At 37.1% G+C, this 60,948-nt stretch overlaps 1 protein-coding gene and 4 pseudogenes across 1 annotated transcript; 1 reads left to right on the plus strand and 4 right to left on the minus strand.

Moving 5' to 3' along the window:
- Positions 1–493: 493 nt before the first annotated feature.
- On the minus strand, positions 494–8,431 carry LOC120118394 (annotated as a pseudogene).
- Positions 8,432–9,632: 1,201 nt separating this feature from the next.
- LOC120118395 (serine/threonine-protein kinase STY13-like) lies at positions 9,633–12,677 on the plus strand. Its single transcript, XM_039138429.1, has 6 exons — positions 9,633–10,220; positions 10,760–10,881; positions 11,295–11,491; positions 11,760–11,934; positions 12,128–12,262; positions 12,436–12,677. The coding sequence occupies exons 1-6, from the start codon at positions 9,884–9,886 to the stop codon at positions 12,640–12,642; spliced, it is 1,173 nt and encodes a 390-aa protein (XP_038994360.1). The 5' UTR covers positions 9,633–9,883; the 3' UTR covers positions 12,643–12,677.
- Positions 12,678–13,239: 562 nt separating this feature from the next.
- LOC120118779 lies at positions 13,240–15,091 on the minus strand (annotated as a pseudogene).
- A 7,756-nt stretch (positions 15,092–22,847) lies between these two features.
- On the minus strand, positions 22,848–47,711 carry LOC120118398 (annotated as a pseudogene).
- Positions 47,712–49,785: 2,074 nt separating this feature from the next.
- On the minus strand, positions 49,786–57,357 carry LOC120118399 (annotated as a pseudogene).
- Between the last annotated feature and the right edge of the window lie 3,591 nt (positions 57,358–60,948).

Genomic DNA, 60,948 nt, shown 5'->3' on the forward strand with positions numbered 1-60,948 from the left:
ACAACCCCCATCACTTCCTGCTTTTCTGAATGCCCTTTTGGAATCACTGCAGTCTACCTATAAATCCACCGCCTAGTAAAAAATAATTGGTGATGGGCAGTGAGTGCTACCATGTATCAACTATTTGCAACCAGCTAAATACATGGCCTACCTACCATATATTGAAACGTGCCCTCATCTTATCATCACTAATCTGATTATCATGCAGTTATAATAACTGAAGGAATAATAGGGAGTCGTACAAAGTAATGTTTCTATCATGACCTCTGAAATAAGACAAGTAACATGTTAGTTCTATATTTGATCAATCTGCAAAATTGATATACATCAAAAGTGTAAGAGTTTTTAAGAGAGTAACACACTAAGGAGTAAGGACGGATGGTGCAAAAGAGAGAAAAAATATATCGATCCTCTCTTCTCCTTATCCAAAACTAAAAGCATATAGTTCACAAAATAGTTCCTCGGCGTCAGATTCTTTCATCTCTTGTTGTGACAAAGGTGATGAAAATCAGTAATAGACTGATCTCACTCTGGTAATATTAAACGGTTGAATAGCACAAGGAAACTTTGCTCAGGCACAACGTAAAGGAAGCCTAGATCAGCTCCTTTGACATAGGGTCCAATGCCCTGCATATGGCCAACCACAGGGATTTCTTTCAATTCAAATACTTTGAAAAATTAACAATAAACTTTCGGTCACAACTCACATCAAACTTACTAATACAGAGTCCCGAATATTTTTGTTACCTTGCCATTAAGTTGGAGAAGCTCACCCTCAACCCATCGTGGGTTACGGAAACCAAATTCTGCTATTCTTCCCTGACCTTTGTAACACGCAACCTGTATTTTTAGAGTTTTTCCCATCAATTAGAAGTCTTAAAGTCCAAATTAATGTTAACCAATATGAGGTTCTGAATGAAGTCCAATTTATATGAATGAGATAGCGGAGATATTTTGGGCAAAATCTTACACCAAATTCAATACTACACCAATATGAGGTTCTATAAAAAAAATACTACATAGCATTGCTTCTTGCTATGCAACCAAAGGAGAAAGATGGAAGACATACAAACTGATAAGAGAGAAACTAGAGTAATTACCACTCCTAACTCATCTGGATACAACCCAAGGTTTGGGAGGCGGCTCTCTCTTCCAATTTTCGCACGAAAAGTAACCTAAAAACGTAAAAGGCATATTGATTACCACATGCATGTTCTATCAACAACATTAAAACATAAAATTAACACACTCTCATGCAAGAAATAAACAGGACAACAATCAATAGATTAATCTAAGATACAATAAAATGAAAAAGAACCTGGCCAGCCGGAACATTGAGATCTCCAGTAAGCTTCACAGCTTCAACATACTCAAAGAACTCAACATCTGAAGATAAACCATCAGCATCACTCCAGCGACCATATTTACGCCTCAGTTGAACTATCTCAGTTCCATAAGGACCAAATGCACCAACATAGAGGCCTGCAGTTCAAGCAGCTTGTATCAATCAATGGTGCTTACTGTGTGGGGGAAGAAAAAAAGATACCATACGAATACCCACCCTCAAGTGGGTCCAAATTGCCATTGTCACTGCTAATTCGGTTGAAATTTGTATACTCAGATAATCTGCTCCGCCTCTGTGCTTGACTAACAGCAAGTTTGACAATTTCGCGCACATCTCTAGAGACCTAAAATAACATTAACAGTTAGTGTTAAGCTAAATCGAGCTAACAGTTAGTTGTATACTTATCAAACTCAGTTATTAAACGTCGACCTATACCCAGCATCCATTATTTAAGGAAAATATGTTTGGCCTTAAAATCAGCATTTCCTCCTATCTTTAAAATGGCACAAAGTGGTGATAAAGCAGCTACTCAACACTTCAACAGCACTTAATAGGGAGCATGCTGTACAAAATCATCTCCAAAATCTTATCGAGAAGATTGGTTTCGGTGATTAAAGATTTGATCAGTCCATCGCAGTTCGCTTTTATTCCAGGTCGGCAGTTGCTGGATTGTGCTTTTATGGCCAATGAATCTATTGATTATTGGCGGAAAAAAGGAAGGAAAGGAGTGGTTTTTAAAGTCGATTTTCAGAGAGCCTATGATTCAGTGGAATGGCCAATTATTCTGAGATTATTGAAGGTATTGGGCTTTGGGGATAAATGGATCTCTTGGATGGATTACTGTATTTCTTCTGCTTCAATTTCGGTTCTAGTTAATGGATCTCCAACACCAGAATTTCAATGGGTAAGGGGTTGAGACAAGGGTGTAGTTTGTCCCCTCTTTTGTTCAACATTGTTGGTGAGCTCTTAAATCTAATGTTGAGTAAGGCTGCTGTTCTTGGCCTTTTCGAAGGTTTCAGTATTGGTAAGATCGGTAATTTCTTTAATTTGACACATCTACAGTTTGCAGACGATCTAATCTTATTCTGCAGAGACTCCTCCACCCAAATTCTTAATATTAAGAGAGTTTTGAGGGTGTTCAGTTTAATTACATGGCTTCATCTTAACTTGTCCAAGAGTAAATTGTTTGGGATTAATATGACAGAAGACAGTCTACAAGATTTTGCACTGGAAGCTGGTTGTGGGGTTGGATCTTTTCCTATGATTTATCTAGGTTTACCGATTGGGGCGAATAAAAATTCTGAGTTATCATGGGAGCCCATTTTACAGAAAGTTTACTAGAGATTAGCAGGCTGGAAAGCATCTTCACTTTCGATGGCTGGAAGATTGGTGTTGGTAAAATCGGTGTTGTCATCCTTACCTATTTTTTACCTCTCTATTTTTAAGATTCCGGGGAAGGTAAATTAGAAACTAAATTCAGCAATGGCCAGATTTCTTTGGGGTGAAGTTTCAGACAAGAAAAAGTTCATTGGGTGAATTGGAATACGGTATGTCAACCATTTGAAAAAGGTGGCTTAGGAGTTTTGGATTTGAGTTTGGCTAATAGAGTTTTGCTTGGGAAATGGGTTTGGAAGTATGCAAATGAAAAAGACTCTCCATGGAAAAAATTGATTTGTTGTTTGCATAATATCAGTACGTTATCTTTGTCAATAGGCAAAGCTGTTTCTCCTCAAGATTCTTGGCTATGGAGAGGGATTCTGAGTAACTATGAGAAAAAGGACGAGATTGGAGAGTGTTTGAGGTCCAACTCGAAGATACAAGTGGAGAACAGTAGGTCAATTGAGTTTTGGAATGATATTTGGGTCAATGGATCTTCTCTAAAGATTCAATTTTCTAGGATTTTTGCCCTTTCTACTAATAAAAGGGGTAAAGTGGCTGAATTTGGTGACTTTGAAAATAATGGATGGGTTTGGAATATTAACTAAGGATAAATCTTTGTGATTGGGAGTTTGATTCATAATATTGTCTTGAATGAATCTATGGAGGATTTTTTAGCTTGGTCGGGGAAAGGCGAAGGCGTGTATTCGGCAAAATCGGGTAGACTCACTATTTCAAGTAGAATGGGAACTCCTTTTCAGTGGAAGAAATGGGTGTGGTCTGGAATGGCTCCTCCTAGAGTAGAAACATTTCTTTGGCAGATTACTCATCAAAAATTGGCGGTTAGAGTGAATTGAAGAAAAGAGGGATTTCGATAGAAGATGTTCTGTGTCCTTTATGTCATAAATATGAGGAAACAATTCATCATCTGTTTATTTCGTGCTCGGTTGCAGAGGAATTGTGGTACAGATTTCTAAGACTATGGGATATCTCTTCAGTTATGCCTCAAGAACCTTCTTCCCTTCTTTGTTCCTGGTCTTATCTAAGGGAGCAGTCTACTATTTGGAAGTTTATTCCAGGAGTCGTTCTATGGTCTTTATGGAAAGCTAGGAACTTAGTGGTGTTTGAGAACTGGAAACTAGACACTTCTTCTTTGTTCTTCATTTCCAGGGTTAGATCAGCTAAATGGTTTTTAGCGAAATTCCCTAATGCTAATATTCATGTTGATATACTAGTAGGGGATCCAACGTTGGCAGATACATTTCATTCTATTTCCTATAAATCGAAGAAGGCTATCTACTGGTCTCCACCTCCTACATATTTCTTTAAATTCAATGTTGATGGAGCAGTGAGAAGTGATGGGCTGCAGGGTGGAATTGGTGGAGTCTTGAAAGATTCGAATTGCCATATTTTAAACTTGTTTTCTATAGCGGTGGGTCCTGGTCCTCCTATGTTAGCTGAGCTGAAGGCTATTAAACAAGGAATTGATCTATTCCTTTCGTCTGAATGGGCTTCGAAAGGAAGATTAATCCTAGAGTCTGATTGTAAATCAGCAGTTGATTGGATTCTGTCACCAGTTTTGCCCCTACGTTTCTCAGTACTTTGGTTGGGGAAATTGGGACCTTAGTTTCTGCTAGGGGTATTATTGTTAGATGGATTCCTAGGAGTTGCAATTCGGAGGCAGATAAGTTAGCTAAGGAGGGGATTGGTTGATGATTATAGCTTTATGGTTGGTTTGGTTTGTATTTTATTTTGGGAAGTTATGATGTAAGATGTAAGATTATGTAATTTTGGTTTATTAATAAGATGAGGTACTCTTTTCCTCCTTCCGATGTTGCCTCTTCCACAAGAGCCAACTAAGAAGGAGGTTTTTAATGAGACCTCCTATTCCTATCAAAAAAAAAAAAATAGGGAGCATGCTGACTATAAATAATTTAATAAGTGTCATCCGACCTACAGATGGAAAAGGATGTCAGGTTTTTATAAGTTGAAAGAGTCATTGGAATCCAACATCTGGAAGCGTTTCAGTTATGTTATGCGTATCCCACCAAAAAAAGCCTTCAATAACACCAATGAGAAGAATGCCGGTAAACTGTTTAAATCTTAAAGTTAATTATCTGAACCCAGTGGTTGAAATTTAAATCTCACCTTAGAAGAAGCTTTATCTGAACCCCAAAATGCCTTGGCAACATCTGGAGGCATAAGCTCAGAAACGCTTTGGCTGCAATAGCTGCAATTTTCACCTTAGATGCTTTACTTTCTCCAGTATCACTATCTAAACTCCTCTTGGGGACATGTAGTAGAAAAGAATCTCTCTCCAAGTCCTTTATATCAGCTGGGAGACGGATATATTCATCCATAGTAGGAGTGTCTTCATTTTTATGGACAATTCCACCTATAAAAAGCTTCATATCCAAATCATTTCTGTCATCTAGATTGCCAGCCTGCTCCATGGCAACTCCATCAGGCTGCATCTCTTCGAAATCACTAGTTTCATCTTCAGAATTCTCAGTGACAGCTGTTTTCTCATCATCTTGTATCAATTCCTCCACAGAATCATTAACTATTACTTCCTCAGAAACATCAACATTCATGACTTTGACTTTCAATCCAGGAATTTTATTTTTAAGAAAATTTATCACACTTTTAATCCCTTCCTCAGTTGCTCCCTCGATATTTATTCCCTTCTCATCACTTCTTTCTGCCTTAGCTTCATCATTCCCCTGAACATCTATAACAGATGCATTCTCAACTTCAGAAGTGGATGGGGATTTTGTAGGATTGGATGGTGAGCTCGTACCATTTGTAGAACTTCCTTTTGCACACTGTAAATAAACTACCTGCAGCATATGCCTCGTCAGAAGCATCTTCCTTATTAGAAGGCTCTAGAGGACATGGTAGAGCATCTTTCTTGTGTGTGTGCAAGCAGAAAAAAACTATTCATCCAGACAGAGTAGATGTGATCATCCAGACAAAGGAAAAATTCCTCAACGAGTCCAATATATGAAATATATTTACACACAAATTTTGAAAATTTTCTCCTACAATATATTGTCTAAAAAATTCCAGCATATTAAAATTGATGATGCGTCAAGCTAGAATATTTAACGCAATTAGTACTTCACCTGCATAAGATATGTTTCTTCATCTTCTTTAACCACAAAAATCTCGAATAATGAGTTCCAGGTGATGCATTGACCAACTGCCTGCATGCAGTCAGTAATTAACAATTATCAATAAATTAACAGTACAAAGAACCTTAGTTGAAGAGAGATTTTTCTGACCTTGGACTGTAACTCCTAGCAACAAATCTACCTACACCAGGTGTTATGTGCACTAATCTACCAAATGGATCATCAGAGTCCTTTGAGTAGCCTACCCACCAGCCCACCTGCCCAACAGAAATAACATAGCTTCGATTAACACCCGGAAAGAGATTGATCTTCTAGAGGTCTAGTTTCATAGGCTAGTAGGAGTTCTATGTGAATGTGCTGAGTTACAAACATTTCAGAAATCAACAGAAAATGCAAAGCATTGAAACCATAAGGAAAAATATCATAAAAAGTGTTCTTAAGGAACCTATTTGACCCTATTTGACCGTTGCTTAAAGATACATCATAACAAACCATACAACTTGCCAATAAATATTTATAGAAGCTGACCATCAAATTTTAAGTTTCCTATTTGAGGTCATAATTACCAAAAAGAGAGGAGGGCTAGAACATTTGATAATTATGCAAGACCTTTAGATAATCATAAACTCCTTATTCCAAGTCATTCATTTAAAATATCATCATATAATTACCTTTATGGTCATTCACTCCTACAAATGTTAAATTTTCATTTCAATGATTGCTTTAAATATTAAAGGGGAACACCACGGAAGACTGAAACAGTTATATGATGTTTGCAATTTATCATTGTGTCCATTCATAATATGTTTTTCTCGAGAATCTAATATTGCTGAGCTTTATATTGTTAGTCTTATAGCAGTGCAATAGTGACAAGGAAGATTGTTAGAAAAAACGAATAATAGTAGAACCTAAACAATGACTTCCTCAATACTGGAAATTCAAGACAATTGACCATTTTTAGGCTATTCACCAGAAGGAACACAGCCCAATATAAGTAGTAGCAACAAAAGAAATTACCAGTCCACTCCCTGTAAGTCTAGACAATCGTGAAGCATCATGGTACCGCTCTTCATCTATGGCATTCTGCAGATAAATAAAAGATTCCAGTAAAAGCCAAAACATAATAGCACGTTGTTCATTTTAGAAGCCTATACAAGCTCTAACCTTCAACTGAGACATGATTTCAGCTACACTGTCCTTTGAAGAAACCTCAGCAATAGCCAACTTTAACTTTGCAGCTTCTTCGAAGTCTTCCTTATCTATTGCATCTTCAAGTTGAAACTACAAGATGGATCACTCAATCAGACAACATTTATACACATATACATGTATAACAAATAAACATATATAACTTAACTAATGCAATAGAATTATGTATGTAAAAATTGAAAGTACAAACAAACCAAAGTTAAACATAAATTAGATGACCTATATTCTATATATTACTGCAGTATACTCACAAGCAAAGAATTGATGACTTATAGCACTTCAATGTCATTAGAAGATAAATTTCAAATCTTCGTTACATGCCTTCATAAGTAATATCACAAATGGTAAGCAAACAGTATATACTCTATTGATCGAAGAATAACAACATAAATTTAGCACATTAAGAGCTTGTTCTTATGAAAAATTCGTTCTCTATTGATTGAAGAATAACAACAAGAAATTTAGTACAACTAACGTCATTAGTGAGCCTCACCCCACCCCCTTCCATCCCTTAACACAATAATCTACATCTTTATATCCAAAGCCATCGTTTCAATTTACCCTACTGACACTAAGAGAGATAAAACCTAATAGCAATAAAAAAGTAAAAAAATCACTGCAAAAAAAATGATTATGCACCTTGGTTAAAGAGCTGGGTTCAAACCCCCCCTTCCTATTCTTCCATATGTGAAAAAAGAGGAAAAGAAAGGGAGAAAAGTGCATAAGCAGCACATAGCTCTATCTTCCTTAGAGTTATTATTTCTGAGGTAAGTTGTGAAATTATAATATTGTGACTTTTAGAAATAGTTGGTCATGGAGACACAATTGAAAAAGAAACAACGAGATCGATACTAGAGAGAAACATGAAATGGGAGCCTAACGATGGAAATTTCAATTAACTAGTAACTAATTAAAACCCGATATAGGAAAATTTTGTGGCGAGGGATGAAAGGGAACCTTGAGAACAGAAGCATAACTCTCAGCCTGTTCAATCTCATAGAAATGGCGGCTCCATCGACTCCAATCCCATTCAGAAGAACTGACGGTCTGACTGTCGATGGGGTTGTTGCAGCTGCAACGCCAAGAAGAGTTGTTCGGTTGGCGCCTAGAAAATGGCCTGTTTTGAGCAGCAGCAAGACTCCAATTCCAACCCAAAACAAAGCTCAAATTGGATGATTTCTTGGGCGAGGAATCGATACAACAAAAGGGTTTCAGCTGAGGAATTGAAATGGACCGCCCCACACCACAAACATGGTTGCTAATTATCATATTTGTATGAATCTGGTGCGCCTGTGAGTGGAGTTTTCTGTTTTCTGTTTTTTAGAGACTTCTGGGTTTCAATTCAGCCGTGTGCAAAATTAGGGATGAATGGATAATACGGGTACAAGTAGAACAGATGCACTTTGGATATATGATATATCCGTATCCATGGAATACGTGAGTGATACAATATGATTTCCTGCCTTTACTATTTACATTATGGTAGACGTATTGTTGGCATGTATCTATTTAAACATGTCAAATTATTTAGGTTAAATTTTAAAATGCTCTTCAAGTCTTTGTATGTTTGAAATTTATGAATGTTAATTTTATTTATTAACGTGATTTAAGATACAATAACCCCTATACCTAATCCCATGAACCAATGGTTGCGAGCATTATATTTTTTAAATAGATAATTCTTAATAATTTAATATTAAATGCTCATATTTTTTATATTTCTGATGTCCGAACTCGTGAATTCAAAAATTACGATAATTTTTTTTACCACCAGATAGCTTAAATTTTGTTGGTTGCGGGCATTAGAGCAAAGGTGGTCTGTTTCACAAGTGGAGGGAAACACTAGGACAAGGACATTGGCATCTGTATTTTAGCATTTATCTTACCACACTGCTAAGCCACACCCACATATATTTATATCTCGGCCCAACCACTTGGGCCCTACATCTACCATACACATATTGGCTTGCTAGTATTATACACTAATCTCTCCCATCTCTAGCTCCGACAATAAATTCCTCTTCAACCTTAAATTTATTTTATAAAGAATGTTAACATATTTGAATAAAGTTAACTTCTTAAACCCAGTTTTGAACGTGCCAAAAACTACTTTATTCTTTTGATACTCACTTGGCCAAAAATTACGTGTGTGTGCACATCAGTGTCGATAAATCAATACATAAATGTAATTGTGGTGATATTGTAATACGGCACGCTTGCTAATAATAATAAAAAGCTAAATAATGAAAAGGGACAACATTTGGCAATATTTTTGGACCGACAGATAGGTAGACAATTGTGAAGGACTACGTACTGAATTTTATACAAAACGTACATATACATATAATAGACAAAAATACAGTTTACATACCTAGTTCATGCTTCAATGTCTTATTAATTTAATTAATTATTATAAAAATATTTTTTAAATTTAACTTATCATATTTATAATATTAAATTTTGATACCTTAAATCGTTAAATTAATAAATAATTCTATTTTATATAATATATCATATGGCATAGTATGAATATGTTAATACTGAGAAAAAAGAAACAGTAAACGAGGAATTTGAGGGAGTAAGAAGAGCAGACCGTAGTGGGTCAGTTACACGTTGTGTTCGGGCTATTCCATGTGCCCACATGGATTATTGCGTTTGGTTTTGGATCAAACTCAACAAACTCTCCGTTTCTCTTCTTTCTTCTTCTTCTTCTTCTACCACATCAAACAACATGGACTAAAAAGCAATCAATCGCTACTTATTAACCAATCTCCCCTCATTTCCCACTGTTTTTGAGCACAAAGTTTCAGCCTTTTCAATGAGTTCGAAGGAAGGCGGTGATGGGTTCGTGAGAGCAGATCAGATTGATCTGAAGAGCTTGGATGAGCAGCTGGAGAAGCACCTCAACAGGGTTTGGACCAGTGACGGCACCAAGCGTAAGAAAGATGATGCTGATGGCGATGGTGATCATGTTGCTCTTGATGATGGAAAGCTCAGGCTTTCTCGGAGTAACTCTGACCAGCCTGCAGCTTTGGCCAAGAGGGAGAGACTGGAGTGGGAGATTGACCCTTCCAAGCTCATCATCAAATCTGTCATTGCTCGCGGTACCTTTGGCACTGTTCATCGTGGCATCTATGACGATCTGGATGTTGCTGGTCTGATTCTAAATGAATCCCTTTTCCTTATTAGTTTTGTCCTTGGATCCTTTTAAATGAATTGACTTAGACTGCTACTTAGATGATCTACATTCAACCAGATTTTTTTTTTCACTAAGGCTTTACTCTAGTTTTTTGGTGCAATTTTGGGTTCTCTAATTGTTTCTTCAAGTCCATTTCATAGTTCATTAGCTTCAGTGATGCTATGTTTCTATGGGTTATTCATTTAGATCATCATCCATTTAGTCTATTTCTATGCATTCGACTGTTATGTAAGTCTTAGGTAGTCCGTGACTATACGTGGGATGGGATTGAATTTCTTGGTTCCATCAACAACTTTCATGTGATCCTAGCTTGTAATTATTACATTATTTCATGTCGGATTAACAAGGAACGGGAAGAATTATTCTGTTCTAATATGTTATTTGCTGGTTATGGTAATCACTCTAATGGCAGCCAACATATGATGTATTTCATGGATTGGATTTGATCTTATTACCAAGATGATTTGTTTTACTACAATGCGTTTTCGTGTTCAGTGAAGCTGCTGGACTGGGGTGAGGAGGGCCACAGGACGGAAGCAGAGATTACTGCACTAAGGGCAGCCTTTTCCCAAGAAGTTGCTGTCTGGCATAAACTTGAGCATCCCAATGTTACTAAGGTCAATTTCTACTTAAGAAGATATGTTTTATTCTTTTGTATTTCCCCCCTTCCCTTTTATTCGTGATGACATTTGCGATTGGATCTTTTGTTAACAAGATCTATACATAAATGCTTGAAGATTTTCTTATGCAACCATGACTAAAAGCTCACCAGTATTGCTGTTAATTTCCTCACAAGATTAATGTCTATAAAGTTAAGGCATCACCTGTTTCTGGCACCATATTGGAACTCTCCAAACACCTTCAGCCCCAAACAGGACGAACCCATGAATTAATGCTTGACCGAGATTAACTTCCCAACAAACTGAATATATATCTGAAAAGACACATGACTTGTAACTATACTATTTTAGCAGTCACTTAACTTCTATGTAGTTTCTTATTCTTACGAATTCTGGTTTATGCTTTCCAGTTTATAGGGGCAACAATGGGCTCATCAGGGCTACAGATACAAACCGAGAATGGCCAAATCAGCTTGCCAAATAGTGTGTGTTGTGTTGTTGTGGAATATCTTCCCGGCGGTGCTCTGAAATCTTATCTTATAAAGAACAGGAGAAGGAAGTTAGCTTTCAAAGTGGTTGTTCAACTTTCTATTGATCTTGCAAGAGGGTAATTTAACATATTCATCTCCCATTTTCTATTTTTAGTTTCTTTTCTTTATTGTGTATGGTTCTTTTACTGCTCGAGCTTGAGCATAGAGTATACATCTTATATTTTTCTCGACCTTTAGACTTAAAAGAGGGATCTATCTACCTTGAGGTCTTCTACGGAAGCTGCTCTCAACCTGGTGTTGGGGGCAGCCTACTATATTACCTCCCCCTTACCCCATTACATATGGGAACAAGGGACAGCCATTTATCTACCTATTATTTTGTAGGTTATGTTACCTACATTCACAGAAGATAGTTCACAGAGATGTAAAGACGGAGAACATGTTATTAGACAAGACACGTACTGTGAAGATTGCTGATTTTGGAGTTGCTCGCGTGGAAGCTTCGAATCCTAATGACATGACTGGAGAGACTGGAACCCTTGGCTACATGGCTCCAGAGGTATGGATGCTATTGTTATTTTGGTTTACCATTTTTCATACCGATGGCAAGTTTTAACTTTGGAGCTATTTCATTAATGTATTGGTTCTGCATCTGACATAATTGTTCAGCTAACTAGACTGAAAGCGAAAGAAAAGAGTAAAAGAAATGTGGTTTAATTTATTAGTTACTCATTAAGTGGAAGAGCTTTCAGGTTCTCAATGGCAACCCATATAATAGGAAATGTGATGTGTACAGCTTCGGGATATGTTTGTGGGAGATTTATTGTTGTGACATGCCATATCCTGACCTTAGTTTCGCTGAAGTGACCTCGGCTGTGGTTCGTCAGGTATATTAACTTTGCTTTCTTTCCCTCCGTAGAGTAGACCATTATTGTTCCCTCCCCCTTCTCATTGCTAATTTACATTTCCGATACTTATCCAGTTATGTTCATGTAGGATACATGGTTGTATCTTACTCTCGCTAGCATTGTTTCTAATTATCCTCACATTGAAACCACAGAATTTGAGACCGGATATACCAAGATGTTGCCCCAGCTCTCTTGCAAACGTAATGAAACAATGTTGGGACGCAAACCCCGACAAGCGACCTGAAATGGACGAGGTAGTTTCAATGTTGGAGGCAATAGACACATCCAAAGGGGGAGGTATGATTCCTATTGATCAACAGCAGAGCTGCCTTTGCTTCCGGAGGTATCGAGGGCCTTAAAAGATCTACTCCTAATGCATATAGATAAAAAAAGACTGCAAGATTGTTGTTTAAAAATTTAAACAAGTCTAGTTTGTATTATAACGGAAACAAAACAGACAATCCAAGCCAAGCCAAGCCAAGAGGAACAAGTGGACTTAGAAGCGATGCCATATTCCACTTTGTTGAACGATTGTAAAGCTGTTTCCTTCGCTATTTTCTCTTTTAATTTTTTAGAGGTTCCATCTCAATATATGTGTCTTTTTTATATTTGTCGGTCTGGGTGGGACTGGCCCCTCCCTGTCTGTAAGAACACTCTTTAAATAGTAGACTTAATAACTAAGCATTATTAAAGTTGATCTACATTAGAATTCAAGTTTAGTTCGTCTATACAATCACGTTGCCTGCACTTTCTCTTTCATAAGATTACTCGCTAGATGCTAAACTAATGATTAGTATAATCAAACTTGATTTTGCTTAGATTGTAAGGTTATAGTATAACAGTAACAGACAATACATGTTATATAATGAAAAGATATTTTTTTTGTTTTACATTTTAACTTGATCAAAGTCATCCATGTAAAGGAATATATTAAAGTAAAAAGTCATTATTGGTTTTCAGGTCATATGATTGTCTGCAGCAGCCTGATATACAAGCTGATTCAGGCCGTCTTGCATGGGAACAGCAGCATCTGTGGACTTATCATAGGGACTTCCATTGAATGATGACATGCTCATTGTCGATATCTCGGGTGATGCAAAGAGCACAGGGTTGAAACCGATGACTCTGATTACCTAACATTCAGTCATTTTCACCTTGAAAAGGGTTTTCACCAATGTGCGTAGTATTAAGAACAGATATCAACTACATCATGCATACAAAGATCTCTAAAAGTTATGGTTTGCATGTCATATCAAACGCAGGTGACTCAGATCAGCCAAAATTTCGACCAGTTTGTAGCAAGAAATGCAGGTAACTCTGTTGTCGACAGCTGCTTTGTTTACTTCTGGCGTATGTCCCCAGTAAGGTTGCCTTTTCCACTCTTAATTGAGCAACCTACATTTAATGACGGATTACGATTTCTATAGAAAGGGGGCACGGTAAGACAATGAGGGAAACACCAGTAACAAACAGAGGAACCGAGTTTGGTCAATTGAGCCTGCTTTCTCCATCTAGCACTACTAGCATACTCTCGATTTGGTAGCATCCTAAACCCACCATCAATCTGTGAGAATAGAACTCAACAAAGTATAAATTTTCAAGAAGCTATATGGATAATGTTTGAACGTCGAGTGCATCATAAAATATTCAATTACCAACAAGCATTCATTGAGAATTGAGAACCTGTTGACAATGTTGAAGAGAAAGGATAAGCAACGGTTACCTTCTGGCGCAAAACGGTTACCTTCTGGCACGTTTTGCGCCAGAAGGATCCATGTTCTCCATTGTTCCGTTTTCTCATACAGAAACTTCTTCCGGCATTTCTCTCAATGATCCGCTTGTGCTTGACCTCACCCGAGCTCCACACTTCTTTCGTCCATTGAGAAAGGAAGGATATCCCACCGGTGCATAACAGTCTTTATCACCAGCACCTATATATAACAATGAAACACAATTATTATGCACACTGCCGCAATGAAGACGGCAGGAAGAACAGCTGCACATAAGAAGCTTCAGTGATGTAGTGAAGATTTTAAAACTTTTAGAAGTAGCTTTGGATCCCGACCTGAGATCACTGTCGGCTCCAACAGCAGAGTCTTGGGGTATTACAAAGGATGCCTGTTTGATATGTATATATATAGCATACCAAGAGTCATACGGTTTAAAGAGTGAAAGGGAACTCGAGGTCCTTTTAGCTAAAGATAAAAAACAACGTGAAAGATAGGTTTTATACATTAGATAAAAAACACCTTTTCTCATCGTACAAACACACGTAAATGCGTATAATAAACACTTACGCTTGACCTGGCTCGGGCGAACAGCAGCACAAGCCAAGTAAAGCTTGGTCGTATTCATATATATCCACAGGAACATTATCATCACAATTACTCTCTAAACATCCATTAAGCGAGGATGTCGTCCCATTCTCCTTCTCCAGAGCCCCCTTAGTCTCTTCTTCGTTTCTATCTTCAACTTTCTTATAATCTTATACGCTAAAAAACTGCTGCTGAAGGATCCCACTCAAAGCACTACGGTGCAGTTCAGAACTGAGTTCGTCTAGAATAAGGTGTTCGACAAGAACTCATCGGGGATTTCTTCTACGTAGACAGGGCTGTCCATTGTACGTTTGGGTTGGTTAATCTGTCATCGTTTTATGTATAATGAAAATTTTATAACAATTGCTAACAAAAAACCGTTGATGCCGTTGGAACAATCATCTTCCATTACATCAGGGGACTTTAAGAGCGGAATAATTGCAGCTTCAGTATCCGATACAGAAACCTTCAGATGGTGCTTGTCTGTTAACATGTGATTAAATATTTTTCTTAAATTACAAAATTTCCACTTCATAATAAAAGTAACCGATATAATGATAAAGATATAGTCATTAGCTCCTGCAAAAATGGAGCTAATGTCTCAAGATTCAAATCTTAACGACCATAAGTATATATTTACAAGTACAAAATGAAAACAGCCCTTGATCACTTCTACCAGACATGAACTAACTGTTCATGTGTATACGCTTGACACCCTTGTCTAGATGAGATTGTTTCATGAAACTTGTGAAGAATCTTGATAAGTGAGCGAGCTTTCTTGCTTGCCTTAGTTGTGCCATCCGTCGTAAGCGAGTACAGGGAGTTCATAACCGAAGGATCCTTAGTAAGATGGCCTCGTCACCATCCCTGTTACAGCAACATAGTAAGATGGAAACACAATGCTCCTTCGCCACTTGAGATGTTGAAGATTGCAAAATCCTTGTTATTAAAGGCAAAGATGAAGCCCAGAGAATCGCGGAACTCTCTGCCAAGGTTGCGAGAAACACTACTGAATTCGTGATGATCTCGTGTTTGTCTGATGAAGCTAGGATATCCAGGAAAAATGGGATGGTTCCGGCATCAATGACCCTTTGACGGTTTCCGGGATATAAAATGAGTCCAAACAGAGCTATAACTGCGTTCTTTCTCCCACATGGTGTCCTGTTGGGAAATAAACCGAGTACGAGTAATTTCCTTATAACCAGATTAGTGAGAATGCAAAATAAAAGTGGAAAAATAATACCCGAAATTGATAACGGAGTTCAGCCAATTATGCCTACGTCTCCAGACTGCTGCAGATCTTTTACTAGAGAGAAAATTTACATGTGTTTACAAAATACTCACTACTCATAAGAAAGCTCTCTAGTATTGGGAGAAAGAAATGATTTTGGGATGATTTTGAAGTTAAATGAGCTAGGGTATTTATAGTTGAAGCTTAGGGACTAATTCTATAATTACCCTAAAATACAATGGTTGAATGTATGATTTATCCATTACTATTTTCAAACAATTAGGCAACCCACCTTTGAATTGTTCGTTTGGCGGTGCCAATCATTTGTTGAAAAATGCTTAGGCGGTGCCCCCCATTTCATCACCTTTTGACTTTACAATCTTCCACTTGAAGACTGATTTTAATATGTCTTCACATCTCGATCGATGCAACAACATTTCTGGTCTTGTTACTCTAGCAAGCCAACTGAAGTTGAACACAACTTCAGTTTGTTTGTGGTCACCGTCTTTGTCAACATGTCTGTCGGATTTTGAGCTCCACTAATCTTTTCAAGTTTCAAAATCCCATCTTCCAGAAGAGACCGGATAAAATGATACCGTAATTGTATGTGCTTCGTCCTGGAATGAAAAGATGGATTCTTTACTAGATGGATAACACTTTGACTGTTGTAATACAAGACATTGTTTTCTTGTTTCTTGCCTATCTCTTCCAAGAAACTTTGGAGCCAAACCATCTCTTTGTTGGCTTCCGTAACAGCGACATATTCTGCTTCAGTTGTAGATAGAGCAACTATCTTCTGTAGTTAAGAAACCCAACTCAGTGCGGTTCCTCCTAGAGTATAGACATACCCTGTAGTGCTCCTTCTGATGTCAACATTTCCGGCTAAGTCAGTATCTACATAGCCTGTCAGTATCGTATCTCCACCTTTGAAACAAAGTGCTTTGTTTGTAGTACCTCGCATATATCTGAGGATCCATTTGACAGCTTCCCAGTGTATCTTGCATGGATTATTCATGTACCTGCTAACAGCTCCTACTGCATGAGCAATATATGGTCTGGTACAAACCATGACATACATTAGACTTCCAATTGCTGAGGCATACGACACCTTCACCATGTGTGCACGTTCTTCCTCCGTCTTTGGTGACTGTTCTTTGGTGAGTCTAAAATGAACACCTAAAGGTGTACTTACTGGTTTAGCATCTTGCATGTTGAACCTGGAGAGTACTTTATTGATGTACTCAGCCTGTGATAACATCAAAGTCCCCGACTTTTTGTCTCTCTTAATCTCATTCCAAGAATCTGCTTTATAGCGCCCAGATCCTTCATAGAAAACTGCTTCGACAATTCTTGCTTCAAGTGTATAATCTCTTGCATGTTTGAGCCTGCAACGAGCATGTCATAAACGTACAATAATAAAATAATGAAGCTATTGTCGAACCTCTTGATGTAGCAACAATGATCTGCTTGACATCTGGTAAAACCACTACTACTCATGAAACTATCAAACTTCTTACCATTGTCTAGGAGCTTGTTTTAAACCATACAAGCTCTTCTTCAACCTGCATACCAGGTTTTTCTTGCCTGCCTCTATGAAGCCTTCTGGCTACCTCATATATATTTCTTCCTCCAAATCACCATGAAGAAAAGCTGTCTTTACATCTAACTGCTCAAGATGTAGATTTTTTGTAGCTATAATTTTCAACACCAGCCTGATTATAGACAGTTTCACGACTGGAGAGAAAATTTCATTGTAGTCAATACCTTCTTTTTGCTAAAAAACTTTGACAACTAATCTCGCTTTGTAGCATTTGCTCCCATCGTGCTCTTCCTTGGTCCTGTAAATCCACTTGTTATGGAGCGCTTTCTTGCCTAGTGGTAATTCAGCTAATTTCCACATCTGATTTGACATAAGCGAGTCCATCTCATCTTTCATGGAAGACTCCCACTTGACTGAATCCTCTACTTGCATTGCTTCATCATAGCACTCTGGTTCACCATTGTTAGTCAGCAACAAGTAGTGCAAAGAAGGAGAATATCGTTGGGTTGGTTTAGGAATTCTGGAGGAGTATCTCAGTTCTGGTGTGACTGTTTCTTCGTGAACTACTTCAGGAGTGATCTGAACATCATTTCTAGAAATCTCATTAAACTCAACAAATTCCTTTGTTTCAGCATCGGTGTTGGAGCTACTTGATTCCATGGTTGACATGTCTTTGTACATCACATCTCATTGAAAATGACATCTCTGCTTCTGATGATCTTCCAATTTTCATAGTCCCAAAACCGGTAACCGAACTCATAACCACCATAACCAACAAAGACGCATTTTTTGGACTTGGCATCAAGTTTACTTCTTTCAGCAGAATCTATTTGTACATAAGAAATACAACCAAACACTCTTAAGTGTAAAAGGTTTATTTCTTTCTTGCTCCAAACTTCCTCTGGTATTCTTCCATCCAAAGGAACTGAGGGCCCACGGTTGATCAGGTAAGTTGCAGTGTTAATAGCTTCAGCCCATAGAAATTTGGGCAGTCCGACATGTATCCTCATGCTTCTGGCACATTCATTCAGAGTTCTGTTCATGCGCTCTGCTATGCCATTCTGTTGTGGTGTCATGGGAACTGTTGTCTCCATCTTTATCCCATTGTTTACGCAGAAATCTCTGAATCTTCTATTTTTTTACTCTCCTCTATTATCAAACCGCAACCGCTTGACTTTCAAACTAGTCTCATTTTCCACCATGGCTTTTCATTTTCTGAAGGTATCAAAGACTTCTGATTTCTTCTTCAGAAAATAAACCCACACCTTCCTCGTAGAATCATGATGAAGGTGACATAATATAATGAGCCTGCAAGAGATGGAACTGGAGATGATCCCCATACATCAGTATGAACCAACTCTAACCTTTCTGCCTTGACTGTCTTGCCAATCTTTGCAAAACTAACTTTCTTTTGTTTGCCAAAGATGCAATCCTCACATAGTCCGACATCTACATTCTTTAGATCCGGCAGCTTCCATTTTGACAAAAGTGTCTTCATCCATTTCTCGCTCATATGGCCAAGCCTTTGGTGCCATAGGTTTGATTTTCCACCAGCATTGCGGCTGCAGTGATATTCTCTAAATTTGAGGTTACATAGAGAGTACCAGTCTTCTTACCATGAGCAATGACGAGTGCTCTTTTGGTAATCTTCCATTCACAGCCTGAAAAGGTTGTGTTTATCATTCTCCATCAAGTTGTTCAACAAATCAAATTTCTTTTGAGACCAGGAATATGTCTCACACCTTTCAGCGTCCAGGTGGTCTTGTTTGACAACTTTAGTCGGATGTCTCCTCTTCCGGCGATCTTCAAGGTTTCATCATCAGCTAGATGAACCTTCCCAAAATCACCACTGACATAGTTCTCCATGATTTCTCAGCATGGGGTGGAGTGGAAAGATGCTCCTGAATCCAAGATCCATGATTCAATCGGACTGTTGACGCTTAGAATCATGGCATCACATGTCTCCTCTGTCACGTTGGCAGATTCCTGTGCACCAGTATTTTTCTTCGGTGCTCGACAATCTCTTTTAAAATGACCATTCTTACCGCAGTTATAACAGGTAAAATATTTCTTTCCCGTTCTTGATTTTCCCCTTCTGGATTTGGATCTGCCACGATTTGAATTTCTTTATGAAGTTCTCCCTCTAGACTCCGTGTGCAAGGCTGAGGAGGTTGATGCTTCACCCGATTCTTTCCATCGAATTTCTTCGCTCAATACCAGATTTCGAACATCGTCAAATTTTAATTTGTTGTTTCCCGATGAGCTGCTGACTGCTGTAACAGTAGCATTCCAACTGTCTGGTAGAGATGATAAGAGAATTAAAGCTTGAACTTCATCATCGAATTCAATTTCCACGGAACTCAACTGGGTTGTGATTGTGTTGAGCCACTGATGCCCCTTCCGCCATCCGCAAATTGAATAATCGCCTCATCAAATGAACTTTGTTTGAGGCCGATGGCTTCTCATACATACTGGAGAGAGCCGCCATAAGACCCGTCGTGGTCTTTTCCTTTGCTATGTTGAAAGTAACATTGCGGGATAACGTCAGTCGGATAACTCCGAAGGCTTGTCTGTCAAGAAGAGCCCAGTCTTCATTCTTCATGCCTTTTGGTTACTTTTCTGAGAGAGGTTGATATAGATTTTTCTGGTACATAAAATTTAATCTACATCTTCCAAAAGCCAAAGTCCGCACCATCGAACTTCTCAATTTTCACATTCCCTTCGTCTGCAGCCATCACTCCCACTCGAATCCTGCTTCGTTTGGATCGTTTCTGACAATTCTTGCGAACCACCGTGTATTAGAACACCTCCGTCGACAAATTCATATCGCCGATAAAATTTTACTATTCACGAAATTCACTATTTATATAAATAGTAATGAATAGTATCCTCGCAAAAAATTGACAAAATTCACAACCAAAAGCTCTGATTATCAGTTGTTGGGAAATAAACCGAGTACGAGTGATTTCCTTATAACCAGATTAGTGAGAATGCGAAATAAAAGCGGAAAAATAATACCCGAAATTGATAACGGAGTTCAGCTAATTATGCCTACGTCTCTGAACTGATGCAGATCTTTTACTAGAGAGAAAATTTATAGGTGTTTACAAAACACTCACTACTCACAAGAAAACTCTCTAGTATTGGGAGAAAGAAATGATTTTGGGATAATTTTGAAGCAAAATGAGCTAGGGTATTTATAGTTGAAGCTTAGGGACTAATTCTGTAATTACCCAAAAATAAAATGGTTGAATGTATGATTTATCCATTACCATTTTTAAACAATTAGGCAACCTACCTTTGAATTGTGCGTTTGGCGGTGCCAAACATTTGTTAAAAAATGCTTAGGCGGTGCCTCCCCAATTTCATCACCTTTTGACTTTACATGTCCCTTCCTTGATGAGATCCACAAGTGTTGGGATTGCCTCATCCATTTCCCCAATCAGTTTGGTGTATCCTTTCACTTAAGAGAGGTAAAATATTGTTGCAGCAGCTATCTGCCTTGCTTCCAAACTCATTCCCCTCTTAAGAACTGTAAGAATGGACCACAATCCCCCACTTTCAACCATTATTTTCTTCCCACTGGCATGCTTTGAAAGCTTTAACAAAGCTGCAATTGCATTCTCTTGTATGGACTTATTGGAGTACAAAAGGTTCAAAAGAGGTGGGATTGTTCCAGCTTCAATCAAGCAATATCTGTTATAAATGTTCGATTTTGCAAGCAAACGAATCTCGTAAGCAGCCTTGTTCTTCTACCGCAAGACTGTCGGGAATGATCGTCGTGGTTATGTCACGGATTTTGTTTCCTGTTTTGGCGAGAGATACACCATTATCAAAACAAAACTGATGGATTAGCTTGCGGATATTTGTGTTGGGGACCAACTCGATTCTTGTTAGCTTCTCCCCTTGTTTTGGGACAAATGGTATGCCCTGCTTTCAACTATTTTGTATGGAAGACCGATCGTATGTTTTTCCTGTGGAGACAGTGATGGGACCAATCATTAGTTCCAGCGATATCAGACATCGAAAATCTTCGGGGTTCAAGCAATTGAGAATCTTCAGACACAAAACAAGGTTTTATCCCTATTTTTAGAATTATCAGGAGATTGTACCTGGTCTCCAGCAGAATGCTCTTGCTCCCATGTTCTGCCTGTCAGAATCTTAAGTAGTTCCTCCACATAGCCTTGGTTAGTAGCCATTCTGGACTCTAAAGAAGTGATTCTATTCTCCTGACTTTCCCACCATTTAGGTGGATTACTTTCATCTTTGCCTTGTTTCACCAACGCAGCTAGATCTTCAATCTGCTTTTGTATCCTAGACAAATCAGTTTCTGCCATAGCTTGATTCTTCTTTGTCATGCCCACTAAACGTTGTCAGAATCTAGGCTCTGATTACCAATTTGTTATGGACTGAAATTAGAGAAGAATTCGATAGAGTTTGAGAGGATAGGAAAGAATTCAGAGAGAAGAAAAGTTCATACATTCATTTCTCTCCCAAAAATATGATTACACAGTAGTTTTATTTAGATACAGGCTGTACAGAGAATCTAACAATTACCAGCTGGCATTCTCTGCTAACAAACTCCTAACAAACTGATATGTATCATGCTTTGGTTATTACAAGTCCTGGGCCGTCCTGGTTGGGCCACTCCCTTTTGCTCTGGATCGCTGTAGCTGACTTCAACCCATCAGTAATCCTCTTTCTTCAATTCCCGCTTCAATTCCCTCAATTCCCTCTTTCCTTTCAATTCCCAATTCACTCTCCATAATCCCTAACCATCATTCTTCTCTTCTCAATTCCTCTTCACTCCTTCGTTCATCCTCTTCTCATCTGACTTCTCCCTCTTCTCCTCCGACTCTAACACAAGCTGATGACAAGCATGAACATAATTCACACTTAGTTCCTTATTTGTTACATTCTCTCACAAAGCACATATCTAATTCTACATGCTTCGATTTAGCATGAAATATAGGGTTGACACTCATCGCCACTACACTAGTGTTATCACTCCATATAATAGAAACTTCTCCTTGCTTTTCACCCATGTCTCGTAGCAATGATTGAATCCAAACCACTTCAGCAACTGTGTTAGCAATACTTCGATATTCTGCTTCTGTTGTAGATCGAGCCACAGTTTTCTGTTTCTTAGAGCTCCATAAAACTAGATTTTTTCCAAGAAATACACACTGGCCTGATATGGATCTATGGTCATCTGGCTTGCTTGCCCAATCAGCATCAGCAAAAGCAAATATGTCATTTATAGAACTGTTAGCATGAAATTCAATACCATAATGAGTTGTCCCAACTAAATACCGGAGTATTCGTTTGACAGATATCTAGTGATTTTCACATGGGATTATGCATATACTGTGCTACACGATGTACACTGAATGCAATGTCTGGCCTGGTGTGAGTGAGGTACATTAAGCCACCAGCAATACTCCGAAACTGTTGATCATCACTAAGAGATCTGCCTGCATCCTTCTTAAGCTTTGATGACAAAATCATTGGAGTAGGAACTGCCTTAGCTCCAGTCATGTTTGATCTCACAAGAAGTTCATTGATAAACTTTTGTTGTTTTAAAACAAGTTTGTTATTATATCTCATAACTTCAATTCCCAGAAAATAACTTAAAGAACCAAGTTCTTTAAGTGAGAATTTCTTGCCTAGCTGCTGAACAACAGTTTCAATAAAAGTAGGTGAATCCCCAGTGATGATAATGTCATAAACATAAACAAGCATAATCACTCGACTGCCATTCATACATTGAACAAATAATAAAGCATCAGCAGCTGATTCTTAAAAGTGTAAATCAATAAGAACTCGACGCAGTGTTCCATACCAAATACGAGGAGCTTGCTTTAAGCCATATAAGGCCTTTTGCAATCGACAAACTAATAATTCTCCATTATCAACCTTTTGTTCAAATCCAGGAGGTTGAGTCATAAACACCTCATTACCAAGATCACCATTGAAAAACACGTTATTGATATTTACATGTCGTAGTGGCCACCCATGAGCTGTAGCAAGAGAAAAAACTACATTAATTGTAGAAGTTTTTACCACTGGGCTGAAGGTATTGTCAAAATCACATACAGGTGTTTGGGAAAAACCTTTAGCTACTAATCGAGCTTTGTGACGAGCTATCGTTCCATCCGTATTTCGCTTGGTTTTAAATATCCACTTACAGCCTATAGCAGATCGGACCAGAAGGTAGTGGTTCAAGTATCCAAGTGTTGTTTTGAACCAACACATTATACTCATCAAGTACAAGTTGTTTCCATTCTTCTGACTGTAAAGCTTGATAAACTGATAGTGGTTCATTGACAGAAATATGATCAGCTGTAGAGAAAAACACCTTTGGTTTAAAATTTCCTGTCTTGCTGTGCGTCAGCATCGAATGAGAATTTTGAACATGCTGTGAAGTAGAGGGATTAGAAGCCAAGACAGTTTGAGAGTTAACATTTTCATGTTCAACAGGACAGGATGCATCGGTTATAGGAGCAGTGTTACTTTGACGAGATGTAGTAGGACTAGTTTGAGATTGATGCATAGAGAAAGATGTAGTACGACTATTTTGAGACTGGTGCACAGAGGAAGATGAAATAGGTGCTTTGCCAAGATGATCAGACCTGGAATAACTAACAACGACCTGCTCGAACTTGAAAGATTTTACAATACATTACTTCTTATTTCAACATCTGCATATGGAAACACACACTCATCAAAATTTACATACCGAGAAATATACACCCTACCATCTTTTGCCAAGCATTGATAGCCTCGATGTTGAGGACTACAGCCCAGAAAAATGCATGGTTCATACTTGAAAGCAAGTTTGGTAGAGTGAAATGGCCGAGTATATGGAAAACAACGACAACCAAATACGCGTAAGTGGGCATATTCAGGCTTCTTCCCAAACAATCGTTTAAATGGAGATACACCATGAAGAACCTTAGTTGGAAGTCGATTGATCAAATGAGCAGCAGTAATAGTAGTATAGGACCAGAACTTCATTGGCAAGGAAGCACGAGCTAACAAGGTAAGTGCCATTTCAATGACATGACGGTGTTTGCTTTCAACAACACCATTTTGTTGTGTAGTGTGAGGACAAGTAAGTTGATGTTGAATACCCTCTTGAGAAAGAAGATTAGTAAATGGACGATACTCCCCTCCCTAGTCACTCTGAACAGCAAGTATGTTAGCTCCAAATTGTGTATGAACAAGTTGATTAAACAACTGAAAGCAGTACAATGCTTGACTTTTTTCTAGAAATAAATATAGCCAAGTATGTCTGGAATATGCATCAACAAAAACAATGTAGTACTTAAAACCATTGGCGATCATAAATTGTTAGAGATTTAGGAAATGATAGAGCATGCCCTTTTCCCATTTGACAAGCAACACATAAGGAATGATAAGTTTTATTTAAACTGAGTATATTAACAACGGTACATGTATTGCTCAAATCTAACAAAACAACATGTGAAGGATGACCAAGACGATCATGCCATATGTTGTAATCAACACCAACTCCTTTGGAAAGAAACACTTCTGGAGTAGAGTCTTCAAGCAATGGAGCACTAGATTGAAATTCGTATAGACCATTAACCTCCTTCCCTCGTAACAAAACAGAACCATAATCTTCATCACGCACCACAAAATCTCGAGCATGAAATTCCAAAAAGACATGATTGTCTTTAGCAAGCTTTGACACTGATACAAGATTTTTAGTTATAGATGGAACATGAAGCACATGAAATAATGTTAAAGAACGAGAGGAGGTTGGTAATGAAGAATAACCAGTTCTTGAAATTTGAAGAAATTTACCATCCCCAATCATTAACTTACCATGACCATCATAATCTGTTCCATCAGCAACAATCGTTTCATCGGCAGTCACATGGTGAGTAGCACCTGAGTCAACAAACCAAGTACCTTTGTCAGTACTAAGAGCTCCATGACCCCGACCAGCAGGCGCAGGAGACTGCACAACAACCGAATTTACACAACCACATTCATGATTATCCTTGTAGTGACACATATTGGCTGCTAGTGACTGATCATTCGAACGACCTCTGTGATTTGAAGAAGATACACCATTGAAGGTTTTATCAAACCTATACCAGCAACGGTCAACCAGATGACCAATTTTTCCACACAGCTGGCACTGAAGTTTAGTGCGACCACGACCACCATTAATATTTTGAATTCGACCATAGCCTTTAGAAGTAGAGTGATTATCTAGCTGATTATCATCTGTGGACTGAAGAGAAACGCGAGCAAGATTAGCACTCATATGAACAGTATCGTAATGATAAAAAAAATTTGTTGGGTTTCAACATCGATCAAGACAGAAATGACTCCATCAAGTGTAAACGGCTCTCGATTGGCCGTGATAACCGCAATAAATGGGCGATATTATGGTGGAAGGCCATTAAGGAGAGTGGCAATCTTCTCAAACTCGGAGATTAGACTTCCACAAGCAGCCAACGCATCAGTAACTTCTTTAACTTGAGAAATATATGCTCACATCCCCAGTTCACCTTTCTTGATTGTTTTAAGCTTGTAATGAAGATTCATAAGTATGGTGGTAGACTTGTTGGCAAAGAAGTGATTCATAGTTTGCCAAACATCAGCAGCTGTCTCGGCTCTAACAAGCTGTGGAAGTAAAGAAGGGTTGATGGTGGAAAGCAACCAAGACGCTAGGGCACTGTCTTAAGCGATGAACACCTCATAATCTTCATTTTCAACTTCCAGCCCATCATCCCCAAGGACCGTAGCAGGTGGAGGCTAGAGAGCACCGGTGAGAAGCTTCTCAAGCCTATGACTCCTAACTGCTAAAAGAACTTGATGCTTCCAGAGTAAGAAGTTGAGATCATCAAGAATGATGCTGGTCTTTTTATTGGTAAATACCTTACCACTAAGCGACTCAGAGGAGCCACAGATTCCCGGGCATAAGCGACTGATACCATGTTAACAGACTTGATATCACAGTAAAAACAGAATTATATTTTCTTCACTGCTTTGCAACAATACTACATCACACTATTTATAAGACCCTACATACAATCATAATTCTAGAATAATCTAACAACTATGACAGCTCATCATAACAGCTCATCAATACTAGCAACTCATTACTAACAACTTGCCCCTAATCCATGCAACGTAGGTGAGTCATCTTTCTTGTTATTCATAGCTGCAACATCATTCCAACTTCTCTGCACTAAACCATCTTTCTGTTTCTTTTCATTGCTGCAACACTGCTTCGCTACCAACTCCACCAATTCCTTCACTTGGTCACAAACATCAATCAAATCCAATGGCAAAACATCAAGCGATGTGGCAACAGTTCTAATTAGCACTCGAAATTGAGTGGCCACCATGTCCGATTTCATTAAAATCCATAGCCTTGCTCATTCTCAAGAGCAATCCTCCGACAAAAACAAAATTTTCTGGAAAGTAAGATGAAGCTAAGAGAAGCAAAGCACAGCCGACTCGTGAACAACTAAACCTCGATCGTGAATCTCCTTAAAAAACACGAGGAGTATCCCAATTTGTCGAATCATTTCCCGTGCATTTCTTCTGAGTGGCAAAGGATTTTGACTGGTAATTGCTGATATTTTGAGAAAGAATGATTAAGGAGCGGAAAAGGGTCGCGGGAGAAACTGAATCGCAAGGGTGAACAGCCGGAAACGAAAACATCCGGCGTTCAATTTGATCAGATTTCTTTTGTATCATTGAGTAAAATTAGAACGGTAGTGAAAAGAACAACAGGGGATTGTGTTTCTTTTTACGTGCATAAACTACTTGGTGAGGAGTTAATCCAACCCAAAATATAACGAGAAAATCTTGGTGGACTGAGCCTGCTGCTACCGGGTTGACTAGGAGAAGACAGGTTGGGATCGATTTGGCGGCCACTAGGTAGGGACACGTAGAGCCTTGAGGTTGGCAAGTGAAAGGAGATGTAGATACACTTTAAAAATCGGAGGAATGATTCAAACAATTATCTCCCAACTATTCATCCATTAGATGTATATGTGTTATAATTTTATGGATGTGTGCTAATATATTCTACGTTATAATATGCTATTATTTAACAATCAAGTTAATGATTAGATTGATGAAAAAAATAAGAATAAATTACCTTCAATGTCATGTCTTTATTATTTTTCTAAGTTACTTATTTAATTAAAATATCATAAAAATATATATGAGATTATGATATAATAATAATTTACTTTTATCAATTTCATCCCAATATGAAACAATTGAATCAAGAATACCATCATTTGGACTTCTTCTAAAATATTATATTACTTTATTGTTATTTTTATGGTATAATAACAAATTAACGTTAACTTATTAATGCAGTTATTTAACTACTCGGCAAACTCCTTTGATTACATTATCGTAAAAAGATAATTATACTATTTCAAATAAAAATAAAATATACTTGAATTAAAAAAATTATTACACAAAAACATTTAAATCGTTTATTTTAATTTTAATAATATTTTAATTTTATAATTTTTAAATTTGAGTTAGCCTTTGGGTTCATAGGAAACCCAACAACATTTGGTTGGCCATATATGCCGGCCAAGGACACTTGGGCCAATGAAAATTACCCAGGAAACCGGAATGATCAACACCATTTTTGGGCGTGTGGTTGCAGCAGATGGAAGAGAAGCTTGTTGATTAAACAATAAAATTAATAGATAAAGGTTGTGATTATTATTACATCGAATTTAGTTTAATTTTTGTATTATATAATATATAAAATAAAAAAGTAAAATAGAATATGTTGAAACATTTAATATCTTGTGGTTTTTATAAGAGAAAAATTAAATATTGCTACATCAAATTGTTAAAAAAGTGAATAATATAGGATAAGGATATAATAATATTACTTAATAAGTTGTACACAATATGTCAATCGCGATAGTGTAAAACCATAATCATAATCATTTTCAGACAGCTTGATCTACTATTATTGCATGTTTTAATATTAGTAACAGTATGCTTATGTCGGCGGTTAAAGTTACGCACTGTGTTTAGAAATATTTTTGAAAATTTTAGGCAAATATATTCATGTCTGACTACAAGATATATGTGTTCGAATTCGCATATATTATAAAACATGTTTCTCCAATAATGATCTTACGTCCTTCTCTTCTATTTGGCTTAACCCTTAGGGTGCGTTTGGTTCACGGAATGTAAGATTACCAGTGGGAATAAAAGATTACCAGAGAATAGGATTACTGGGAATGTTGTATTTTGTGTTTGGTTGGTTTAGCAGGAATAAAAGATTATCGTGTTTGGTTAAAGGAATAAAAGATTATTGGAATGTATATTTGACCAAATTGTTCTTATTATATATTTGTATAATATTACAAATTGTAAAATATTTATATTTTCTTTAAAAAATTAATTCATAATTTATATAATTTTTTTTATAAAATTAAAAATATAAAAAAGGTTTAATGAAATGGTAAATTTTTTTTTTAATCCCTGAACTTCATATAAAATTTTAATTATAGAATTTTTTTGTAAATCTAAAATAATTTAAGGATAAATTTGTAATTTAACATTCGTAGAATTTTTATTATTTAATGATAGAAGAATAACATTTTTGAAAAAAAATAAAAATTTAAGGGCATTTTAGTCCAAAACGCCTGTAATGTTACAATACCTAAAGGAAGGGAGGTAATGACATTCCCGGTAATATACCCCAAAAAATCTACTATTGGTAATAAAACATTACCGGGAATGAGATTCTCGAACAGCCAAACATGGGAATGTGGGATTCCCATCCCATGAGAATCCTACAATCCTTGAACTAAACACCCATTTAGAGACTCGATTAAATTAAGAAGAAATCTTAGTTCTTAATTATTATTGTGATGGGTTAATTAGAATTTTAAATGAAAATTCGTTGACAGTAAGGAGTAAACGTGAGAACCATTGATCTTTTTAAAATGTTTTCAAATTATATTATTTGATTAACTTGATAATTTCCATCCTAATGGAACAAAAATTTCTGATTGAAATCTCATTTACGTAAACAATATATTATTCATTCTTACAATAGTTATCGTATTATCATTTAAATAAAGAGAAAATAATTTCAGTGACCAAAAATCTCATATAATATACGATTTTAATCAATTTTTTCCGGATTTGCCAAATTGACCAACAAAATCGCAATGCGATCGCAAATTCGCAACGCGATCTCCATTATCGCAAATCAGTTTCCAGATTCGCAACGCGATTATGACTATCGCAATGCGATTTTCCAATTTCGCGTTGCGATTTTCCCAATTCGCAATGCGAATAAGTAAATCGCAATGCGAATTTGGAAAATCGCAATGCGATACTGACTATCGTAAAGCGATAATACAAAATCGCAACGCGATACTGACTTTCGCAACGCGATACTGACTTTCGCAACGCGATTCCAACTTTCGCAACGTGATTCTGACTTTTGCAACGAGATTCTGACTATCGCAACGAGATAATACAGAATCGCAATGCGATTTTTAAAGTTCGCAACTCATTCTATCTCCATCTATCACTCTCTCCATCTATCTCGTTCCATCTCCATCTATCACTCTCTCCGGCGACATCCGTTCCTATATCTGTTCCTACATCCTTCCCCATCCGGCAACAGGTCTTAGTTTCGCAGCTCGTTTGTTTAGTAAATTAATTTACAACCATAAAATCATCTAATGTGATCATGTTTGGATAGATTTGTGTTTGGAGGTCATGGGAGAATGTTCATGGTGTTTTACAATATATGCCTTTACCCATGAATCTTCAACTAAAACTGTCATTAAAAAGTTAACTTATGAAACTCTAATGTTACGTGTTTCAAAGAAATTGAATTTAGAGCCCCTAAGTGGATTTAGGCTATCTTATCAGAGAAATGATAAAGTTTATTTGTTAACCGACAATGAAGATGTTGAACGATTCATTGCTTACATTAGTGTTTCAAGTGATGATGTTACATTGTATGTTTTGAACCTAGAAGTATTGTTGGGTCAGTAGCGGGTAGTAATCAACTAAGTTTTTCTCAAAACCCACAACCTTTCTCTAATCCAAATCCCAATCAACTTCAGTACAAATTCCGGTTTTCGTATTGACCAATTAGACGATGATGAGCCAACAGAAAAATTGTGAGTACTAGTCAGTATTCGAAATTTGATCTTGGTCAATACCCGGACTTTGATATTGGTCAATACTCGGATTTTGATGATGTTTCAGAAGAACAATAGACCCTGCGTGTAATGATTTGATATTGGTCAATACCCGAATTTTGATGATGAAACAGCCGTTGCCGAGGAAGATGTTGTTGATGATAATGAGGAGGAAGTTACGACTGTGAATGAACATGTTGAACATCCATTCTGTAATTCATATAATCCTGAAGAAGAAAAAGAAGAAGAAAAAGACCCCGAAGAAAAGAAAATGCCACGGGAGTAACTACTGGAATATGCCAGAATTACTTCAGATACGGAAGAAGAGTTGGTAAGAAAGCAGTTGATTGTTACACAAATTTATTCGTATCAAGAAGATTTGTTTGATACAAAGGAAGACTTGAAGATAACTTTGTATACGAAATGTGTGGAAGATGGCTATCAACTAAAAGTTAACAAATCAAGCAAAGATCGTTTCGAAACAAGGTGTATGATTGACAAAAACTGTATGTGGCGTATGATTGCAAAGAGGATAAAAGATTGCGAAATGTTTCAAGTTAGGACTTTTATTGATAAACATACATGTTCAAGAACCCAAGTTTTTCCTCACCATAGACAGGCAAACAAAAAGGTGTTGGGTGGTTTTCTGGCTGAGTTAATGTTTTGAATGGCAGGGTATATCGGGGACATGAAATTATGACTGACATGAATGCTCGGTTCAAGATTAGTATATCATATTCTCAAGCTTGGAGAGACAAATGTTATGCCTTAGAATTGTTGAGGGGGTCGCCAGAAGCATCGTTTGCTCAACTGCCGGCTTATTGTCACAATTTAAAGCTGAAAAATCCTGGGTCGGTAACTCATATCAAAACATATAGAGATGGACGCTTTGAGTTGCTGTTTATCGCCATTGGTGTTGCGGTTAGTAAATCAATATAATTATGTTGACTCATTTTTGTTAGTTACATGCATTTCACATTTAAATGATTATATTTCTTGTGTATATTATTTTGTAGATTCGTTCGTTATTACTTGCATGCGCCCAATTATTATAGTTGACGGAGCACATTGAAAGGTCGATACCTTGGTAACTTATTAGCAGTAGCCATGGATGCTAACAATGGGATATTGCCAATAGCTTACGGGGTTGGCAAATCTGAAACCTCTGATTCATGGACATGGTTTATGGGGCATCTTAGGGATTGCATAGGTCCTATTAGCAATCTGACAATCATATCCGATAGGGCAAACTCAATTGACAACGCTGTTAGAAGGTGTTTCCCAGATGCTTTTCATGGACTTTGTGGGTTCATTTGTATAGAAATCTAAAATCAAGGTCTGCTGGTATAAAAAAGCACAAATGGATATACTGGAAGGCTGTAAAGCTTATCGGGAAGTGGATTTCATAAGCATATAAACTGTTTAAGACGTGTTTTGCTTCAGTGTGCTCAACACTAGAAGATGTCGGGTTTGAAAGATGGTCAAGAGTACATCAACTTGGAGCAAGATATGGTTTCATGACGTCTAATAGTGCAGAATCAATCAACTCTCTAAGTCGTCATTCCCGGAAATTACCCATTACTATGTTAATGGAGTTTTTCGAGCCTCTATTCAACAGTGGTACTACAAGAAAAGAATCATGCAGGTATTATTCTTTGAATTCGTAACTTATCATATATTTTACTAATTATTATTTATTTAAATTTACAGGAACATTGGAACATCGTGTTATACCATGGACTGAAAAAAGATAACGAACGTGTTGTGAAGTCAACGTCATGGAGAGTTGACCCTGTTCAAACACTTTGTTTGAAGTACTGGATAATACTTAAATGGGCTTGTCGATCTAAATGCAAGGACGTGTAGTTGTATGAAATGGCAAACATCTGGTTATCCGTGTGGCCATGTTATAAAAGTTGCTCTTCATCTAAACCAAGATGATTCAAGCACATACGCTATGGATTGCTACACTACAGAATATCAACAGACTTATGCCGAGATTGTCTACCCTATTCCACATCCTTCTGAGTGGACATACCAGATGACTTACAAACAGTTTTGCCACCAGCCATGGACAGAAGGCTACCTGGTCGACCAAAAATTCACGATCGTATACCGTCTAAGGGTGAAGAGAAGAGATCGACATGTAGTCGGTGCAGGAAAGTGGTCATACAAGGTTGACATGTGGTTCACCAGTGCCATCACAATCATCTTTTCCTCTACCAAAATATGGATCCTCATCAAAATCCAAAGCTCATGGTGTCAAGCAAAGGCAATCAAATCGCAATCATCTTCAAAATCCCAATCACAACCGGCTTCACCTTTTGGGACTGTTACTTAGGTGATTTTAAAAGCAAACGTTGTATTATGTGTATTTTATGTGTGCACTTTTAACATTTTCAGTTAGGCATGTATTAGTAACTTGAGTTTGAACATTGCTATGATATGTTCAGTTGTTATCACTTATTAGACATTCATTTGACTATCGCAATGGGGAAATCGCAATGCGAAAATGGCTATCGCAACGCGAAAATAGCTATCGCAACGAGAAAATCGCAATGCGAAATGAAAATCGCATTGCGATTTTCTCGTTGCGCTTTTTATTTCGCATTGCGATTCTCTTGTTGCGATAGTCAGTTTCGTGTTGCGATAGTCTGTTTTGCCTTCAACATAATGCAGATTGAAAATCAACAAATCAACTATTACATTTCAATCAATTAAACAAGCACAAATAAGAATTATGTACACATCAATTAAACAAATCAACATTTACAAATCATTTTTTACAAATCAATTAAACAATCAAAAAATAATAATTCTTATTTCCTCATCAATTATTGAATCAATGAATCAATTTTTGCACCAGTACATCCATTTCACGCAGCTCACTTAAGGATTAACCTGCAGAAACCAAACATTTGCTCAAACAAGACTTCCTACACATCTTAAAACCTACAAACAGCAAATTATTGAATTCTAGGTACTTAACCAAACATTTTCAAACCAAAAGGAGTATATATGTTAACAAAACTTACATTTGACTTACCAATTAACAATAGATACTTTCATAACGCGGATGCAGGTAGGAAGCGTCTCGAATATATCGCTCTAGACATATAATGCCGAAACCACAAGCCTACTACAGCTCTATCTCTATCGGTGGGAGGTAGAAACTCTGTGCTTCCCGTCGTCAAACGCGCCAAGCACATGCATACGAGAGGACCACAATCCCCTCTGGCTCCCGGCGATTGTTGTGGCGCGGTCTTGTCTCTGACAACTGTGACATTGAACTTCTTTGGCTTCTTGTGTCCAGAATGAGTCCAATAATTAATCCCATCCAAGAATTTAGCCAAATGAGAGCTCCATCCCTTGATAATATCTCTCAAATCAGACAGTGATATGTAATTTATCATGCTGTCATATACTTATCTTCAGGGATGGGAGCTGAAGTTGGACGAGAAGCCAATGACGACGTTCCAAAACAGGATAAACACCTGCAATCATAAGTAATAATTCATTATTTGCGCACTTATTTATGAACACCTTTAAAAATTTAAAAATAAACTAACCTTATCGACCTCCCACCATGCAGATAAAGTTTAGCTTGTCCATTGCCCAACGAAAATGATTCATCTCGTTGATTCTTCAAGTGAACTGCGTGAAAAGCCGCCGGCATTATTGTATATCGAGAATTTTTTTTATTTTTCCTAAGCTTCCTTATTATTAGAAGACGTGACACCCACGCATCGATATGCTGTTTTACAAAAAAAGACATATATATGATTTTGATTAATTTTTAAAAAAATTAATCAATCTATATAAGACAAATATAAGACTTCCTCCCCATCGAAATAGCCACTGTCTTCAACCCTAACACACCCCCAAGACCGATTAAGCAACAAATACATCTCATCGTTGAGTTTGCTTATGTCGTGTAACCCCTTGGCTCTACTCAGTAGATAAAAATCAACTGCGGTCTTAGCCAAGGGTATTCCAATTGTTTCCGGTAGTTGTCTCCTCTCCACTTCAGATACCGGAAGGGTACTAGCCGGTAACTCATACGAGAGCCAATCATCCATCATGTCCGGCAACGGTGGGGTTTTCTAAATAATTCGATATATTGCCCCATGTGAATCGGGCTCTGGAATGGTGGGAGAGACCTCTTCAACGATGACAGTGGCCTCTTGAACGGTGGGGGGGACTCTTGAGAGATGATAGGGGCCTCTTGAACGATTGGAGGGGACTCTTGAGGGATGACAGGTGAGTTAGTCTTCTTCTTGCCGAGTTTTCGCACCATTGGGGTGAACGGAGACGTAATAGCACGTGCACGCCGTCTGATGCGTGAACTCCGTCGTGCAAGGAAACCCGACGTAAAGCATCCACCTTATCGAGCCGCTAAAAAAAATTAATACATAAATCAGTAAATAACAGACATGATATTAACAAAGACAAATGTTTCAAACTTGCATTGTATTCACCCAAGTCATTATTCTATCATAGTTCACAAAATGCATCAGATAACATTCCAGAAGTAAGCACTTATATAAACATTTAAAAGGACAACATATATAACATTCCAGAAGAAGATTGTTTACTTCGCAACACGAAACTTACTTTCGCAACGCGAAAATGACTATCGCAACGCGGAAATGGCTATCGCAACGCGAAATGAAAATCGCAATGCGAAATGAAAATCGCAACGACAAAATCGCAATGCGAAACACAAATCACATTGCGATTTTCATTTCGCGTTGCGATTTTGTCGTTGCGATTTTCATTTCGCATTGCCATTTTGTCGTTGCGATTTTCATTTCGCATTGCGATAGCCATTTCCGCGTTGCGATAGTCATTTTCGTGTTGCGAAAGTAAACTATTCTTCTTCTGCAAATTGAAACTTGAATGGATTGCATTGCTTCAAACAAAAGACAAAAACAAAACCAAAAACAAATACTAACAAAAACAGTTTAGCAGTATTGGCAGCAACCGAATGAATTTATTAAGCAATCTAAGTGAAATGGTTAATCTAAGTGAAATTACGAGTAAATTTATCATCAAGTTAAATATGAAAAATCTTAAACTTACCTCGTTGCGTAGAGTATGAACCTCATTCTGCAATGATGCTACCATCTCACGTAGAGCGGCTACCTCACCGCGTAAAGTAGACACCTCAACACGCCATGCACCATCGTCTTTGCGTAAAGTACCGACCTCCTCACGCAAGACATTGACCTCATCACGTAACTTCCCTAACTCATCCCGTGGAGGTGGAGGTGGAGAACAGGGAGATAAACGTCGTGGCATCTTTGTCGGTCGCCTATCTTGCGGTGATGGTGGAGAAGAGGCTCGATGATGTGACAGAATAGGTGATGGCTGTCGTTGTGGAGGTGTATAGTCGGGTCGATCAGGTGATGGCTCTGGGTGAGGTGATAGCTCTGGGTGAGGTGATGGCTCCCTAAAGTGGAGGTTGCTCATCATCCGTGCCATCAAAAAACACTTACTAGCTTGTCACCAATCAGTGGCAAGCTCAGCTTCCGTGGGTGTCAGCCTCTATAATGGAGTGTTGGTCTCCTAACAATATAAAAGCTCAAACAAAGTTAAACGTGTACTAGTAATAACTTGTTTATAAACATATGGTAGTATTTATGTTAACTTACATTATTTATTGTCGTATACCGTAGTAAATCTTCCCATTGCAAGGTCTGTTTCCTCTTCCAGGAAATAGCCCTGGGAATATCATTTGAAGTTTTTATTGCATATGTCTTCATGGCGGGAAAGGCCTCAAATATCCAAATCTACAAACAATATAATAACAAATTAGTAATTGTTAAATAATTACTTATAATTTTGGAAACATTATATAAAAATTCTTACCTTAAGGCCCAAATAAAGCCTGTCAAAGTGTATTTGGAACCATCGCCATGCAACTTTTTCGATCATCCAAGGCAGACGATAACATATTCCATGTAGCTTTCCATAATACGAGCCCCACAGAAACAGGTTCCACGCATTTAGGTCTTCTACCAATTGATTAGATCATTCGGAATAGGTTGTCTGCCTCTCTGCCTAAAAAGCCGGCATGCAAAAGTATTAGAAGGCATACTCGGACAACATCGACGTCATCCATCCGAGTAAAACCATCTTTCTTATTCAACAATCTCGTCAGGTCTTCCACGTGTAGATTCGGCCTCTCCAGCTCAGGAAAAACCCGGGATAACCATGATGGGGGTAATGTGTCTAGTGTACCGACCTACATCATCGTGTTCGAAGCGTAGACCGGTGATTAAGCAAAACTCCTCCCACACCAAAACACATATACGCCGTGGAAAATCAAACCATATCTCTCATCACGACGTTGTATAGTATCTGGTAGATCGCTAGTCATGGTTGAAGAAACATATGTGTCAACATCGCATCTCCACCGGGATGTTGTACTTTCAGCATGGCCCGAAGCAAGTATCCTCAAACATTTTTCTTTGTGCAGGTGAAAGCTTCGATGCAATTGTTTTGGCCAGGCTGACTTTATTTCTTAAGATCAATTGAGCCGAATAAAAGTTCTACAAAACAATAAACATACTAAGTTAGATATACCAAAAACTACACTGTGAAGATATACCAAAAAATAATAAACATAAAGAGTAGTAGTTTATTCTTCAAACTTAATTTGCAACACTGTGAATTTCGTATTTGTCTTTGTTTTTTGGTTAAGTAATGCAATAATATGAAAAACCTAATAATAATGTAAAAATTTCAAAAAGAAAAATTAAAAAAACTAACCCTCGGTGGTTGATTTGGTTGATTTTCCATTTCTGATTGTGAGGGTGGCTCTGAGAGATGGAGATAGACGGATTTCGCCGGAGATGGGGACGGATTTCGTCGGAGATGGGTGAGAGAGTGAGAGATGGAGATGGGACTGAGTTGTGATTTTAGGTTTAGGTTATGAGTTGCGATTAGTGGATATACTGTGGACGGTTCAGTGTTCCAATATATTAATATTCGTGTTTGGAATTTGAAAATAAATACGCGTTGCGATACTAATGGCGCTTTGCGTGCGATTTATTATTCGCCATTGCGAATTGGGAAAATCGCACACGCGAAATTGGAAAATCGCATTACGATAGTCATAATCGCGTTGCGAATCTGGAAACTGATTTGCGATAATGGAGATCGCGTTGCGAATTAGTGATCGCATTGCGATTTTGTTGGTCATTTTGGCAAATCTAAAAAAAGTTGGTTAAAATCATATATTATAGAGAATTTTTTGTCACTGAGGTTATTTTCTCTTAAATAAATGATATCCCGCTGTTAACTTTTTTTTTATTCAATTTTTTTTTAAACTTTGATTCATTATTATTATTTTAAATTTATTATTGATCAAAATATAAAAAAGAATTTAATTATTTAAAACAATCATAGTCTAAGTTAAAAAAAAGTCAGCAATTGACACATTTAGTAGGACGGAGGGGAACAAATTTAACTTTTGCACTCTAAAAATTTGGAGTTTTTATATTTTTTTAATAGTTTGAGATGATCATAAGATAGTATTTGTTTTACATCTTTTTAGTCATTAACAATACACTCAATAGACTTAGTTGCTCGAATTCAAGACCTCAACACTCCTTTCAACCGTTAAGTAGGCCCTCTCAACAAACGTTCTAAATTTATATTAAATAGTTATATAATTGGATTATTATTCACTTTTAAAATGTATATTAAATAACTTTTTAAATTCAATCTGTTCCATTTTAAAATGGTTAGAAATTTAAAGAATATTTAAACCAAATAACTATAAATTTAAAATTTATAAAAATTAAAATATTTGTGTTTCAAGCGTATATGGATTTAAATGCTCATTCCTTTATTATGAGAAATTATTTCAAGAACCCGGCTCAACACGTCATCCATGGGAATGAATGACAACCATAATAACCACCTTCCTCTTATTTACATGGAGGAAATAGGTGAAGATTCACCTTTGAAAAAAATGATTTGAAAAAATATTATTGATTGGAACCACGAATGACGTGATGAGCCGGGGTCACCTAATAATTTTTCCTTATTATTGGAGAGACTAAAATGAATTCTTAGCTAGATATAATAAAGGGACTAAAATATTTCTTTTAATAGTGGAGGGAGTAAAATAAACTTCGAAGGACTTCTAATTCTCTTGAACCCATACATTGTTCTGGTATTTCAATTATATACTAAATGTTTCAAGGAATATATATATACCTGGAAACGCATTGATTCAAATATATGAACCCAACCGGTTCAAAAAAGATATATATGTATGAATATGAACACAAGGCACGAAATGCAGCACAACCTTTGAGCAATCAAAGAGAGGAGAATTCTTTAGTTTGTGTAGAAAGTCAAAACTTATTATGGGTGCACCGAAAGGTGTAATTAAGGCACCGGAAATTAGGTGTTGAATTTGTTGATTTTTTATGGATAAATTATAAACTTAGTCATTAAACTTTAGGGTATTTACAAGATTAGTCATTAAGCTTCAACTATAAATACCATATCTCATTTAGCTTCAAAATCATCCTAAATCATTCTAACTTTCTCCCAACACTAGAGAGTTTCTTGAGAGTTGTTTTTCTCATTTTTTATCAAGAGAGAATTATCATTGTTTTCTCCTTGGAAAATCGAGAGAGGTTGTAATTCATATTTTCTCATAGTGAAATTCTTTTAACGTTGCCTGTGGTTTTTACCCTATATTATTTAGGGGTTTTCCAAGTAAATTTTTTGTGTCTTCTTTATCTTTATTTTTATTTTCTCAAATTATCAGTTACGATTTTGCTCTTTCCGATAGCCGTCTTGCGCAACAATTGGTATCCGAGCCAGATTTGAGTGTGTAATATATGCTTATTGTCTTTGTGGTTGCCACCAAAAGGTGGATCTCCACAAAAATAAGAAGGTATTACCCATTCTTTGAAGGTTCCAGAGAACTATTCACGATAGTGAAATAGTGGGAGTTATCCGTAAGAAGCTATAGCAACGAAATTTGATATTGAAAAGTTCAATGGGAGAAATTTCTCATTGTGAAAATTGAAGATGAATGCCATTCTGAGGAAAGAATGTTGTCTAGCATCTATCAGTGAAAGGTCAATAGATTTCACTGATGACAACAAATAGATCAAAATGGACGGGAATGTTTTAACAAACTTTCATTTAGCATTAGCAGATGATGTATTGTCAAGCATCGAGGAAAAGAAGACAGCTAAGGAGATATGGGATCATCTCACCAAATGTACGAGGCCACATTGCTGCACAATAAATTTTCCATAGAGAAATTGTACACTCTCCGGATGCCAGAATCTACTTCATGACGGACATAAACACGTTGAACACTTCATTTTCTCAGCTTACATCCCTAAGATGTACAATAGGAGAACAAGAACGTGCTGAACTTCTACTTCAAAGTCTACCTGATTCGTATAATCAACTCATCATTAAATTGATGTCACCAGTCTAGTCTTCGATGATGTTGCAGCTGCTGTTCTACAAGAAGAAAATCGGCACAAGAACAAGAAAGACAGACAAGTAAATCTGCACAAGCAGAAGCGTTGACAACGATGAGAGTGAGATCAACAAAACGTGGCCAAAGCAGCAGTCACAAACATGTAGATCAAAGTCGAGAAACAAGAAGAATTTAAAGTGTTACAACTGTGGAAAGAAATGTCACTTGAAGAAGATTGTTGGAGTCTAAATAAAAACTCTAATCCACAAGGCAATACCGCAAACACTTCAGATGATGGAGATGCTCTATGCTGTGAAGCGTCAACCACCGTAGAAGACAAAAAGATTTGCAGATATATGACTCATTGATTCGGGAGCAACATATCCATGACCTCAAGAAGTGAATGGTTATATCATTATGAACCTATCTCAGGAGGATCTGTGTATAGTTACAATGATCATGCCTTAGAGATCATTGGCATGAGAACCATCAAATTGAAGATATATGATGGAACAATTAAAGTTGTTCGAGATGCGCGACACGTAAAATGCCTGAAGAAAAATTTATTATCCTACGGATTGTTGGATAATAATGCAAGCAAGATGAAACACAGAGAGGAATTATGAAGGTGTTCCGTGGAGCGCTTGTGGTGATGAAAGGCAAAAAATAGCAGCAAACTTGTACATGCTAAAGGGAGAGACTTTGCTAGTGGCAGAAGCCACTGTTGTCTCATGTAGTTAGATTCTACAATGCTATGGCATCAGAAACTTGGACACATGTCAGAACAATGAATGAAAGTCCTTGTGGAGCAAAAGCTACTTCCAGGCTTAACAAATGTATCACTTACTTTGTGTGAGCATTGCATAACAAGTAAGCAACACCAGTTGAAATTCAACACGTCAAATTCTAGAGGCAAAAATATTCTAGAATTGGTTCATTCTGACGTATGGAAAGCACCAGTTACATCTCTAGGTGGAGCAAAATATTTTGTCTCATTTATTAATGACTACTCTAGGAATGTTGGGTGTATCCTATCAAGAAGAAGTCAGATGTGTTTTTCACTTTCAAAAACTTAAAAGCGCGGGTGAACTTGATTCTAGAAATAAGATCAAGTGTTTCAGAACAGATAATGGAGGAGAATACACAAGTGAATAATTTGATGACTTTTGCAGGAAATAAGGCATCAAAAGACAGTTCACAGTGGCGAACACTCCTCAACAAAATGGAGTGGCAGAGCGGATGAACAAAACCTTGTTAGAAAGAACAAGAGCAATGTTAAGGGATGCAGGCCTAGAAAAATCATTCTGGGCAGAAGCAGTCAATACCGCCTGTTATTTGGTGAATCGAGCTCCATCAACTGCAATCGAGTTGAAGACACCAATGGAGATGTGGACTGGTAAACCAGCTGATTATTCAAACCTCCATATTTGGAAGTATTGTGTACCTGATGTACAACTCCCAAGAAATTTCAAAGCTGGATCCAAAATCCAGGAAATGCAAATGCTTGGGGTATGCTGATGGTGTAAAGGGTATCGCTTGTGAGACCCCACTGCCCGAAAAGTGATCATTAGCAGTGATGTTATCTTTGTAGAAGATAAACTAAAAAGAAAAGAAGACGATGATAGCGTTGAAAAGTCAGAGACTACGCAGATACATGTGGAAAATGAGGTTGAACAAAGAGATTCTTCAGAAGCAGAAGCAACACATGATGAACAAGAACCAGAGAGTTCTGAAGCTCCAACAACTCGTCAATCAGATCGTGTGAGAAGCCGTCTCAATTGGCACTCAGATTATGTTATAGAAGAAAATATTGCATACTGTCTTTTAACAGAGGACGGTGAGCCATCAACATACCAGGAGATATAAAGCTCAGATGTTTCATTATGGATGATGGCGATGCAAGAAGAAATCGAAGCCCTTCATAAAAATAATACATGAGACCTTGTACCACTACCACAAGGAATGAAGCCAATTGGTAACAAATGGATCTTCAAAATCAAGCGAAATGGTGACGATCAAGTGGAGAGGTATCGTGCAAGACTGGTGGTCAAAGGATATGCTCAAAAAGAATGTATTAATTTCAATGAAATCTTTTCTCCTGTGGTTCGACTAACAACAGTTCGAGTAGTCTTGATAATGTGTGTTACATTGAACTTACATCTAGAGCAGCTAGATGTTAAAACAGCTTTTCTTCATGGAAATCTTGAATAAGAGATTTATATGTTCCAGCCTGAAAGTTTTGAAAAAGTCGAAAAGAAGAACTTGGTTTGCAAGTTGAACAAATCTTTGTACGGTCTAAAGCATACGCCGAGGTGTTGGTATAAGAGATTTGATTCTTCATTATGTGTCTTGGATACTACAGACTTAATTCAGACCCTTGTGCTTATTTTAAGAGGTCTGGTGATAACGATTTTGTTATATTACTGTTGTATGTGGATGATATGTTGGTTGTAGGACCCAACAAAGATCATATTAAAGAATTGAAGGCACAACTGGCTAGGGAATTTGAAATGAAGGACTTGGGATCAGCAAATAAGATTCTAGGGATGCAAATTCACCGAGACAGAAGTAATATGAAGATTTCGCTTTCACAAAAGAATTACTTGAAGAAAATCTTGTCACGATTCAACATGCAAGAGTATAAGCCAATTTCTACCATATTCCTATTAACTTCAAATTATCCTCCAATATGAGTCTAGCAGTGAAGAAGAGAGATGAAGATGTCTCGAGTGCCGTATACATCGGCAGTGGAAAGTTTAATGTTCGCTATGATATGCACAAAACCAGACATTGTACAAGCAATTGGAGTGGTTAGTCGGTACATGGCGAATCCAGGCAAAGAGCATTGGAATACAGTGAAGAAGATCCTGAGATACATCAAAGGGACCTCAAATGTTGCATTATGTTACGGAGGATCAAACTTACTAATCAATGGGTATGTAGATTCTGACTATGCAAGGGATTTGGATAAAAACAAATCTACTACAAGATGTGTTCAAAGTTGCTGGTGGAGCTGTAAGCTGGGTTTCAAAATTGCAGTCAGTTGTGGCTACATCCATAACAGAAGCAGAATATGTAGCAGCTACACAAGTCAGTAAAGAAGCAATTTGGTTGAAGATGTTATTGGAGGAGCTTGGGCACAATCAAAAGTATGTCTCTTTGTTTTGTGACAGTCAAAACGCCTTGCATTTAGCAAGGAATCCAATATTTCATTCAAGGACAAAGCACATACGAGTTCAATATCATTTCATTCGTGAAAAGGTGGAAGAATGGACAGTAGATATGCAGAAGATCCATACCAAAGACAACATAGCAGATTTCATGACGAAGGCGATCAACGCTGATAAATTTACTTGGTGTAGATCCTCTTGTGGCTGTCAGAGACGTAAGCAACATGATGATACAAGGTAGAAAGAATTGTGTGAAAATATGAATGTTCCAATTAAATCTTCAAGTGTGAGATTGTAGAAAGTCAAAACTTATTATGGGTGCACCTAAAGGTGCAATTAAGGCACCGAAAATTAGGTGTTGAATTTGTTGATTTTTTATGGGCAAATTACAAACTCTAGTCACTAAATTTTAGGGTATTTACAAGATTATACTTAAGCTTTAACTATAAATACCCTGTCCATTTAGCTTCAAAATCATCCCAAATCATTCTAGCTTTCTCCCAATACTAGAGAGTTTCTTGAGAGTTGTTTTTCTCCTCTTTTATCAAGAGAGAATTATCATTGTTTTCTCCTTGGTAGATCGAGAGAGGTTGTAATTCATATTTCTATAGTGAAATTCTTTTATCGTTGCCCGTAGTTTTTACCTTATATTATTTAGGGGTTTTCCACGTAAATTTTTTGTCTTATTTATCTTATTTGTATTTTCTCAAATTATCAGTTAATTTTACTATCCGATAGTCGTCTTGCGCAACGTTTGATTCTATAACTCTCTTCCCTTCCCTCCCATAGCATAATTACAAAACTCGTCTGTTTTAATTACTTTTATTTCGTTCCAAACGAAACAACAAAGGCAAAGTAGTAGTTTATATATATATATAAAGAGACGGCTAAGGATGGAGGGTGGGATGATCTGATGATACGGAAATTACAACCAAGCCGGATTCTTCAAAGGAGTAACAACAGCCTTCACCTGCAAATAGTTATGAAGACTGTATATCCCTTTCTCCCTTCCAATGCCACTCATCTTGTACCCTCCAAAAGGAATTGCAGCATCAAACACATCAAAGCAATTAACCCAAACTGTCCCCACCCTCAACGCCCGTGTCAACGTGTTCGCAGTCTCTATGTTCTCAGTGAAAACTCCTGCTGCTAGACCGTATCGGCTTGTGTTTGCCCTTCGAATCACTTCATCAATATCCCTGCCACAAATGAAACATGATTCCATATGAACTCAAGTTATTCCATCTATCTACAACCGAGGTCGATCAATACTTACTTGAACTTAAGGATAGATTGCACCGGACCGAAGATTTCATCCTGTGCTATCAGCATATCATCCTGGTTGATAAGAATGCAAGGATGATGTTTGGCAACATGTTAGTAACTAATTGTATATGTAATTATTGCAGAGGAACAACGATTATTACCGTAACATTTGAGAAAACAGTTGGCTGGATAAAGTATCCTTTTGTTCCCAGTCTGTCACCTCCACATTCAAGGGTTGCCTTACTTTCCTTTCCTGCTCTTATGTACCTTAGAACTTTCTCAAACTGCTCCGTGTCAATCTGAGATATTTACGATATGAATAGCGACATCAGCTCAGGTGCTTCATGTCGTTTGTTCAGAATATTGAGAGCAAGAGGGGGTTCGGTGTATTACCTGAGGACCTTGCTCCACACCCTTCCTGAAGGGGTCACCGACGACACGTCTCAGTGCACGTGCCTTTGCTTTCTCTAGGAACTCATCGTATATACGTTCATGAACATAAGTGCGAGACCCAGCGCAGCAACATTGCCCCTGAAGAAAGAAGCATTAAAAAAGTCTGTTAAGGTATGTATGTCAAACATTCTGTATTTCATATCAAAGGAACTCATCAAAGAAACCTGATTAAAGAACAAAGCAAAATGAGCAAGCTCCACAGCTTTATCAACATCAGCATCTTCGCATACTATGAAAGGTGATTTCCCACCAAGCTCTAACGTCACTGGCTTAAGATTGCTTCTTGCAGCCAATTCAAGCACAATCTTACCAGTCTCAGTTGATCCAGTGAATGCAACCTGCAAACACAGTTTTAATGGCATTATACATTGGTATTTCAAAGAACATACAGAATGCCATCATAGTTTTATGGAGTGTCGACTCATCAACCCATGGAACTCTATTATCAACAAGGGGAACATTAAACTCTAAATTCAGGCGAGCTATTTTCTAACTCTCAATCCAGTTACCATTCAGCCATAGCCCAATGAAGCTTGTTGCTTCGACATCATTGCATTCTGTATGTGTAACTTTTTTGGTATGAACCATTCGGCATAACTTAATAACAGAATTAAGGTGTGCATTTTACAAGAAAAATTAGGCATATTTAACAAGGACCAGGCTGACCAACGAAGAGTTATCTAATTTTAACTACAAGCTGACATCATTTATGTACCGCAGCCATTTCTGTTCCTATATGAATTCAAGGGTTATATGTCAGTAGTATAGACTGTTATATTATCATGTAGTTATGAAACAATATAGAATATGGGAGTTTCGGAGACTAGAATTTTGGTACCTTGTCCACATCCATGTGGCTGGCAAGAGGAGCACCGGCTGTTGGACCATAGCCAGAAACTACATTCAGAACACCCGGAGGGAGACCAGCCTGTCATAAACAATTCAAGGAAGATTTCATGATGGAGCCTTTGGTGATCAAAATGTTGTCATAAACAACATCTCAAAATATATTCAACATCCTTTATATGTAATAGAGAAGCCATTGCATGATACAAAAGGTTTTTGTTCGTCTTGGACGTGTATGTTCATTTGCACATCCATCGCTTGGAGTGGAAAATACAGAAATAGACATCTTTCCATGAAAGTTAAGACAAGTTTAATACCAGTAAGAAACTATGGGGCGTTCAGACATTTTTGTTCGATGCCCGATTCTAACAAAAATCCAAAAATACTGATCATCATCATGCTTACCTCATTGAACAGTTTAGCCACAAAGAGAGCAGTCAAAGGAGTTTGCTCGGCAGTCTTTAAGACTATGGTATTGCCACATGCCAAAGCAGGCCCAACCTTCCAAGCAAACATGATAAGGGGAAAGTTCCATGGAATTATCTGTCCTGCAACACCTATTGGCTCATGCAATGTCTGAACATGGTGAGGTCCATCAGCCGGAACAGTTAGCCCGTGGATCTTATCTGCCCAACCGGCATAGTAATGAAAAAGGCGAACTAGTAATGGCAATTCAGATTTAGCAGACTGCTCATGAGGCTTTCCATTATTCCATGTCTCCAAAGCAGCGAGCTCCTCACTATGTTTCTCAACCAAATCGGCAAACCGCAATAGTATCCGTGACCGTTCCTGAAACAAAAGCATTAACAGATCAGAAATCTTTTCATATCGTAAACCCAATCCTGAATCAAAATCCTTACATAAGGACTCATTTTCGGCCACGGTCCCTCATCAAATGCCTTTCGAGCAGCGGCAACTGCTCGGTTAATATCTTCGGCATCACCTTCAGCAACATGTGCAATCACTTCTCCAGTACGAGGGTCATAGGCAGGGAATGTTTTCCCTGTTCAATCAATGTCATCAAATAACATCAGCTTCATTGCACAAACAAAATTAAAAGCTAAAAACTCTTTCCGTACCAGATGCAGCATCTACAAATTTCCCATCAATTAAATGCTGTGTGTAAGATATTTGAACCGGTGGAACAACCAGATCTTCCAGAGCAGCAGCACTGCTAAACCTCCTCACGCTTGCATTCCTGCCACTGCTTTTCCCTGTAAAATGAGGAAAAATTTTATTGCTTTACATACAAATTTCTGAGAAGGAAACTGGGGAACTAAATGAAAAACAGTGAGTCACTGACTGTTCCAACTGGATTAGGAAGATGAGAAAAGTAGATCAAATGCATTTATTCCTTAAAGGAAACAATAAGCATGGTATACAGTGGTGCTTGTGACCACGCTTATGTTCCCTCACTCTACTTTTCTCGGGTGATTGCATTTAATACCGGCTTTTCCTCTCCTTAAGTTACTTTAAATACCAGGACAAAAAACTAAACTTCAGCTATATTGTAAGAGCAGATTGCACAAGACAAGCACAAAGCTTGAACCTTTCCCCCACAACAACACACAAGGCTAAAACAACAAATAGACCAAAACAACCAACACTTTCCTTTACACTGTTATATTTCTCATCAACCAAACAGAAACTATTATATTAAATAAAGAAGCCAAGAGACTTTACAAGCATATCTAAGCTCACAGAAAAAAAAACTTTCAAGCTATAAAGAAAAACAAAATTTGAGCCAAATCAAAGAAACAAAAGGGTGAAAGAGATGAGTGAGAACCTAGAGATGAAAGCAGATAAGTAGAGAGAGGAAGAACGAGCAAACAGTGAAGATATTCTGCGAGCTGCCATGGCCACAGAGTATAATCCTAAACTCTTCTTTCTCTTGTTTATGCTCAGACAAACATACTTTGTAATGTACTGAAGAAAGATGGGCAAAGAAGACGAAACACTTATGTCGTCCAATTGAAAACAGCGACAAATTGCAAGGCTGTTTATTATGTCCACCAACTTGTTTGTGATATTGGATTTAAGTATCCACAATTAGAGGACCCTTTTTCATATAGGAAAATAAATCTTCCAAAAAATCAAGGTATGGACGTGTTGACGATGCAGGGTTTTTTTGTTTTTTTCCTTCCATTTTCTTTAATTAAGTTGATAACGTTGATTGATGAACCATTGCAATGAAAAAGGATAAGTTCAGCAGAGTGATGGGTTTTTACAAAGGATAAAAATAAGATATTTTTTTATTGGTTTTAGGCTTTATCCCGATTAATTTGGACGTTTAGTTTTGATAGGTAAATTTTTCTACAAAGATTTTTTTGTATATGACTCGAACATTTTTTATTTTTCTTTTTTGGCTTAATACTTAAAATTTCTTTTTTGATAATAAATTAATTATTTGTCATAAAGTGTATACGAATTGGATGGGAAGCAAAGGGGGCTTATGATATAAATAAATTGATTTTTAAGGCTTCATAATGAATTAATTCAGCTGATTATAACTTGTTTAAATTCACATACTTTTGATTTATTTTTACTTAGCTTCTTTATTATCCCATGGCAGTAATCATAGATAATATAATTTTTACCGATAATTATTTTTAAATTCAATTTACTAGAATTCAAATTTTTACCATAAGCAATACAGGCTTCCTATAATCAATATCAGTTTCATATGGTTGTTTGTGGTAGAGACTCTCAACTTTGTACTACAAACGGTAGTGGTAAAGTTAGAAAATTTTATGTTGGTGTGGAGATAAAATCATAAGTTGTCGAAAGGGTCAAAGCTAAAAGCTAAAAGCTCAAAAATTTAACTGCCTATGGATAACAATACAATGCTGGAAGCTGAGAAGTACGATAAGATGAAGAAAGGTAGCAGATATAAGTTTATGCATGTGGGTTAGGATGATAACGAAAATGAAATCTGTAGAATTTTACCTCAAATAAGTGATCAAGGAAAAAATGGCTATCAAGAATGTCTGCAACATAGAATGATTCACACAGCATCAGCAGCCAAATGATATGGCAGTCAAGTAATTCGATATGCCATCTATTTAACGAAACAAAACCCCATAATCATAATCAAGTATCCTACTTCGCTTCATATCCATCCGCGCAAGGTTTTCTTTAAAATGCAAGATCGGGTGGCTTTCATAAATGTTTTTTTTTTCAGTCTCTATTATACAGATTTGAATGACACGGGTCACGGTCATTAGATTTCAGTTAATATTGCATTTTTCTTATAATCTCAACAAGTTGCTTGTTCTTTGAAGCATTTTCTTACTAATAAGGTATGATGCTATTTACGACTCTTAGCTGAACTCCAGGCTTCAGCATTTGGAATGAGGAATCATTGCAGAGAGATTCTATGCATCAAAGAAATCATGCGCGCTCTGATCCTGTCTAGTCTTTGGCCTGGTTTCTTATTTAACCTCAACTCGCCACAACTATTATGAATAGATGCGTTCAACATTACGGGTAAAGAGCATAAATTGTTTGTTTCCGGCTATGTTATTTCGGTATTCTTGCCATATCTTAGTAACTCATCTTTCTGACTCCGCTTTGTATTTTGCACTTTTTTTTATTGAGAATAAGAAACCTATTCCAAGGGCAAGATCATCTCTGAGTAGTGGATTTCACAAACAAGATAGATTGGTGGCCCCTTTACCCCTCAATACTTCACGCTACATATCTCTCTCGCCCATTAACCTCTCAAATGCGTCTGCATTCTCACTTCTTTTTTTTTTGCTTTCGGCTTGGACATTCAGTTCCAGACCCTATTGCCTCAATGATCTTTGTTCACTTCACCTTTGCATAGAAGAATAATAGTACGTTCATTTCAAAACCAAAAGACGTTCAAATAGGACTAATACTCGAATCCTAACTAAACTTTTCACTCTACTAATTAAATAGGTAGTAGTTTTAGTTTGGCGCATTAACCAATACAAACCGATATTAAGCCAACACAACCAGATACCTATTTTGTAGCTGAGCAGCAAACACCATACAAGTCAACAAAAGTCTCTAAATTAACATATAGTAGTTTACAACACAATAAAATTACAGACGTACAACACAATAAAAGCAGAGAGGTACAAAGTTAATAGTTGGAAACCCCAACAAAGTAGAGAAACTGTTGATAATCTAAATGAGATGTTTATGCATCTCTAAAAAGCATATGACCACGCAGACCCTAACAGTAAAACATAACCTCTTGACATTTTCCTTGAGGGCGGGCAGAGGTCTCACAGCAGAACTGGCACCAGGCCCTCTTGAACTTCGCCCACCTGCCCCAGCACCTCCACGAGCTGCAACTGTGCCACTTGTCATTGATCCACTGTCCGACGTCTCTGGTTCCATATAAAAACGGGCTCTAAAAGCAGCAAGATGAGCATAGTATGCAGGGGGGACTGCAAAATTATTAGTTTCCAGGTCGTCAAATCAAAAGAAAATTCCAGAAACTAGTTTGCAAAACTAGAACAAGCATTTGCATTTGGATGAAGCCGAACAACTAACCTATTGACACGGACCGTGTGCACCTAGCATATCTGCAACAATTGAGAATAATTATTACACACCAACTCTAATTACAGCCTCCATCTTCCAAGGCAGTGAATACTGCCACTCATCTAAGCAAACATGCAACATTAAGACTGAAATAATAAAAGATCAGGGATAGATACATACGTATAGCAGAGGTTGTTTGTAAGGATTGTAATGCATCAGCCGTAAACTTGTTTTCATCCCATAGCACATGGTAATGAGCTGGACGACTAGTACCCTGTTTACAAAGGCAGACAAAATATGAGAAACCTTTCCAATAACATATGCATACTAATGTATCAAAACAAACAAACACAGAAAAGCATTCAAGTTCAAAAACGAAGCAAATCAAACCTGAATACCAGCATGGCTGCATAAGTAGAAGTCAAACTCTGTTGGATGACAAATTTTGGAGTCAACAACTGTCCCTGAGAATACATACAAGATGAGAATGACAGATTATTCGTCGATTATGAAACCATAATAAATTACGAGAGAATACAACGTACGACAGTACTACTTACCAGGCAAAATATTCCCACTCCTGTCAATAGAACGGCGATCATTATGGTTGCTCGCAAACAACCTTGTATGATGGCGTTTTTGTACAACAACAAAAGTTACAGGAGGCTGATAATTAGGTTCCAAGGAGGCACATGCCTGAGATTAAATGAATAGACATTAAAAGGGGTGAGAATCAGATGCGGAGCTCTGACCATACGAAATGATGTACAAATTGCCGGTTGAAACATAGGCAACAAATGGGTCTCACCTTACGAATAGAATCAAGTTCAAATAACAAAACTTGATAAAACTGGCCTTCACTAACACCATCCCTGCATAAAGAAAATAAGAAATAAATAAATAAAACCAAGAGAAAAGTGGTAGGGGAAGAGAATAAAGCATCTAGCTTATACCTGAAGAATATGATGCGCTGTGGCATCTGTCCAGTAGCTCTTCGGAAAGATATTAGGAGCTCCCTGTATCACCAATGAACAAAAGCGAAAAAAAACTCAACCAAACTATTTTTGAAATCTGTGAAAAGGAACAAGTTAAAATTAAAAGGACGTGAAGAAAACCATACTTAATCATGCCACCGGAAACTGTCCCTCTTACAGGATCCTGCCACGTTTTGTATAAATCTTGAATGAGATCCTGACGAGCTTGAGCACAAACCAGACCAGCATACTTCGTAACCTCTGGCCAATCTTGGGAGGCAACAACCTGAATGTTTAATATTTATAATTAAAATTCCAAGCGAGACAACTAGACCATACATCAAAAGCAGATAAAAAGGCATACAGCTGCAATAGAAGGGCTCGAATCTTCCCCAGGGTGAGGGTGGGTAACATCAGCACCAAAAATTATAGTTGGTCGGTCGCTAACAAGAGGAATTCTTCGTGATATTGCTTCAATAAGAACCGTATTCCTTCCTCCAACCTTGACATTAATCTTCAATGCCACATTGGCCAAATATTGTTTGCTCTTTCTAAATACATGTTTAGTTAAACAGCACTGAGAAACAACACCAATATCAGTCTCACAAATCCGTTTCAAATCACCTGCAAGGGAAATAGAAAGATTCAGAGGAAGGCATTGAATCTCTTTTGAAGAAACAAGTAATTTCAAACTAGTAAATTTATACCATAAAGAGAACCATTATTGTCAGGGAGGATAACAATCAGCAGATCTAGCTCTTTGTTCTGGGGCTGGAGTTTAATCATGGCATCATGATACCTTGTTTTCAAGACTTTCTCAACATGCTCGGGACGAGCACTAATAGCAGGAAGCACTGGTTCAGGAGAAAAAGCCTGTAACGACAGAACCATCAATGTTAAAAGGATTCATGGAACTCCCTTACCATGCCAGAGATAATAAAGATAGGCTCTCCTCAGATTCATGGAACTCCCTTACCATGCCAGAGATATAACACATTTGGGCAAGTTCATAACAAAATCTCGAGCCACACTATCCTGGACTTGTCGAGAAAAATTTATGCAGATCCAGTTGTTTACAGTCCCGCCATTAACCATTTTCTGCAACAAGATAATTAAAATCATATACTGCACCAGATTTGACATTCAACCATTCCACGCTCAGCCTGTAAACTTAATGCACATGCCAGTACACGCTTCACTTGATGTGCATATGGCACAAAGGAATCATGTACATTGATGGAAAACAAAAGAAAATGTCACGACCTTGCGATAGAATGTGAAAAACGCTTAACCAAGAATGGACAGACAACAAAATTGATGGCAAACTTGATAGATAACATTCACCGTAAAGACATTATATATTATAAAATTTTATGGCAGGCTCCTGGCTAAATCTAAAGCACATTTTGTTTCAAAAACTAAAATTCAAAATCATCAAATTTGTAATGGAGTGAGCCTGTCACAGAATTCCATCCCTTTCAACTAGCTTTTGAAGTTCAATATAAGCCCAAAATTATCAAATTATGTTCGTTCATTGTTCATTGAATTCTTGACACAACATGAATGTACCTAGTTTACTCCTTGCTCGCTTCTTTCAACAAAGATCTTGTAAAATTATTGTAATCTGAAAAATCCATCTATCCTGAAACAATATTCTATGAATTTAAATTAGAAAATATTTAAGGCATCTATCCTGACCAACAACACTTTTGCCTATTTCTTTCCCTACATCACCCACTAACCTTCCCTTTAAAACTAGGGTTCGGTTTCATATTTTAAAACACTCTTTGGTGCCTAAATCTCAATTCTGAAACTCTGTACATGCAGTAAAACCAACTTATTCCCGTTTAGATTTTAAGTTAACCAAAAACCCTTCTTTTCACATAGATAACCAAATTATTTATCTATTCCTCCACATATTGGACGTAAAACTGGTTTGATTAAGATCAAATACATAATGAAACCAAAAAACCAACAATAAAAAAATCCACATTATAATATCACTTCAAAACTGTAAGATATACCTTATTCATCATATTCCATTGCCCAACCTGAGGCAGGCAATCTTCTCCCTACCTGTATCATGATATTTAAGCTACATGGAAAAAAGAAATACAATCACAAATCAAAATCTGGAAGAAACCACAAAATTACAGAAAAAAGTATATGGTAGTTGATAACTTACCCATGGCGCAGGCAGAATACGTGCTTCAACTGAAGCAAGCTTCTCACTAATTTTAATTCCAAACTCCTTTGCATAAGGATCTTCATGATAAGCATTGTGTTCCACCGTCTAGCAGGAACAAGAAATTAATCCAACAGGAACAAACCCTCAACACAATTGACAATTTCGTCATGACAAAGTTCAATTAGAGGACATAGTAAGATCAAAAATATGTTGTAGACTTATAGATCCAAAGGTACTCGGGTTGGATACTAAATTAGACTTCATCTCTTAACTAGAGATAACATTTTGGCATGCACAATTAAAATTACTTTACGAGCAATTCCACAATAAAGAATAAAAAGAGAAACTTTTAATGCAGCTTTGATGCAAATGTTGTAAAACAAATATGTCATACCAATGCATCATAAGGAAAAAAACAAAATTGTGAGACTCAAGAGATGATGTAAAATAATTTAGCAACACAAAGAAACAGCAAAAAGGTTGTACCTTCATAATATCTCTCTCTCCCGAGGACGCTGGCAGGTGACCTTCAGCAAAGCGGTAATCTGACACTCATTCAATCTTTCGAGTACCTTTGCCCTTCTACAATCTTGCATACCTATGGGAATCAAGTCATTAACATGCATATCCATATATCAATTACATGTTCAATCTAAAGGAGCGTGGAGTGTAATTACCTCCATTGGCAAATAATTTGGTCTCTGCTGGTTACCAACTTGTAGACATGGCCATTGGGTACGTTGAATGACAAACCATAAGTTTCGTGAAAGTACTCCACAACAGATTTCATTGTACCTCTTTCATCTACAGGAAAACTACAGACAATAAGATCTGTTAGAGAAGCATGGATCATGCCATACATAGATCTGTAACTTATCAGCACAAAATCAGAAAAAGGTGCCTTTAAAAATCTTATGTGATCGTCCTCACATTTCAATTTTTAAAAGAATTTTTTTCGGTTGAAACAGATGAAACATTTTGCTGTACTTAGAGGTGAAGTAATTACTGCATTCGATTACCTTAAAAGGAAAGTTTTCAGAAAGGTATGCATAACAGAATAACAGTAATACTTACGTCAACTCTCTAGTTGCTTGTGATGTTAACCAGATATACGATATTTTCTTCGCATGTTGCCCCGGTGTGTAACTTCTACTTTGACTCCTCTAAGAGCCTTTTTAATCTATTCACACAAAAAATGATAATGAGCATGGAATGATGATAACACGAATTATTACAAAATAACAACTAAAGGGAGAACATAATATTCAATAGAAAGCATTTTCACCTAAAATCTTTTGTGACGAAAACGTTACTATTGCAATTAGGCAACATAGTTTTGCTACAATGCAATCATGCCTAATAATCGATGTCAGAAAATTAGCTGGTTAACAAGAAACGACAAAGATTGCAGAAGTAATTGGTAATAATATTTCCAATCAGATGAAAATTTAAGAAAATCTAACCTTCACATGATCAGAATCAGATAGTGGCCTAGAAACTTCGCGATTTAGCAACTGTGTTACAAATCAATAACAGGCAAGGCTCGATGAAAGCAGTTGAAGACATATCTGTCCAGCAGATAATTGTCAACATATGAGCATGTTAGATCAAGGAACAGAGATATAATGCAGGCACAAAGACACATGAATAAACCTACACATGTAAAATAGACCAAAGAAAAATAGTACCAATATTCAGCGACAGTCCCATCTGTGTGGACGAATACTTTGGTAAAAGCCTCGCCAACTTTCTAATCCTCACCCAAAGACTGCCTTCTCCCAAGGCCAGGTGAGTAAAATGACTGACCAACAGGACAGTACCTGTAATTATTTTCCATTACTTTCATGCATCAAATTGGAACAATAGCAGTATGGCAAACATATATGCAAAAATAGCCAAAATGAAATACTAGTAGTAGGTAGTTCACGAAGAACAATGTCCAGAACCTTAAGAGCTTCCTGAGGTGCATCAGCTTGCTTCCCTTGCAAAAAGAGGCCAAGATGGTGTAGATCAGCACGTGCAGCTAATTTGATCACAACTTAAATTCCCGCTCTCTTCTGTATCAAGAAAATGAAATATAAATGTAAAAAAGAAAATAAAATAAAAGTCACATCCCATTCAAACTTTTTCTTCTAATATCTCCTGTGATACAAAAATTTAAGAGGAAGATTAAAATATCACCAGTTGGTAGACACTTAGTAACCTGATTACGTAAATAAGGCAAGCAAAAATTTAGGCTCTATTTTCTATAAAATGTGTTAGGCGAAGACAATTTTGCTTTTCCTGTTTCCTATTTGAAACCATTTTTCAATTTCATTTTGTAGACAATGCTTCAATTTGAACCGCAACATTTTTTCACTCTTGAAATGAAAATGCAATGGACTATGTTTCCTGAAACCAAATGCAGCACTGGCTTTCCAAGCTGAAACAAATTTCAAGTTTTATAACTCAGATCCTAGACTAAGTCAAAAAGGTTATAGTTTTCCCTCTTTAAAAGAAAAATAAAATCACAAAAATCAGAAGTAGCACAAAAACAAATAAGCATATGCTGAAATGAATGTAGAATGAAAATAAGATGTCAGGAACAACCTTTGCGTTCCTGAACCATCATCATCATCAATAAGGGTGATCTTAAACTCCTTGGACATGAAAGGGAGAGGTCCAGCAGTGTAAGACTCTTCCGGCCATCATAAGCAGGAAGGCGCTTTCGAGATGTGACTCTTTGTATAATCTCACTACTGCGCCATTACAGCACGGTTCACTCCTCGTGAGGCTACTTCCGGTGTTATAGTAACCTATTTCCATTGACAACGACAATCAAGAATCTGTAAATAAAGGCAGATACAAAAAGAAAAAGGGAAATAGCTGATTATAAAAGATTCACATCATATTGGTGCAAATCTTTATCTGGCAATTCAGCAAAGAAATGATTAGCCTTGACTATGCATCTTGTGCCAGTGAAACCCTTTCCAGGTCGAAGAGGAAACCTCAATGACTTGCTTGAGGGAGGGGCTGGCTGAATTGCTTGGCCGGTTCTTGCTGGATAGAAAGCTGCTGAAGATGCTCTGCTAATGGTGCCTGTTCAGGTGGCCCCGATGATGAGCCTGACTCAAATGGAGCAGGCTGGCGGGTAACCTCAACTTGAAAAGTTTGGGTTGTTGGTGCAGTCGGGAACAGGTGGTCGTGATGTTCCACCAGGGAAAGGTCCTCCGCCAAGGCCACTACTGCCTCGACCACCACCAAATCCCCCACGACCTCCTTGATGGTAAAAACCTCCTCTTCCTCTACCTTGGTGGTATTCAGGCGGTCCTCCACTATGCTGTTGTTGTGGCATTCCACGACCTCGACCTCCTTGCTGTTGCTGGGACTGAGGAGCCACTCTTCCCCCATAATAACCTCCACCTCCACCTTGTTGTTCAGGGGGACGTTGGGGACCATGACCACTGCCGCCACCAGTTTCATGTAACTGAGAGCCCTCACCTCCACCAGAGGAAGTATCAGTTCTCTTCTTCATAACCATAACGACAATAACTGTAACAGGAGACAAAAGACAACAATGAGGTTCGCATACATGCAGAAGTAGGTGATGAAGGGAGAAAACAAAGCAATTGCTACAACAGCAAGCTTGTTTACAAAACTAAAAAGTTTTGCTCCACGATAAGATCAGTAAAAAAATGAGAGAAAAATGACAGAAACCGAGCAAAAGAAAGTAGATTCATCCACGATAAGAAGATATACTGAAAGGCGTACAAGTTTCGACTGAAAATCTCTGCCGGAAAACCGCTTATCTACTAATAATGCTAAGAAAAAGCAATTTATTGCAAACATTTTTAAATACAAAACAAAGTAGAGGAGAAAAGCGTACGAATACCACTCTTCCAGTCACCAGTCACTACTATGCAGAGAACAAGAGTCGCTTCGAAAACATACAACAGAGAAGCAGAGATTGAAAGCCACTTTATATAGGGGAAATGGGTACACCTACATAATAAAATAGAAATATTTACAAAGTAAGGGCTGTTTATTTATTTCTAGAATAATTAAGCTCAGAAATTCTAAATAATTTGACTCTGAATGTGACATACTGTTTGATAACTGACTCTGAATGATTCAGAATGTATTTCTGTGTTAAATCATTCAACATTGTTTTACTAAATCAGTCAACACTAAATTATTCAGAAGTACGAAATTCAACATTCAACGCTGAATGACTCTATTAAAAGACAAACAAACAGCTCCTAAATTTAATTTATTTTGTAGGTGTCCAGTTTTATACCTAAAACTTCCAAACGAAGATTAGTTTTTATCGTAAATTTATTCTTAATCCTTCCAAATATTTTTATAATATATAAAAACACTAATATTTATTATATTTTTAAATTGTCCATAAATTATGAATATTGATTTTTATTTCATGATTATTTTTATAAATTTTAAAAAGATAAATTTTTTTAATCAATTGATAATGCACACACATTTTATAAATATAGTTACTCAAACTTCATACCTCTTGCATAGAATAATATTCCTTTCTATCCATTAAAACCATAAGTTCTCAATGTATACAAACTTTAAGAATTACAAAACAACTATATTAATTTTTATTTTGTAGTCTTTATATTTTATTTGAATAATTAAAATAACGGTTATACATATTTTTACATTACATAAATAACTAAAAATACTTTTAGTTAAGACCAATTGATTTATCTTATCAGATAAGTTAATTGCATGTGATATTATATTATATATATATATATATATACTGAATTTTTCAACATCATACAAATCTTTTTTTTATCTTAATTTATGTATAACTTTTTACCATCAATTACTTTATCATTTTAACTACTTTCATCCACGAAATCTAATATATACTTTCATCGGCTTCTAAAGTAACTTTAATAGTTAAAAGATGGTTGTAATTCCTAAGATCTCAAGTTGAGTATCGTACGTAAGTGATTACAAAGTCATATTATTTTAAATATTCTTAATTATTTGATATGAACATTCAAATCCCTACGCTAATTGCTAGTACTTAAACAAAACTTTTAAAAATAACAACAATTGTTTTAACCAGTAAGATAATTTAATTTAATTTAATTCAATTCATGCATTTAATATTTATTATTGAGCTTAAGTTTGTTTCTTTTTTGGAATGTTACCAACTTATAGTAGCAGTAAATACTCAACCTCTATTCCCTTTTATATTCAAAAGAAAAACTTTAGAATAGGGAAATTGCTTTTTTGCCTTGCGATATGCGTGTTACTGTCAAGTGAATTGCTGGCTAAGTAGTTGATGCGTACGCTTATATGCTTTTATAAAGTGACAATTACTTGCATCCTAAGAACTTGAAAGCAAAGTAGCATAGAAATGGACAGTCAGAGGTAATTTGGACCCCAATATACACGCTTTCACAAATTACTCTACGAATAAAATTAAGAGAAAATAACTTCAGTGACTAAAAATGTCTTATAATATACGATTTTAACCAACTTTTTTTTTATTTGCCAAAATGACAAACAAAATCGCAATGCGAAATAAAAATCGCAACGCGATCTCCAGAATCGCAAATCAGTTCCCAGAATCGCAACGCGATTATGAAGAATCGCAATGCGATAGTACAAATTAGCATTGCGATTTTCCAGAATCGCAACGCGAATATGAAAATCGCAACGCGAACATATAAATCGCAATGCGATTCTGACTATCGCAACGAGTATCCGTAAAATCACAACGCGTATTCATAAATCGCAACGACAATACGTAAAATCGCAACGCGTATCCGTAAATTGCAACGCGTATCCGTAAATTGCAACGCGTATCCGTAAATCGCAATGCGAATACGTAAATCGCAATGCGATTACGTAAATCGCAACGAGATTCTGACTATCGCAATACTGAATTTCAAATTCGCAACTCGATTTCTGAATTCGCAACATGTTTTAATTTCGCAACACAAATGTTTTGGGTATATAACTACGCAGCAGCAGCAACTCATACCCTAAATCGCAACTCATTCCATCTCCATCTATCACTCTCTCCGGCGACATCCGTTCCTATATCCAACGACATCCTTCCCCATCCGGCAACAGGTTTTAGTTTCGCAGTTCGTTTGTTTAGTAAATTACAATAATGAATCATCTAATGTTGATCATGTTTGGATAGATTTGTGTTTTGGAGTGTCATGGGAGAATGTTCATGGTGTTTTACAATATGTCTTTACCCATGAATCTTCAACTAAAACTATCATTAAAAAAGTTAACTTATGAAACTCTAATGTTACGTGTTGCAAATAAATTGAATTTAGAGCCCCTAAGTGGATTTAGGCTATCTTATCAGAGAAATGATAAAGTTTATTTGTTAACCGACAATAAAGATGTTGAACGATTCATTGCTTACATTAGTGTTTCAAGTGATGATGTTACATTGTATGTTGTTAAACCTAGAAGTAGTGAAGTTTGGTCAGTAGCGGGTAGTAATCAACTAAGTTTTCCAACCTCAGTTTATGGTGCTCAAAATTTAATGGTTCCACCACAATTTCATCACCAAGCAAATATTGTTTCACCACATTTCCATTACCAAACATATCTCAAAACCCACAACCTTTCCCTAATCCAAATCCCAATCAACTTTCAGCACCAAATTCGGTTTTCGTATTGACCAGTTAGACGATGATGAGCCAACAGAAAAAATTGTGAGTACTAGTCAGTATTCGAAATTTGATCTTGGTCAATACCCGGACTTTGATCTTGGTCAATACTCGGATTTTGATGATTTTTCAGAAGAAGAAACTGACCCTGCGTGTAATGATTTTGATATTGGTAATACCCAATTTTGATGATGAAACCGTTGCCGAGGAAGATGTTGTTGATGATAATGAGGAGTAAGTTACGACTGTAAATGAACATGTTGAACATCCATTATGTAATTCATATAACACTGAAGAAGAAAAAGAAGAAGAAGAAATCCCCAAAGAAAAGTCCCCGAAGAAAATGCCACGAGAGTATAACTGGAATATGCCAGAATTACTTCAGATATCGAAAGAAGAGTTGGTAAAGATAGCAGTTGATTGTTACACAAAAATATTCGTATCAAAAAGATGATTGTTTTGATATAAAGGAAGACTTGAAGATAGCTTTGTATACGAAATGTGTGGAAGATGGCTATCAACTAAAAGTTAACAAATCAAGCAAAGATCGTTTCGAAACAAGGTGTATGATTGACAAAAACTGTATGTGACGTATGATTGCAAAGAGGATAAAAGATTGCGAAATGTTTCAAGTTAGGACTTTTATTGATAAACATACATTCAAGAACCCAAGTTTTTCCTCACCATAGACAGGCAAACAAAATGTATTGGGTGGTTTTCTGGCTGAGTTAATGTTTTTGAATGGTAGGGTATATCGGGGACATGAAATTATGACTGACATGAATGCTCGGTTCAAGATTAGTATCTCATATTCTCAAGCTTGGAGAGCCAAATGTTATGCCTTGGAATTGT

Source organism: Hibiscus syriacus, unplaced genomic scaffold, assembly GCF_006381635.1.
Source record: "Hibiscus syriacus cultivar Baekdansim isolate YM2019G1 unplaced genomic scaffold, ASM638163v2 tig00110328_pilon, whole genome shotgun sequence".
Classification (NCBI taxonomy): Eukaryota; Viridiplantae; Streptophyta; class Magnoliopsida; order Malvales; family Malvaceae; genus Hibiscus; species Hibiscus syriacus.

What these genes read in the sequence shown, in the direction of transcription:
- LOC120118395 (XM_039138429.1), top strand. Translation starts at nt 9,884, where the DNA reads ATGAGTTCGAAGGAAGGCGGTGATGGGTTCGTGAGAGCAGATCAGATT. An exon ending in TGACGATCTGGATGTTGCTG is followed by an intron (nt 10,221 to 10,759) that starts GTCTGATTCTAA and finishes TTTCGTGTTCAG; the next exon opens with TGAAGCTGCTGGACTGGGGT. An exon ending in AGCATCCCAATGTTACTAAG is followed by an intron (nt 10,882 to 11,294) that starts GTCAATTTCTAC and finishes TATGCTTTCCAG; the next exon opens with TTTATAGGGGCAACAATGGG.